The sequence below is a fragment of the Durio zibethinus genome, chromosome 25 (assembly GCF_047325235.1).
Source record: "Durio zibethinus cultivar Kanyao isolate XHJ-2024 chromosome 25, ASM4732523v1, whole genome shotgun sequence".
Taxonomy (NCBI): domain Eukaryota; kingdom Viridiplantae; phylum Streptophyta; class Magnoliopsida; order Malvales; family Malvaceae; genus Durio; species Durio zibethinus.
In genome coordinates, this window is record NC_143186.1 from 11,671,618 (window position 1) to 11,743,706 (window position 72,089).

Genomic DNA, 72,089 nt, shown 5'->3' on the forward strand with positions numbered 1-72,089 from the left:
GGAGTTTTGAGAGTTAAGCTAAAATTTTTAATTATGCGCTATTAAGAATTGTTGGATTTAATCGGTTTTATTTGGCATTTAATTTAATCCCCTTTTTGAAAAAATATATTTACATGTTAATCGATAAGATAAGTTGTATGTTAGTTGTTATTTTATTTTTTTATTTTGCGTTTATGATATTTTGATTAATATGTTACTTTACGTATTTTAGCATATGCATTTACATGCATGAGCTCTAGACCCGAGCTCTATTCCTTTTAAGAGGAAGTGAAGTCGCTACGTTCTCGTGAGGTGATAACTTTCACATTTGCTAGCGAAACACCTCCACTCAGATTGAACCCTTTCCGTTAGTAACCTATAATGGGTGAGGATCGAGAAACCTTACTAGTTTATAATAGGCAATAATGTGAGTAAATAGTCTGGGAATCTTTATATGTATATATCCTAACCCAGCATATAGGGAGTCATAGCAAGCATGCTTAAGATAGAGCCCTACTGACCTTGTTATAGAAATAACCGAAAAATGTATTAAAATTTGAAAAATGAATAATAAAAGAAAAGCATTTTCTTTAAAAAAAAATAAATTTTCTCTTAACATGTAGTTCATTCATTTGGTAATTGTCCAAATTTTACGTTTTCATAAAATATTTTAGAATAAAATTATTTTTTTAGCATTATCCAAAAACAAAAAAATAAAAAAAAAAGTTTCCAGAAAAAATTAAAGATTTTTCTTAAATTCTTTGTTTATTGGCTAAATAAATTCAAGTCTTATTTACTTTGTTTTTCCTTCTTAAAACAAAAATTTTGTATTTTATTTCATTTTTCGCATTTCATACATTGTAATAAATAATACATGTATCTCATCCCATGCGCATCATAATAGGATAATATGTGCATTCCATCCCATCCATATCAATAGGTAGCACATGCATTTTACTTCATGCACATGCATCCCACGCACTTTTTGATAAGTATTGCTTGTTACATATTTTAAGGCAGTGTTTACCTTATTAAGCCAGCACAACACAAGCATTGCATTCCATGTAAAAATATAACATGTACTTGATAGGTTCATGCATTCTATACAAGTATGCTACATTAGCCATAGGAATACATCTCATCATTCATGTAAATATGTCATTGCATTTCATGCATATAGATTCATGAATAATAAGGTCGTATGGAACATACGTTGCATTTAATATCCCACCATCCCTGCAACACAACATTACATTCCTTACATATACATTCATGGTTGGCAAATTTTCATTTGGGTCTTTGTATATATAAAAATCCATTGTCATAGGCATATATGCATTTCATGACATTCTTTAACCATCGTATTCATGTATTCATAAACATACTTCGTGTGTCATTGTTTTTGTGACATCCATTCAATAAGGGTAATACTCTAGAATTTTTGGTCTAAGTCTTGAAATAAAATATTTGTCTTGGTGAAAACTAGAATGATGGAGATGGAAGATCAATTGGAAGCAAGAATTAGTTCTTTAGAGTCAAATCAAGAGAAATTATGGCTTGAACTTTAAGAGATGAAATGACATATAGCTCAATTGATAGAAATGGTTAAAGATAGTGGTGGAGTTGAGTTTGTTCCTCCTTAAGGATTGTTGTCATTTTTGATTCCATCAAATCAAGATCAACTAGCTCCTATTAGTTTCAGTACATTTCTCGAGCATACTAAGGCATTGGGTGATTCAAACAGTGACCAAGGTTTGGGCGAACTCAAGAGAGGAATGGGTGAACTAGCCAAGTAGATAACTGAGCTCAAAAGTTTGATTTCTAAACCAGAATCATCTGGCTTCAAACAATCATCACCAACTATCCCGAGTCTAAATCGCACCCAAATATTTCTTATGACTACTTCCAACTTCCTTTTCAAGCACCTAGGATTAGGCCCCCAAATGTCATGCAACCTTTAAAAATTCCACATCTGAATCCACGTCCCTTACCTCACATTTTACAATCACTTGTTCAGCATGCTATCCAATCACCACTTTATCAGCCCAATCTTTAACCCAGAGTTTCTCAATTCACCTCAAGACCAACTATACCATCATCTTTTCAACAAAGCATACGAACTATAAAACAGAAAAACTCTAGTAACACCAAAGAAAAAGCCCCTATTGATCCAATACCCATGTCCTGCATAGAGTTATAACTGCTGCTCCTAAAAAACTATCCCATTGCCTTTATCCCTACTGAACCTCACAAACCACATTTCTTCAAATGGTATAACCCTAATGCCTGATGTGAATATCATTTTGGTGTCATCAACCATTCTCTGAAAGACTACACAGCTTTGAAACATAGGGTGCAAGGACTGATGAAAGTCAGATATCTGAGTTTCGACATCAAAACAAAGCCAGTTATTCACGAGAACCCTTCTTTGATTCATGCCAAGATAGCAGGCAGTGTCGCAGGCAACAGTAAGATTGGTTGGGATGATGAATAAGAAGTAAAAGCTTTTAAAGCAAAAAGGTTATCCTCTTCAGCAATCATAGTCAACTGTTTTTGAATTTTTTGAGTGAGATAATAGGGAGTGAAGTGGGTCTAGCATTAGCCCTAGCCCTAGAATGGCTCATATTGTGTAAACTTGATACTTTTGAGAATGAATGGAAACTTCTTTTGACTTAAATTTTTTATGAATTGATACCTCTGTTTATTTTTTTGATGTGCTTAAAAGAGTGCGAAAAGAATGACGGTTGTGAATATACTTTCATCAAACTTTTGAGGAGAAAAGAATATCTTTAGATAACCCAGCCAGAATGTAGGATGAAACTCAAATTTTTTCTTCTTAATAATAATAAAATTTGGCTTGCACATCATGCATCATCTATTTGAATTCATTGTTTTTCATGCTAGTTAAGGATAAAAAATGATGATTGTGAATATGCTTTTGTTAAACCTTTAAAGCCAAAAGATTTTTTATAATAAAACACATGTCATACATTTTTTACTTCTGATAATTAATAAAAAGTTCAAGGATAACTATCTTAGGAAACGATATCAGTTAAGTCTACACACTTATGGCATTCGAGTCAGTACCAGAATTATAGAAAATGAAGATGCAAGTCAGATGGACAGAATAGAAAAGGCTCAGGGAGAGATCAGCAAAACAGTTACGGGAATGCAACAGAACGTGAACAAACAACTAGCAGAATTAAAATAGATGATAGTAAAATTGACGAAAGGAGAAAGAATTGTTGAAACGCATAGGATAAAGGAGGAAACAGCTATTGAGACACCATTGTATCCACCTGGGTTCACATATGTTCAAGATCCCAATGTGTCATAAGTACCTCTAACAACTCATCAACTTTATATTGGCCCTTCTACCAAATTACCATCAGTTCAGATAAATGTCAATCTTAGACATACTCCTCACGACTTTATGATTGTACCTAATATGGATGATCATAAAGAATTAAAGAAATTGAAAATGGTGCCAGATCTATCGGAAGATATAGTGATGAAAAATAAGTATGATATGTTGAAAGAGAGATTGAAAGCAATTAAAAGCCATGATGTATACGAGAATGTTGGCACCAATGAACTTAGTCTAATGCCTGATCTTGTTATTCCATCAAAATTCAAAGCCTTAGATTTTAAGAAGTACGATGGAACGAAATACCCTTTAACACATATCACCATATATTGTCGAAAGATGACAGGTCACACTTATAATGATAAATTATTGATCCATTTCTTTCAAAATAATCTCACCAAGTCTGCAGCAAGATGGTATGCTCAATTAGACCGAAATAAAAATTGCTCTTGGAATGACTTGGTTAAGGCCTTCCTAACACAATATAAGCATATTGAAAATATAATGCCAGATAGGTTGTCTTTGTAGAATATGAAGCAAAAATCAATTAAAACTTTCAAAAAATATGCACATAGATGGAAAGACATAGCAGCCCAAGTACAACCTCCCTTGTTTGAGAAAGAAATTACTATTTTATTTTTCAATTCCTTGAACACTCCCTATTATGAAAAAATGATTGGGAATGTCTCCAAAAACTTTTCGGACATGGTGATTTCTGGTGAAATTATAAAAAATGTAATCAAGAGTGGTAAGATTAAGTTAATATATGTGAGAGATGTTGAAGAGAAAAGTACATCATAAAAGAATAAAAAAGAGATGCAAGCAGTCACAATGGAAGGGCATCTACCTAATAGTTTTATCCCGTACAATCCTTATCCTGTTTATCAACCTCATCACCCTGCCATAGGCCATGTTTCTTAAAACTCATATCTTTGCCAACCAAGCCAGCATTTGGGCTTTCCAACAAATCTCCACCCTCAAATGGTCACTCATGATCTTGTTCCTACATTTAAACCCATTACCTAACCAATAAAAAATCGAAAGAGATAAAAGAATGATCAAGAGAAATTACCTATCCTCATTTTTCACCTTTTGCCTTTGCTAATAGAAGGTCATTATCTCACTCTTGTGCCTCTAAAAGTAACACCAATCATCAACAAGAAGTTATAATCCCAATAACAAGTGTGATTACTATATGAGGGTAATTGGTCACTCAACTAAAAAATACAGACAATTAAAAAAAATGTTGAAGATCTTTTCAAGAATGGTATTCTGACTTTGGAGGTAATAGAATAATGAAAGTTGTTGACTCCATCCATTGTCAAATGTAAGGAGTTGAGATGAAGAGAAAAGTTTTGAGTTTTAAAAATCAGGATAAGATAATTTTTTTTTGAATCTTTTTACTATGTATGTATGACATGTGCATTGTGTCTCTAGGAGTTATCTAACTTATTTTGAAATAATTGAATGTTTTGGATCTTTTTTTATGAAATTTCTCTTTATGCATTTGTTTGAATAAAAAGTCTCAAATAAGTAACTTTCAAGATTTAAAAAAAAGTCAAAAAAAAAAGAGAAAAAGAAGTTTTCTTCTACAATAAAGATGAAGGATTCTTAAGGGAAATGGTGATTACTATTAGAAAAAAAACTTATCAAATACTGCCACACCTTTTCAAATACTTCCATGCCCCTAATCACTCAAATGAGTGGACTCATCAACCATAACCTTTCAGAGAATGTGACTTTGAGTTCATACCTTAAAGGGGCTGATAATCTTTTCTTGGGTAAAGAACAAAAGAAATTAATTTTGAAAGTTCATTTTGAATTTCAAAAATTAGATACTCTTTCAAATTTTCAATTGGTAATTCAATATGTGTCAAAATTTTGCTATGACCATAAACATAAAAATGCTTTAGCCTTTTTCTTAAATAACCTTTGTTCCATGTCTTAAGGCACATTGAGAAAAAGAAAAAAAAAATCCCTTTATGCCTAAGACAATTTATTTCATACCTTTATACCTTTTCTCTTCCTTTCACTAAAAAATGCCAAAACAATTTTGGAGCCCAAAAAGCCTTCGTAAACTATGCAATCAATCCTATACGACTTGATCGTTATTAGAACCTTGAGTAAAAAAAAATGAGGCATAAAAAAATAAAAATAAAAAAGAGTAAAAAAAAAGAAAAAAAAATAAAAAGGGACATCTTCAATGATTTGCTCTTCTAGCTAAGTGACCATGTTTGAAATGATGAATGACCATCTTTCTCTATCCTTCTCATACATAAAAATTATCCATTTGCTACCTATTTGAGCCTATTATTTTTTTTTGTTCCAAAATAAACTCTAGCCAAGGATCATTTTTTACATTGGAGGTAAATTTAGAATATATTCAAGATCAACTTTAAGAAAAGTATCCGATATTAAAAGCGTCTAACATGCCCCTCGGAGGTGAAAGTCTGAGGTAAAGCGTCTAACATGCATCACAAGAAAGGCATTCACATTTGCATTATTTGTATTTGCACTTGTATAAGACATTTGCATTCACACTATAAGAAGAATTTATATTTGCATCATGGCATCTGCATCCTAAGAAAAGGTATTCGTAGGGGCATCAACATGAAAAGAACATTATCATTTTGCATTATGAAAAAGTCAAATGTATTTGCATCAAGCATTCGTATTCTTACGTTGGCATTGACATTTGCATCAACATTTTCATCAGCATCATTTGATGAGAATAGACATTTGTATAATGATTGCATTTATCAACTTTGTAAGTATTAAAGACAAAAAAAAAGCATGTTTTTAAAATTTCAAAGCCTCTGTTTAATAGGAACCAATTTCAATCAAGATTTCAAAGCCTCTGGTTAGAAAGAACCTTCTTCAGATAAGACCTTTAGAGTCTCAAAAATCTTTGATCAGGCGAAAGCCATGTTTAAAAAGATTTTCAAATTTTTAAAGTTTTATTACCTCTAATTAGGAGGAGCATTCAAAGATTTTGAGATTTGTAAGACTTTTGGATAAAAGATTTTCAATTTTTCAAAGCTTCGTTACCTCTTATTAAAGGAGTATTTAAAAATTTTGATATTTGTAAGATCTTTGGGCATAATCTCTAAGATCTTTAGGCATAACTTCCAAGACCTTCGGGCAAAAGATTTTCAAATTTTCAAAGTTTCATTGCCTCTGATTAGAGGAGCATTTAAAGATTTTGATATTTGTAAGACCTTTGGGCATAATTTCTAAGATTTTCGAGCACAACTTCCAAGACCTTCAAGCAAAAGATTTTTAAATTTTTAAAGTTTAATTACCTCTAATTAGGAAGAGCATTCAAAGATTTTGAGATTTGTAAAACCTCCGGACATAATCTCTAAGACCTCCGAGTAAAAGATTTTAAAATTTTTAAAGTTTCATTACCTCTGATTAAAAGAGCATTTAAAGATTTTGAGATTTGTAAGACCTTTGGACATAATCTCTAAGACCTCCAAGCATAACTTTTAAAACCTTTGGGCAAAAGATTTTCAAATTTTTAAAGTTTTATTACCTCTTATTAGAGGCGTATTCAAAGATTTTGATATTTGTAAGACCTCCGAGCACAACTTCCAAGACTTCCTAGCAAAAGATTTTCAAATTTTTAAAGTTTCATTGCCTTTGATTATGAGGAGCATTCAAAGATTTTGATATTTATACGAACTCCAAGCATACCTCCGAGCACAACTTCTAAGACCTCTGAGCAAAATATTTTTAAATTTTTAAAGTTTATTGCCTCTGATTATGAGAAGCATTCAAAGATTTTGAGATTTGTAAGATCTCCAGGTTTAACTTCCAAGACCTCTGGGCAAAAGATTTTTAAATTTTTAAAATTTCATTGCCTTTGATTATGAGAAGCATTAAAAGATTTTGAGATTTCTAATATCTTTAGGCATGATTTTATAAGACTTTCGGGCATAATTTTGATTCACGATATTATCTTGATCGATTTCTTATTTTTTGACTTGTGGTGTTATCCTAATCGATTCTGTAAGATCTCCGAACATGATTCTATAAGACCTTTAAGCATGATTACTAAGACCTCCAGGCACAACTTTCAAGACCTTCAGACAAAAGATTTTTTAAAATTTTAAAGTTTCATTGCTTCTGATTAAAAAGAGCATTCAAAGATTTTAAATTTTGTAAGACCTCCGGACATAATCTCTAAGACCTTCGGGCAAAAGATTTTTAAATTTTCAAAGTTTCATTACCTCTTATTAGAGTAGCATTCAAAGATTTTGTGATTTTTAAAACCTTCGGGCATAATTTTGATTTACAGTGTTATCCCGATTGATTTTTTATTTTTTGACCTGCAGTGTTGTCTCGATCGATTTTGTAAGACCTTCAAGCATAATTTTGATTCGTCGGGTTATCCCGATCGATTCCTTATTTTTTTACCTGAGGTGTTGTCCCAGTCGATTTTTTAAGACCTCCGAGCATGATTTTTAAGACCTCTAGACATGATTCTGTAAGACCTTCAGGCATGATTTTTAAGACCCCTGGGCATAATTTCGATTCGCGGTGTTATCTGAATCAATTTCTTATTCTTTAACTTACGATGTTATCCTAGTCGATTCTGTAAGACCTTCGGGCATGATTCTATAAGACTTCTAGGCATAATTTTTAAGACCTCCGAACATGATTTTGTAAGACCTCTGGGCATGATTTCTAAGACCTCCAAGCATAATTTTGATTTACGATGTTATCTCGATTGATTTCTTATTTTTTGACTTACGGTGTTATCCCAGTCGATTCTATAAGACCTCCGAGTATTATTCTGTAAGACCTCCTGACATTATTTTTAAAACCTTCGAGCATAATTTTGAAGACCTTCGGGCATAATTTTGATTCATGGTGTCGTCCCGATCAATTTTTTATTTTTTGATTGCAGTGTTATCCCAATCGATTTTGTAAGACCTCCGAGCATGATTTTTAAGACCTCTGGACATGAGATTTGTAAGACCTCCAAGCATAATCTCTAAGACCTCCGGACATGATTTTGTAAGACCTTCAGGCATGATTTTTAAGACCGCTGGGCATAATTTTGATTTACGGTGTTATCTCGATTGATTTCTTATTTTGCAACTTGCAGTGTTATCCAGTCGATTCTATAAAACCTCCAGGCATGATTTTTAAGACCTCTGAATATAATTTCTATTCGCGGTGTTATCCCGATTGATTTTTTTTACTTTTCAACTCGCGATATCATCCCAGTCATTTTCTTTATAACTTAACTATGGTTAAAAGAAAAGAGAAAAGAAAAAAATTGAAAAAATCCTTGAATTGCTTCTTGACAAAATCGACATCTTTATCTTTGCTATATTCCTAATTCCCAGTAATGGACAAAAAAGGGCAATGTAGACACCGAATTTTATCCGAATCTTTTATATTAAAATTAATAATAATAATAAATATATTTTTAAAAAATTTAATTAGAGAAAAAAGGAAAAAAAAAATAAAAAGTAGGGTGGCTGGGGTACGACGCCGCTGCCGCCCCCGACCAGCCACCCTCTACAACCTACCTCAACCCACTTACAGCGTACCCCTATAGCCATCCTATAGCCACCACCTATTCCCCTTTTGAAGCTCTTTAAAAACCCGCCAGCTTCTTCCCTTTTAAACCTCTCTCCTTTAGCCACAGATACAAACATTCACACATGCTAACCCCAGCTTGACCTTACCCCGATTTCCAACCTCCACACACACACCCAAAACCAAAAGCCAGCCTTCTTAGAGCCTGAGCCTTTCACCCTCACCTAGCTCTTAGAGGGCTAGAACACATACACACACACTCCAAACATCCTGCTAAATCCCTACCCATCAGAAAGCACAAAAAAGTGAAAAAAAAACCCACAAAAATAGTCCCCCCGCATGGAGGAACCTAGCGCCAAAAAGGTACCTGCAAAAGAAAAAACAACATCAGTTTTGGCTTTATAAAAAAAATGAAGAGAAAAAAAAAGACAAAAACTTTAAGCCGCGATCTATGTTGATCGGGCATGTTTCAAGTAAAGAGAATGTCAGATTTAAGAAAAGAGCATTGAAAGGAGTTTCTAGAATTTTTTGTGATTTTCGACCACCGGTGATGACCGTCAATTGTAACTCAGGCGGCGGTCAGGACAGCGGTCCGATGTTGGACGCTGGCAAAGCCCTGGGAGCTTTCCCAGGAGCTCTGAAATTTTTTTTGGGTTGAAGGGTGAGAATGAGGTAAAAAAAAATTTTGCTTTTATATAGAAGAGCAAAACCCAAAACGACTTCATTTTGGACTAAGAGGATCTGCTCGTCAACCCAGATCCGACTTGAGATCTGTGCAACCCAACCCATGACCCGCTTCAACCAGCCTTGAACCAGTCCAAACGAATCGCTAGTAAACCGGTCAAACCGATCTGAACCTTTAGATCGCACTGCTAATTGAACTGTCAAACCGATCCAGACCAGCATTGATCGGTCCGTTTCAGGTAAAAAAAATTATTTTTTTGAAATGTTGAATTTTTTTATATATTATTATTTTTGTTATTTTGAGTTTTTTTTATATATTCATGCATTATAATTTTTTTAAATTTGTTAGAATAAATATTTGATTATTTTTAATAATAATAAAATGAAAATAAAATAGGATAATAATTTAAAAAATTAAAAATGCTAAAACAATAATAATAATTTTTTAAAATTTTATAATAAGAATAAGATAATATTTTTTTATTTTCCCTGCCTAGATGTTGGAGGGAATAAAAACATACTCTAAAATATAATTTCGCCTAGATATTGAGGAATTATATAAAAAAAATTTAATAATAATAATAATAATAGTAAATTGATTTTTATTAATAATAAATTTTCATAAAAAAGGAATTTTTTAATTTAATTTTCAAAAAGTCATAAAAATTGAACTTGCTTCAAAAGTTCGCCTAGATGTTGAAAATTTTTAAAGATGTTCATGTTTTTTAAATTATTAAAAAAAATTTAAAAACCTAAATCTTAAAATTAAACCCTAAACCTCCAAATTCTAAAAACGCAACCCTAAACACTTTAAACCCCAAATTAAACTCTAAACCCTTTCAACCCTAAAAACGAAACCCTAAACCCTCTGAACCTTAAAAATAAAATCTTAAACCCTCCAAACCCTAAAATCAAATCCCTAAAACATCTAAATCCTAAAACTAAAGCCCCAAACCTAAAAATCCAAGTTTATCAAAAATCCTAAAATCCAAAATCTCAAACTCCAAAATCCAAAACCTAAAAATCTAAAAGTAAAATCCCAAATTTGATACACATTTTCAAATCTTTAAAATCTTAAAACCCTAACTTTTAAAACCTTTACCCAAGCCCTTATTCAAAACCATTCTAAAATCCTAAGGACATGTGTGAAAATCTCACTTGAAGTAATTTGTTCCCAAATGTCGCCTAGATAATGGGATATTTAAGAAACTTTATTTCATTAAGTTTTTCATACCTATCCTTAATATATCTTAACAATGAAATTAAAATAAATAAAAAGAAATATTAATAAAATGAGATCTTAAATATAAATAGTCGCACCTAAGCTCTGCCTAGATGCTAAAGAGTCAATGTGGTCTCATTATATTTAAGAATCCAATTTCAAATTTGCATTTCGTCATTATACATAATACCTATTAGCTTAAATAGGTTTATCTGTTATTATTTGCACTCATTTTGCATATTTGCTTGCTACTTGATAGTATCATCATTTACTTTTTTACAAAATATTTTTTACTTACTTTTAAAATTTTGATATTATAAAATAAAACAAAAATAGCATTCCAAACGAAATAATTCTCGGTACTCTGCCTAAATGTTAGAGAGTCACCATTAATTATTTTTCACTAAGAATGTTATTTTCGTTTTAAGGAATATTGTGTTAAATCTTAAGTGAAAAGAGTTATTTTAAGTTCTACCTAGATGTTGGAGAATTTTAAAATGATTCTTTAAATTAAAGATTTCCTAAATGTTTCTAAATAAAGAATTTAAACAAAATATTTAAAAAAAATAAAGGGAACTAATGTTAAATTTCAAAACAAAATCATTTCATCCAACACTGAAAATAATGCATAATTAAATGGTACCAATTTATGAGCGTTGTGGGGGTGCTAATCCTTTCCCACACGTAACCGACTCTCGAGCTTGGCCTGGTTTTTTGTGGACTAAAATTTATCTTTTTGATAAACTTTAAACCTACTTTTATGGTTTTATTAAAAAGATAATCTTTTGGGCGACCAATCACACCCTAATAAAGATTGGTGGCGACTATTCTTTTATTTTTTCCAATTTTAAAATAGTTTACATTTGGCAATCTCAAAATCGTTACGATAATTATTTAGTAGATTCTTGAGCACACTAGTGACCAAGGTGGAAAACATCCTTCATCGAATGATAGTATTCCAAATCAATACAGTCGTCAATTTTATACATTTTAAATTTTTTGGTTAATGTACTAAAATAATTTGAATGTTATTGCATGTATTATTAAACTTTATGTTACATGCATATTTGAACTAATTATGTATTTATAATATTCAGTTTAGGAATCTAAGTTCGTTTTTATTTCTTTTAATATTTTTATTTAATCATAATAATAAATATAAAAATAAATTTATTAATTTCACAACGTTTATGTTAAAAAATGTCATTAAATTCAAAATTTAGTGATATTTGTAGCATAAAATGCCACTAAATTTAGTGGCATTTTTCTATACAAATACTGTTAAATTAGCAATGATTTTTTGATACAAACATCGCTAAATTAACAGAGTTTTTCTGATACAAAAGTCGCTAATTTAACAGCGATTGTCCTTACAAACACCACAAAATAAAGTGATGTTTTTCTTATATAAATGCTACTAAATTAGCAGCGAGATAGTTTCGTATTGAGAAAAGAGTTGCAAACTATGCAACAATATTTCTAGCAAATGGAAGTAGAAAGAAAACATGAGCATGCTAAAATTGAAGAAAAACGTGCTAGAATGGATCAAAAGTGTGCAAAATTTCAACAGTTGTATGATCAATTCGATACTCTTATGAATTTTGTGTAACAACAATTTTTAAAAACTAATCTAGGTGATCCACCAACTCAGATATTACATTTAGTAACTATTTATATTTTTTAATATAAAAAACAACTTATTATTAAGTATTAAAACTTGTATGGTATTATTTAGTAGTTTTTTAGCACCCTAGTAACCAAGGTGAAAAAAATCCTTCATCAAATGGTAGTACTCCAAATTTATGTAGTCATCAATTTCATATATTTTAAATTTTTTAGTTAATGTACTAAATTCATTTGAATGTTATTACATGTATTATTAAACTTTGTATTACATGCATCTTTGAACTAATTATGTATTTATAATATTCAATTAATGAATTTAAGTTCGTTTTTATTTTTTTTAACATTTTTATTTAATGATAATAAATATAAAATGAAATTTTTAAAAAAAAGTAAATTTTTTAATTTCGCGGTATTTGTGTCCAAAAACGCCGCTAAATTTAAATTTTAGTGGTGTTTGTATCATAAAATACCACTAAATTTAACAACATTTTTCTATACAAATGCCATTAATTTAACAGTGATTATCCTTACAGAGGCCGCTAAATAGAGTGATATTTTTTTGATACAAACGTCATTAAATTAATAATATTTTTATGATATAAATGCTATTAAATTAGCAGTGATTGTGCTTACAAATACTACTAAATTAGTAGCATTTCTTATAAAATATCACTATTTTTTCTGACGCGGGTATAGTATACACTCTTAATAGCATTTTTTACAAATGGTGCAAATATTTTAGTGGCGTGTATCAACGCCACTAAACCTTAAAAATAAGACCACTAAAGACTTAAACCCCCGTAGTGTCACCACTTCCATAAATTGACCTCTGTCAAATGTAGGACTATACTCACTTACCTTAATGCATTGATATATCTACATAAAGCCTTCATAGTTTCCTTGTCGACCAGTGTCTCCTTTCTACATTCCACACAGTTTTTCCTTTTCCAAAAGCTTTTGTTGAATCACTCTTCAGAAGGAAATGGCAGCCACAACACCAGTTGCTGCAATTCAGGCAGAGGAATCCAAATCCAACTATGACTGGAAAAGCGAAGTGAAGGCTTTCGACGAGTCAAAAGCTGGCGTAAAAGGACTTGTAGACGCTGGAGTGTCAGAGATCCCTCCAATGTTCAAGCACAAGCAAAATAAGCTCCAGGATTTCCCAGTTTCCACCAACTCTAACATCGAAATACCGGTTATTGATTTCGATGGCATCGATAAAGATGCAAGTTTACGTAGTAACATAATTGATGAAGTTAAAAATGCTTGTAAAAAATGGGGTTTCTGTCAGCTAATCAATCATGGAATCGAAGCCAGTACTCTAGACGAAATGATCGATGGGATTCGTAGATTTCATGAACAAGACTTGGAGGTAAAGAAAGGGTATTATAGCCGCGATTATAACACAAAAAATCTGTTATACAATTCCAATTTTAACTTGCACGAGGCACCAGCAGCTTGTTGGAGGGATACTTTGACTTTCATTACAGGGATCCATCGTCCTCCCAAACATGAAGAATTGCCAGCAACATGCAGGTATGTGCACATCAAGTAAGCATATATTTGAACAAGTCATAATATAGTTTGCTTAAACTATAATTTTAAGGTGATTTCCTTAGGATATGATTTAATGTTCTATCTTCTTGCAACAGAACTATACTTCCGTGTTTTGATCTTGCTAGCTGTATTTTCTTTTGATTATTAATAAATTTATTTTGGCTGACAAAAAAATAATTTTCTTAAACTATTTTAAAAATTGTAAAATAAAAATTATTATGATAAGTATATAATTATTTACTACATTTCATTCTTCAAAATCTTTAAAAAATAAAACATCCACAATCACCACGATAACCCACGTTGTTTCATCTATTATACCCGTAATCACCAAAAATGCAATGTCAAACAAAAATCCACTGTAAAGGCAATTGAAAATCCTGCCATACAATTATTCAATAGAAAAACCTTTTTTCTTAAGTTTTTTCTTTTGTAATTTTGTGTAATTTCATAGGGACATAATGATCAAATACACCGATGAAATAATGAAGCTGGGGAAAACAATATATGAATTGCTCTCGGAAGCTCTAGGGCTAGATTCCAATCATCTGAACGACATAGGTTGTGCCGATGGCATCTTTGCTCCATGCCATTACTACCCCGCCTGTCCACAACCGCAGCTGACTTTGGGCGCAACAGCACATGCTGATACTAGCTTCATTACAATTCTTCTACAAGACCAAATTGGTGGCCTCCAAGTTCTCCATGAAAACCAATGGATTGATGTTAAGCCTGTGCCTGGAGCTCTAGTAGTGAACATAGGTGACCTACTACAGGTAAGTTCTCCTTCAAAAACATTAAACTTAATATAACTATTCTAAAACCTCCACCTTCTTCAATTTTAACTCCTCTTTTCCTTTTGAATCATTCAAGTCTTTGAATCATCCAAAGTGGAAAACTTGAACTAATTTTACTATCTTTTCTGTAAAAACAAAATTGGTGTAGCTCAAAAACAGTCTAGCACTTTAGATTGAGAAAAAAACAAATTAAGGTACAATGCAATAATTGTATAAAAAAACATTAAAACTTATTTTTGGGGTAAATTATTGGAAACCGAATAGCTAGGCGCCTGGGTTACGTAAGTAGCATCTATCACTCAATTTCAAATTGAGCCATTTTAATAAGCTTTCCAATTGCACCTGCAGGTGGACTTTGCTTTTTTGCTTTGAAAAGGTAATTTTTGTTGGAAAGTCTTTAAAATAACACTTATATGCCTAAAAAATTAACTAATTAAAATCATACGTGTCAATTTGCTTTTACATGAAATATAATTTTTTATTAAAAAAATATAATCTGAATAGAAAAAATTATAAATGCTAAGATTTAAAATTTAAATTTTTTAAATGATACTTCTTAAGAATGTTACATAATCAATTAAATTAAACGGTTGGTTCAAATTTAAAAATAATAATAATTAATAATATATTTTATTAAGAAATTTGTCAACTTTTAAATTTTATTGATGAAATATAAAAATTTCATTACGAACTAAGAGATAGTTTTTCTTAACTTTAGAGTTTAGATAGTAGGCCAATATTTGAGTATTGATACGATTTAAGATTAATTCATTCTTTTTTTTTCATGTTTTCTTTGGCAGCTAATTTCCAACGACAAGTTCATAAGCGCATATCACAGAGTAGTGGCGAAAAAAGAAGGGGCAAGAATTTCAGTGGCATGCATATTTAGAACTCATCACCATCCAGAGAATAGCTCCAGACTATACGGACCAATAAAGGAATTGGCTTCCGAAGAAAACCCACCAATCTACCGTGAAATCACTGTCAAAGAAATTATAATGCATAAACACTCCCAAAGGACTGAGGGGACCTCACAACAAAGCCGAAACGTGCCTCTATCTGCGATACATCAATTTAAGCTCTGACCTTTGCCAATATGCAGAATATTGTTAAATAAATTTCTGCTAAGTTTGCTAGGTTTGTCTGTCATCTCAAAGAATTCAGGTCTGTTTTGTAAAATGAAGGGTCCATTTGATACAATAATAAATGTAAATTGATCAGTTTAAATGGCAATAAATTTGAACTTGTGACTTGATCTTTCAAAGAATGATTTCAATTTCTAAATCAATATCTTTATAATTTTTAATTTACTCTTTAATATATTTCGTAAGTTTAACAATTTTTTTATAAATATGATTCGTACACGAAGATGACATATTACTATCCGAGATAAAGATACTGAAACTGATCTCAATCCAAGTCAGAAGCATCCGACTGTCTTTTAGAAAAGACGACAAGTGAGGGAGGGCACTTCTCTCCCGGTCCGAGTGGGAGGCAAATCATTTCTCTTCTCACAAAATTATAAAAAAAATTTCATAATTATTTTTAAATTTATTAATTTACTGGATTCCTATATATAATGCTGAATCTAAAATCCATCTTCCTATATTCTTTTAAATGCACATGTATATTAGATTTTAATTAATTTGTATATAAAAATTTATTTTTATTTAAAATTATTAAAATTTGATTAAAATAAAAAATTTTAATATTTTTCATCATCTCACATGATTATCAACTAAAGAATATATTTTATTTTTTTAATTTATATAACAAATCAAATTTAATTCCTTTTTTTACAGTCAAATTCATAATTTTGATAATCCTCTCCGTTATTTGATGGTTGAGTGGTCAAATCTGAGCTCAATCAGAAGCTCTATCATCGAAGGGAATCTTTTACAAGAAAGACAACTGGACTATGAGTTGTCAAGTCACAGATAAAATTTGATGTTTTTGAATCTTTATAATAATTGTACTATTTTACATTTTTTTTCACGTGTCAAACGCATGTCTGAAATTTTGAGTGGTAAACTGTTGTCAGACTTAAAAAGGCATTTCGTGATTAGATGGACAGTTCTGCCCTCCTCTAAATTTTTAAACACATGTTATATCATTTTCAAAACTTTATTTTTGAAAATATGACATAATTTTAAAATTATATTGTGTTTTCGAAAATAAATTTTAAAAAGCACATCGTAAACTTTGAAAATAAATTTTTAAAAATTAATTATATTTTTGAAAATAAAATTTTAAAAACATAAAAAAATAGACCGATCGAGAAAGAAAAAAAATGTATGAGACGAATGAGAGTTTGAAGATATTTTTATAATTTATTAAAAGATAAAACTGATATTTATTATTTAAATATTTATAAAAAAAATTTTATGAGGTGTAAAAAGAGAAAATTATGATGTATTTACAATTAAAAGAAAAAATAAAAAGACCGCGGCAGGTTTTAAATTACGAAAATAGATTGATTTAGCTTCATAAAATTTTGAGTATTATTGGCCGATTGTTTGTGCGAGTGTCCCTATCATTCTTCTAAATTGTATCAATAATTCAATCAAATTTTAAACATATGACATCATTTGTAATTTTGAATCTCTACAATAATTGTACTATTTTACTTTTTGCTGTACACACGTGAAACACATATGAATGGATGGACAGTTGCTCAGCAGTACTCCGAATTTTAAACACATGTTTTGTCGTTTTCAAAATTTTATTTTTGAGAATATATCATAATTTTAAAATTATATTATATTTTGAAGAATAAATTTTGAAAAAAAAATTTTGAAAATATAAAATAACTTTCAAATTTTTATTTTTAAAAATTATTTTTTATTTTTAAAAATAAAATTTTAAAAACATAAAAAAAGACTCAACTGAGAAACAAAAAAAGATGTATGAGATGTATGAGAATTTGAAGATATTTTTATAATTTAATAAAAGATAAAATTGATATTTACTATATAAATATTTATAAAGAAAATATGAGGTGTAAAAAAAGAAAATTATGATGTATTTACAATTAAAAAAAAAAAGATTGCTGCAGGTTTTAAATTACGAAAATGAATTGACGTAACTTCATAAAATTTGGAGTATTATTGGCCGAGTGTCCCACGCATTCTTCTAAATTGTATCAATAATTCAATCAAATTCTAAACATATGACATCATTTGTAATTACAAGAAAAATCAATTATCACAAAAATAAATACAAAATAAAGTGGGAAGAAAAATCCATTTCAAAGTTGGATCATTTTTTCTTTTTGTGTGTAATATTGAGATTTTTTAATGCTTTTTAAATATTGGCTTGGTTTCTTGACTCATTTACATATTAGCTTCTTGACTCTCAACTTTTTTTTTTTTAATTTCTAATATTACTATTTTTGGGTTACTTTCAGTTAAAATTTTATCTTGTTTAATAAATAAATAAATAAAATTTTACTGACAATGTGAAATTTTCAAGTTTAATGAATAAAGCGAGAAGAACGATTGATCCTTGCATTTGGTAGCTTTCATTCTTTATCTAAAATTTCTTAGTCTGCTTTGACGTATGTGAAACTAAGAGCACTTTATTGATCCTTGCGTTTAGAACGATCGTTAGCTTTCTTGACTTAAAATTTCTTAGTTTGCTTGGATGTTTGTGGAAAGCAAGATGACTTAAATTGATCCAAAGCCTAGCACGTAGAACACGGTAGTTAGCTTTTTTTACTAGATTCCTTATCTGCTTTTATGTTAACTACTTTGATGAATTAAAAAGTTTCATCGTTATGCTCGTTTCGACCCGCTAGATGTTTTGTTAAAGTAAACACTTTAATGTAATTTTATGACACACGATCAATTTAATTTAAGAATCAATTTTAGATTAATTACATAAAATATTAATATTTTAATTAAAACAAAAAATTAGATTAAAACTTGAACAAAAAACTCTTAACATCGATATCTCTTTCTATACAAAGAATTAGTTAATATTTTTTATATGATTTTAATCCTCTTTTAGAATGAAACAAAAGTCCTAAATTAATTTTGAAAAATAAAGGCTGAAAATTAAGATTATGACAATAAATTAAATTTCACCCCAAACAAGCAATTCATATAAAAATCAAATATGAAACATGATTTTAGAGTCCTAATTCCACACAATGATGACTTTGATATCACATGTAATTATTAACTTAAGATCATTATATGATAATCAGACACCATAAATAAATAAAAAGATTTAACATACTTATTTGGATGACCATGACCAAAACATGAAAGCAAAATAATCCATTGAATGGCTAGATCTTCCTTTCGTTCTTCTCTTACTAGTGACACTCAATGGCTAGTAACCATAACTTATAAAAGCGAAGAGGGAAGCTTAGTTTATTCTATTAAAAACCTTAAAAGGCCTCTATATTAAAAGCTTACTAAGTTAAAAATCCACATAATCACCAAATCGCACTAATTTAGTAAGATGTATAAAACTCACGCTTAAGTAATTAAGTTAAATTATTTGAGCTCAGATACTTATCTCATATTAAGACTAAACTTATCAATCGATTTTATTAAATTATTAAAATCATCAATTAATAGTAGCTCACTTATAGAAAATTTTAACACCAAATGCAAAAAATATTCTCCCATCTTTCTTGTGTTACTACAATAAAGATAACTGAATTGAGTAAGATGTTTAATTGAACTCTTGACCTTTTTTACTATTAAGTCTCCAACTTCTTTTTTGTTCTAAAGATACAAACGTTGTTCCCGTATAAAACTTTTCTATGTATTATTGTCTCTAATAGTCCATTTTTCTTGGTTCTTTCTTAAGTAGAATCCCATGTTATTTAAAAGTTGGCATAGACAATCAAAATCCTTAGCCTTAACAAAGTGTAAAACAATGGTGATTACTGTTCGAGCAACAATCATCTAAACTCATGATGTTATATTTAGGACATATCTTCATTTCATTTGTTCTATTATGAGATCTCTTTCATGTTTATTGTTATAGCAATTTAATATGTTTTCCCCTGTAATATTACCTAAAACTTAAGTTGAATGTATAAATTGTAGAGGAAAGCTAATGGTAGCTAACTTATTAATCGTGCTCTAACATTCAAAATTTTACAAAACCACATCAGTTAACTTTTGTAACTTAGGATTGGATACCCAACATTACAGGTTACCAATTAAGACTTGCAAATGCTAGATTTACTCCACACCATACTTTAACAGAAAAAAAAAAAAAAAAAAAAACAATTGATAGGAAAACTACAAATTATGGTAACATAGTAAAAATATTTACAATCAAATAGAATGAAAAAATAATAATAAACATTAAGAGAAGGAAATATTAACTTTTATAATTGTGAATTAAAACTGAAATTAAAATTGAAATTATTTATTTATCCTTCCTCTCCCTTTCATCATTTTTAACACTAAATCAAAGACATTGGTGTAGCAAAATCTAATCTAATAAGACACTTCAACCTTAATAAAATGAATTTAGAAGCATTAAGTAGAGATCAATCATCCTCAATCTGATCAAGTTTATTGATAACAATCTCACCCCTAACCTTTTTTATTCTTTTTTGTTTTAATCTTCATTTTTCAAACGTAAATGTAAGAAAGTAAGTTTAGATTTTTTATTAGTAATTTATATGTTGATATTTTCATTTTAAAAAATACTTATTTTCATGACAATCAATGCTAATTATTTTTTGTTCTATTAATCTTATTTGAAATTTCAAAATTTGAGGAGAAACCAGCATTTGCTAGTGTAAGGATGTGTATATTGACTCTTATATTTGCACCAACTTAAAATTGTTTTACCTTAAAATAAAATGTAATTATAATTTAAGAGAAAAAGCTAATAAGACATAATTTTGTTGGAAATTTTTTAAAATCATGTACGTTTATTTATATCCCTTAACATAAAATTAATTAAAAAACAAAAGGTTTTTTAACAATATAAAATTTTAGAGTAAAATGATGTTTTATTTTTTATTTATGTATCATAGAAATGCCTCAATATATAAAAAAGTTAGGACTTTAGTTGATTTTACTCAATTTTCATTTTTAATTGATAAAAATAAAAATTGTATTAAATATATTTTGTTAATTGTTTTTAACTTAATAAAATATATTGAAAATATGGATTGAACAAAAAAGTTCAACCATATGAGAAAAAAGTTTGAGTGAAAAATATAGCAATATATTTAATTTCTATGTAATAAAGATTTATATACTATTTGAGATAAATTTGAATATCAAGAAATTAAACTAAAGTCATTACTAGAAAAAAAAAATTAAGGTGGATTGATGGTTTATTATTCGAAGATCAATATGCAAAAAGGCTATTTTAATCTTTATGCAAAGATTTGATATAAGCACAAAAATAAAATATTGAATATTAAAAAAAAGAGAGGGAGTTTTAAATACACTTTAGCCCTCGACTTCTTATTTTCCCTTCTTACCTTTTCACTTCTTCATTGTTTCTTCACTTTCAATCCAAAATAACCTTAAATTCATTAAATTAACCCAAAGATTATATTTTTTAAAAATTTTTTTATTGATTAAAAGTAAAATTTTTAATTTTTTTATTGATTTGATTTAAATTCAGTTAAAATATATGTAAATATAGGTTAAAGTTTGCGGTAAAATTTTGTTGAATTCAAGCTTTTTGAAAATAAATTTTTAATAACTTTAAAAAGCTTTTTGGACTTAAAAATACATTTTCAAAAGTTTTAAAGATTTCTTAAAAATTTTTTTTGAGAAATTCAAATTCAACTTTTTGTTTTTTGTATAAGGAAGAGGATTGATTTTATTCAAACTCAGAGATTAAATGTTTTTAATAAGAAAAAAATTAGACTTTTTGTCTTATATTATTTTTTATTTTTTATTAAAAAAATTTGGTAAATATATTTCGTAAGTTTATAATTTTTTTTTATAAAAAAGACTCGTACACGATGACGAGGTATTCTTATTCGAGATAGAGGTATTAAAATTGATCTCAATCCAAATCAGAGGCGTCCGATTATCTTTTAGAAAAAAACAAGTGAAGGAGGGCACTTCTCTCCCGGTCCGAGTCGGAGGCAAAGCATTTCTCTTCTCACTAAATTATTAAAAAAAACTTTCATAATTATCTTTAAATTTATTAATTTATTGGATTCCTATATAATGGTGAATCTAAAATCCATCTTCCTATATTTTCTTAAATGCACATGTATATTAGATTTTAATTAATTTGTATATAAAATTTTTTATTTAAAATTATTAAAATTTGATTATAAAAAATTTTAATATTTTCCATCATCTTATATGACTATCAACTAAAAAATGTATTTTATTTTTTTAATTTATATAACAAATCAAATTTAATTCTATTTTTTACATTCAAATATGGGGGATTCGTAATTTTGATAATCATGTCCATTATTTTACCGTTGAGTGGTCAAATTTGGGCTCATTCATAAGCTCCAGCATCGAAGGGAATCTTTTGCAAGAAGACAACTGGATTTACGAGTTGTCAAGTCAAGACGCAAAACTCGATGCTCTTGAATCTCTACAATAATTGTACTATTTTACTGTTTGCTTTCCACACGTAAAACACATGTCTGAAACTGTCACGTGGTAAGCTTTTCTTAGACTAAAAAAAGCGTTTGACGGAGTAGTTGGAAGTTGCTCAGCAGCCGCCGAATTTAACACATATTTTGTCGTTTTCAAAATTTTATTTTTGAAAATATAACATAATTTTAAAATTATATTATATTTTGGAGAATAAATTTTTAAAAGTACATAATAAGTTTTGAAAATAATTTTTAAAAAATATTAAATAACTTTTAAAATTTTAAAAACATAATAAAAAAGACTCAACTGAGAAACAAAAAGATGTATTGGATGTACGAGAGTTTGGAGATATTTTTATAATTTAATAAAAAATAAAAATGATATTTATTGTATATATATTTATAAAAAAACTATGATGTATTTACAATTAAAAAAAAAGATTGCTTCAGGTTTTAAATTACGAAAATGAATTGACGTAACTTCATAAAATTTGGAGCATTATTGGCCGAGTGTCCCCAGCATTCTTCTAAATTGTATCAATAATTCAATCAAATTGTAAACATATCACATCATTTGTAATTACAGAAAAAATCAATTATCACAAAAATAAATACAAAATAAAGAGGGAAGAAAAATCCATTTCAAAGTTGGATCATTTTTTCGTTTTGTGTGTAATATTGAGATTTTTTAATGCTTTTTAAATATTGGCTTGGTTTCTTGACTCATTTACATATTAGCTTCTTGACTCTCAACTTTTTTTTTTAATTTCTAATATTACTATATTTTGAGTTACTTTCATTTAAAATTTTTTTATTATATTAAGAGTTAAAACTTTAATACAATATTATAATTTATTTTTTAATATTTAAAAAAATTGAACTTGCCCAACGAGTCAAATCATCCCAAACCTTGGACAAAAATTTAATTATAAAGGTTTTTTTTTTATATTAGAAGAATAAAATTTTAATACAAGTAAAAGAAAAGAGAAAATTTGATTCAAGATTAAATTTTTAATTTTTTAAAATATTTTTAATCATTAAATTAAAAGTTTGAGATAAATTTTTATTTTTTTATTAAATAAATAAATAAAATTTTATTGACAACGTGAAATTTTTAACTTTAATGAATAAAATTTAATTTTTGATAATTTTATATAAAAAATAAATAAAATTTACGTCTGCGCATATATATTATATATATGTTAACGATGTTGACGAATTATCGACGAAGACGAACTTATGTACATTGATTGTTATTATTATTTTTCGTAATATTATTTGATCGGAATTTTTCATGAATTTTAAATGATAGTGACCGAAGTAACTTAATTAATGCATATAATACATATTTTTCGCCAAGTTGTACATTTTATATTATTTTTGACAAAATAATTATTATTTTACCGCCCACGCATTTAGCTTGACAGAGTTATAGCACCGATTAAACTTTCATGATAAGTCTAAAAAATTCAAGGGCCATTTGGATATGGTTACATCTTTATTGGGGTGCGGTTGCAATTTTTAACCGCATTAAAATTATGTTTGGCACAACAATACAGTGCAATGAAGTGGTTTTCAATGGCACTGGAACTTTGTGTTCCTAGTACCCCTACCGTTTCGACTGAATATTTTTGCCCACTGCAGTGCTCCTTTCCAATATTTTCTCAAATTTTTTTTTATTTTTTTATCCTTAAAATTATAATAATAGATAAATATATCTTTACACATATATTTTTACATAACATAATATATTATTATTAATTTTTAACAAATTTATGATTTGATAAAAAATAATTTTATTAATTATTAATTATTTATTAAATTTATAAATATTAAATATATTATAAAATTTATTAATACAATTTTAGTTTAATATTTTTAATAATAATTTTTATTTGTTTTAAATACATATTTTATCATTCATTTTAATTTTATTTTTATAATAATCAATTTCGTTACTGTAATAATTAATTTTATTTTTAATATTGTTTTTAACCTTATCAAATTCCATCTCATAGTAGCTTGTAACGAATCTTTAGACTTGACTTAAACACCTAATTTCATAGACCTTTAGAGTTGACTTGACTTAAACACCTTGTCTGAAAGCAGCTGTCTAATTTTTTTTTTTAAATTTTAAAGTCATATTTTAATAACAAGTTGAAAGTATGACATGACCTTTTTTTTTCCCTCAATTATCAAAAACAACTACTGTATTTTTTCTCTCCTCAAGGACCTCTTGCCTTTTGGGTACTTACAATTCAAACTTCATCGGTTCTTCTTTCCATGAGGGAAGAAAGAGATTTGTTACTGGGCATCTTAGTCTTCTTCCTTTTTCTACTCTAATCAAGTGTTTCGATTCCACTTTGTTGTTTCTTTCATTCATTTTCCTTTCTTGGTTGCATATTTCTCATCTTTAAGGCGACAATTCTGAATTTATATATAGAAAATCAGAAGGCAGTCAGGAAGGTACATCTTCTTTTTCTTCTTCTGAGTCCAATTTTTTACTAGTTTTTTTCTCAGATCCAATAGCTTTTGTATATTTAGTGGATTTTGTGGTCTCTCTGATTAATTGTGTCTGTTTACTTATGGAAATGCAGAACAAAATTGGATAATCAATCTCTTGGAACTTTCTCTTTTGTCCTTTTTTATATCTAATAATATCTCAGGTAAGCTTTTCTGATCATACACTGTTAGTTAGACGTAATTGATTACTTAAAGCTTGGTTTAGGTTCTTTAAAAGAATTTATAATTTATGAAACCATATAAGATTCGTAAGTAGAATTTTGCGCAATGAAGTTTATAGCATTTTAATTACGCACGTTCAAAAGATTATACTTGATTTCATGTTTATCTAAACCTTGAAAAAATTTTATTCAATAATTAATTATTAAAATTTATTTTGAAATTATTTTAATATATTAATAATAATTTAAAAATACTTTTTCATTTTATGAGAATTTAAATAAAATATATATCAATTCTATCTTTAAATTCATTAATATTAAAAAAAAAAAGTCATATAAAATCAAATTTTATGGAAATCTTTGATATTAAATTTTTTAAAAATTTTTTAATATGTTAATTTAGAAAGAATTTCTTATCAATAAATTTACATTGTTATTTACAAAACTTTAGTAATTTTATAATTGGGATATCCAAAACTAAATTTTATGATATGAAAACATGATGTTGTAACGAACAAGTTTAAAACTTGATCATTAGACACTGTACACGAAATTTGTCATTAATTATTTTTTATTTAAATACGATTGATTATGTATTATATCTATCTTTCTTAAAGAGGCGTGCACCTTAACTCAGATTCATGAATTTAATTTTTAAACAAATAAATAAAAAAAAAACCAAAATATAAAAAAAAAAAAAACCAAAAACCGTCTCGGCTCCCCTAATGTAATTGCTCGACGGCTCGCAAAATGGCTCCCTCAATAGGCTCAGCTGAAGAAGGAACCCCGGGTTTTCAAGTCTTCTACACGGGTTCCTGGTTGGGGTAACAAAAAAAGGTGCGGATCTTGGGTTATTCAAAACACCACGTTTCAGCTTTATATAAAACTTCAAAAAAATTTATTTGCATTCTCACTTTTCCCTTCACCATTCTATCTGACCGGATTTTCTCTCACCCTTTCTCTAACCAAGATGAATCCCGGCCCGGATTGTCAAGCTTTCCCAGATTCCGGGACCGCTCTTCTTTGGCAGCCGTCGTCAATCGCCGATCACCGCCGGCCACCAGTGCTAAACTTGTACCAAAATTCACCAAAATTCTCATCGCGATCCCCTCTTTCCAATTTCCTGGCTAGATTTCCCTGAAAACACCTAAAACACTTTGTACCCTTCCTCATGGTGGACTCCGATCTCCAAAACTCTATCAACCGACGTCTGCTACCGCTATAATCGCCATTGGTGGTGACTCAATAGCCTTCGAAAATCCTTAAACCCACCACCTAAACTATTTCTCTTTCCCTCCCTACCTAAAAACAAGAGTCTCGAAATCAGCCCACTCAACCCCAAAATACCTCATTCCCAAAAGGCTTTGGATTGTGATTTATGTTTGTGTTGCTTTGTGTTATTGTTGTTGATTTTTTATGGTTCTCTTTGAAAAAGAATATAGTTTGGGTCTTTGATTTTGGATTTTTTCTATTGTTTTCATTGAATTTTCTGGAAGTGTTCCTTTTTGATGGTTGCTGTTTGTTTATAATCCCTTAGTCCAATCCTTCACAGAAATCTTAAATCAACATACTCATAAGGATTTCGGTTTGAATAAATTCAATCCCCAAAACAATTTTATCTCCAATCATCATCCATTTCAGCTTTATTTTTTTTAATTTTTGGTTCTTTTTTTATTTTTCAAAAATAAATTATAAACTAAATAAATTAATTAATTAAAAATCAAATATTTGATAGAGACTTAAGACCCAAACTAGTCCCAAACCAAATCAAAGCCTAAATTGCAAATTCAAATTTAAATAAACTAATCTAAAACTCATATACCGTAAGATTTTTTATGCAAAAATATCTTTTAATAATTTTATTTTGAAAACATTATTTTTAAATTTATCAAAACTTTACTATATGGATTTATTTTTATTTCTCAAAAATTATTAAAATCACAAAATTTTCCATTATATTAATAATGTTTTATAGTTTATTTTTTAAAAATTATTAAACGTTTTAATGTGTTGATAAGATTTTATTTTAATATTTTAAAAATTAACTCTCCAATATTTTAATGAAGTTTTTAACAATTTTTATTTAAAAATTTTAAAACAATAAATATATAAGATGTATAAAAATACAAAAAATAAAAAGAATCTTACCAGTTCGGCTTAGTAAGTGGTGTGGCTCGGTGGCTCAAGACTGATTCGGCTGATGGCTAAGCCCAGCTCGAACTGCTGGATGCTGAAGCGAGTCGCGAGTTGCAAGCGCTCTAGTCGGATTGGGCTAACGGAAGCACATGGATTCTCTTTTAATAAAAGAGTGCGTTTTGGCTTCTATAAAAGCCAAAATTTTTTCCTTACAATTTATTTCTCCCTTCTCTCTCTAAGCTAATTTTTCTCTAACCTCAATCTTCTCAAACCCAGAAACGATGAACTCTGGCACTAGATTTTGAAAAATCTCATCGAAAACTTTAAAATGTCGTTGAAATTTCGACGAAAGTACCAAAGACTTACTGAAAAACTCAATGGAATTTGGAGAATTTCTAGATATTTTAAAAAAAATTTCAGCAAATCCTCCCTTCGACAGATTTGATCTCACAAACATTATTATCTACAACTTTTCCTCAAAATCACACTTAAAAACCCGGAAAAAGCAAACTAAACCCTCTTCTGGCCAAACTCTCACCTATCTTTTTTTTCTATTTTCACTCTCTTTTTTGTGTGAATTCTCTCTGTGCAATTGCTTTCCCCCTTAATTGTTGCAACAATTTAGGTATTTATAGTAGTTGAATCCCGACTTAGATAGATATCCAAAACAAAAAGGAGATTGAGCTTCTCAAAATTCATCTATCTTAATCTCTAAATTTTATCTGAAAAAAATTATCATCAAAATGTCTATCTATTTTTGGATTTTACCTAAAGAATTGCACATATCCAACATAATCAAAAACCCTAATTCCCTGTTGCACCATCTTTATCATTTTGAGATTTTTTTAGAAATAGCAAAAGATAAATACAAAAGTAAAATATCCGAAAGATAAAATAATAATAAAACAAAACGATAAATAAAAAAATAAAAGAAACTAAAATAAAAATTAAATTCGTTAAAGGAAATAAAATAAAATAAAATAAGAATAAGAATAAGAATAAAAATAAAAATTGGCCTAATTTAGACAAGACTCAATAAGTTCAGACCTAAACCGATTATGGCCCAACGTCAAATGGGCCCTCTTCAAAACCCAATTGCTAGTCAAATGGGCCCTATTGAGAAACCAATTTCAAGCCCACTGAATTAAAATGATGGGCTGTTTACATTAATTTCAGACTTAGATAGAGAGAACATATATATGTTCAGGCCCAAAGCATTTGTGGCCTAATGCCAAATGCAACCTGGCAACTCAAATTAAATGGTCCCTCTTCAACCCAATTGCAAATCAAATGGGCCTTTTTTAAAACCCAATTACAAGTCCATTGAATTAAAATGAATTATAAAACCCAATTGCAAACCGAATTTGAAACTATAAAAAATTTCGAATAAATGAGGAATGAGGTGTTTACAGTAATTTCAAACTCAGAAAGAGAGAACATATGTATGAAAAAGTAGCCGGCAGCTTGGGCTTCGTTGTTGTAATTCAATAACTTTTTAAGGTCAAAAGTTAAATTATAAATAAGATTTGGAAATTAGTAATGAATAACAATTGTTGTTGTATCAAAAATTGGTTAAGAAATTTGTTAATTTAAGCATTAACTTCTAAGATATAGAGTAGTGCTATTTGACCCTACAAGTTTCTCTCTTACTTGTCCCTCGTGATATGGTAAAATTTATTTAATGATGAGATCGACCAATTTATGGTAGGTAAAATTATTCATAAATACGCTGTTTAAATTTAAACCAATGAAAATTTGTTACATCAAGAGAGATAAATAGTAGGGGCAGTAAGTTCAAGAAACATTTTCCGTATATATAATCATACACTAATAATGGATCCAATATAAAAAGAATAAATGTGACTAATGCTTGTAGTTAATGCCATTATATTGCAGGAGATTTGCTCAATTATGGAGCTTGTAGGGCCAATTATTGATGTGCTGAAGTGCTTAGGAGATCCAACGTGCAGATACATAGACCATCATAGAAAACTTGAAAAAAGGATGAAAGAACTTGGAGAAAGAGAAGACGATCTAAATACTTTGAGGAGAGATATAGAATTGAAAATCAAAGCAGAGCTTCGATGGGGAAAAATTTTAAGTGGAGAAGTGGAGAAGTGGCTTCTGGAAGTGCAAGAGGTCAATAAGAAAATACAGGCCATGTATCAAAGAGCGCAAAATGTGTCTTGTTTTTCACGTGCATGTCTAGGAAAACGTGTTGCTGAAATAATTGAACTAGTGCAGAAAACTATTGAACGAGGTAAATTCACTGGAGCTCTAGTAATTGATAATCCATCCACTGCTGGAGTGGCTTTTCAATTGGAACATTTAGAAGGCGAGAACAGTGTGAAGGAACAAATTTGGAACTACTTGATGGGTGATGAAATTGGAATGATTGCAGTTTGCGGGATGGGTGGAATCGGGAAAACTACTGTCATGAAGCACATATACAATCAGCTTTTGAAGAAAAATAAAGATCGGTTTCCCAATGTGATTTGGGTCACTGTTTCGAAGGAACTCGACACCACCAAAGTGCAGCAGGTCATTGCAAATGCTCTGAATATTGCATCTCTTCCGGAACCTGAACAAGAACGAGAACGTGCAGCAGTATTAATGGAAGAATTGGGAAAAGGAGGATATGTATTGATTTTAGATGATGTTTGGAAAAAGTTCTCTCTCTTGGAGTTAGGGATCCCTCAACCAACTTCGACAAATGGGAGTAAATTGGTATTAACTAGTAGATCTATTGATGTTTGTACGTCTATGGGCTATAAGATAGTTAAAGTACAACCACTTTCAAATGAGGAGTCCATGAATTTATTCTTAGAGCATGTTGGACGTGGGGTTTTAGAAGTTCCATCTTTAAAAGAAATTTTGGGCCATATTGTTCAGGAGTGTGATGGGTTACCCCTTGCCATTGTTGTCCTAGCTGGGAGTATGAAGGGAATAGATGATGACCGTGAATGGAGGCATGCATTAACAGAGTTACGTCAACATAAAAGAACTGTGAAGGGCACAGAAGAGGAAATATACAAGCGATTAAAATTCAGTTATGATCGTTTGGGAAATTCACAAATCCAAAACTGTTTTCTGTATTGCTCATTATATCCAGAAGACTTTGTAATTTCAAGGGCGGAATTAATAGAATACTGGATAGATGACGGATTTCTTGGAATTGGGAGTCGACAAGACCTCTATGATGGGGGTCATGTTATATTAAATATGCTGGAAAACAAATGTTTGTTGGAAAAGGTTGATGATGGAAATGTGAAGATGCACGATGTATTGAGAGATATGGCATTGTATATCAAAGATCGTAGTCGTTTTATGGTAAAAGCTGGCCTGGGATTGAGAGAATTACCAAGCAAGCAAGAATGGGCAGCAGATCTTGAAAAAGTTTCATTGATGAGGAATGACATATCGGAATTTCCTCCGGACTTGTCACCCAATTGTAAGATTCTTTCAACCTTATTGTTGCGAGAAAATAAGAACTTACAGCGGATTCCAGAAGTGTTCTTTCAGCATATGCATGGACTCTGCATTCTCGATCTTTCTTATACCAATATTGAGCAACTGCCCGATTCTGTGTCGAACTTGGAAAAGCTCAATGCATTGGTGCTTTTTGGATGTTACAAGTTGAGATATGTGCCTTCATTAGAAAAGCTTAAGGCTCTGAGAAAGTTGGACCTCTGTTATACAGCTATTGAAAAGGTGCCTGATGGTTTGGAAATGTTAGTAAATCTAACATATCTTAATTTATATGCAGAATGCTTAAAGGAACTTCCAATTGCAATTCTACCTAAGCTTTCTTGTCTGCAGTATTTGGTATTGTACGTTGAATCAAGTACTTTAAAAATTAATGGATCGGAAGCTGCCAGATTAACAAAGCTGGAGATGTTTGAAGGGAGATTTAATGAGTTGATGGACTTTAATAGGTACAGCAAGTCTATACAAGGTCAAAGGCGTACTTCTTACTTGCTTGTTATGGCACCATTCAAAGCCAAGTTTGATGCCACGACACTTGAAGTGGAACGCTCATCTCTTACTTATGTTTTCAGACTCGTTTTCAGTCACGTATGCCGCGTCTGCCGCTCAAAAGCACTAAAAATCGTGGCGACAATAAGAGGTACTGATCAAATAAAATCTTTAAAATTTTACTAGATTAATTCCCTAATTATAATTAAGTGTCCATATCCACATTCCTTTTCATTATGGAATTTTGTGTTGAATAATTTTATAACGAGTAAATTACACATATGATATTAGAACTATACCAAAATGATAATTTGGTACTCAACTATAAAATTTTGCAATTAGCCGCTTGAACTTTCAAAATATACATCAATTTAGTGAATCCAACCTCATGTTACATCAAAATTGGTTTTCAACATTTCATAATCGCTTTTTAAAGACAATTAAAACGTGAAGAAAGCTTATAGAATTTAAAATCAGTTTTAGTATATAAACGAATCCCAACTATTAGTTTAATTCGTTTCCTAATATTTCCAATAAAACTCAATTGCAGCCAAATACACCCGCATAGTTGCCAACAATTAACCTACTTGCATTCTCATTAAAATTAGTTTAATTTTTTGTTTTGATTTTATTTCTTTTTCATCTTGGGTTTTCTTGTGATTATATGTTTGATAAAAGACTCAAAAAAGACTGTATTTGATGATATTTCATGCCTTAAGTTTGATGGTAGTAAAAAGAATAGAAATATAATAATATTTAAAAATAATAATAATACTAGATTAATTTTTTTGATACATTAACTAAGATTAAAATGCTTTTCATGAGGATTGATTCGATGTTGATGAGTACATAATATTTATCACCTGCTTTTAAAAAATTATGATGTGATATTAATTTAAAGAGTGCCTAAAAGCGCACTTTAAGATAATTTTAATATACTTTAAACTCGAGATAAAAATAAATAGATAAGATATAAAAAGATATATAGAGGGAGAGAGACACAATAAAAATTAAGGATAAAATTGTTAAATTTAAAATTTAATTATTTACAATTTTGTTGTACTTTTTTATATATGAAAGTGATACACTACTGACAGTGATGATTAGTTATGTCTTGTACTTGTACGCTAGAATAATTGTCATATCAGAAATTGAGTTTGAATATTTGAGCATAAATTTAACTTAATGTTATTTTTTATTGGTGAAGGTACGGAATCTGTGGCCTTAGAAGGGGCTGATAAAGAACTGATCAGAGTCGTTGGAGTGCTGGATCCTATTGAAATTGTAAAGAAATTGGCAAAGATAGGTGTCAAGGCTGTCCATCTGCAGCTTCCATATCATCAGAAAGATGTGATTTTAAGTGGGTGCCCGATAGGAAGAGAAGATTCTGTAGTACTCCCAAGTGACCTTAGGTGTCTAAGAATTTTTGAGTGCCACAATGTGAGAAGCTTAAGCGACATTTCCTTCTTCCAACAAACAAATGAGTTGAGGTTCTGTTCAATTCATGATTGTAGACGGATAGAGTCTGTGCTTGACTTATCATCATCGCCCTCACCATGCACCCCATTTCAGAACCTTGAGCTCTTGTGGCTTGAAAATTTGGATAACCTGCATATGCTTGTTAAAGTAGGAGAAGCATGTGTTGTTCCTATATCGAGTTCTCTGCCTCGGCCAGGCATCTTTTCCCATCTTAAATCATTTCAGATTGAAGGATGCTCAAACATGAAGCAGCTCTTTCCGTTTGAGTTAGTACATGATCTCCAAAACATGGAGAAGCTGGTAATTGGTAATTGTCGACAAATGGAGGAAATAATAGCATCAGAAGAAGAGGAAGAAAATCACAAGGGAAAAGGAACGTATTCCGCCACAACGTTCACTTTTCCCAAATTAAGAAAGTTCAAATTGAAGAAATTACCCAAGCTAAAGAGCATCTGTAGTTCAAATAGGAAAATGACATGCGACTCTCTTCAGGTTATTAAAGTATGGAAATGTCCGAATCTAAAAAAGATGCCTCTATATCTTCCTCTTTTCCAAGACACTGACCAACAATCTTCTCATCCTTTCAAGAGAATTCGCATATATCCAAAGGAATGGTGGAAATCAGTAGAATGGGACTATCCGAGTGCCAAAAATGTTCTGCAACCTTGGTTGGTACTGGGATGAAGCAAGGAGCTGCTGGAAGCCATTCAAATCAAATTCCTCAAGCTAAAACAGTGAGTTTTCATTTGTTTCTGTTCTGGAAAATTTTGAAGATTTTTTATTAACCAAAAAGGCTAATAAGATAGGAAGAATAGAAACTAAAGCAGTCGGCAAATAAAGTTTACCAATGTTAAAAATAAATGTAGATCAATTTGCTAGAACCTTCAAATCAAGAGTCAAGACCCTAACTTTACTAGAAATAGAGTTTTTCTTGTTTATTTGCAAAGTTTAAGAGGGCATCCTAGACATGCTCTGTTGTCATCTGTAGGCTATTCGGTTGAGGATAGTTCATTGGTTTCAATTCCCAAAACATGTCATTTTGTTTCAATATTGTTTTATCCCAATGTTAGGATTGCCCCACTACCCTTAAATTCTTATTACTCTGATAAGCTTAGTGATTAGAATGAATGGAAGCAAGCTGTTTAATTTGATGCTAAGCCCCTTCTTCTTCTTTGAAACTGCAAGCTTTACATATTTTCTCCAATCCTTTTTACAGTCTTACAATTCTTTTATTAGTTTGTTCTGTTAATGTTATTCTTGTTTGCTTAGATCATTATTGAATTTTCCTTTTGTGTGTTCTTATATATAGGTGTGTTGACATTCTGAAGCTAGCAAAGCAGCTGACAATTTAATCTCGGAGAAACTCATCAATGAGGGTTCATTAATTCTTCTGTTGTGCCTCTATCTGTGATGTGGTATTTCATCGGATGGATCGTTCTTTTGTTGGTTTTATTTGTGATAAAGTTCAATTTGGTTTTAATTTGGTTGGACCGTTGATGTTGTGATTTTTTTTTTTTATTTAGTGGTTAGGGGTTTTTGGGTTTTTTGACGTTATGATTTAACTTTGTACGTAAGTATCTTAATTTTAGTTGGGTGATTTGGCTAGTTGGTTGCATTTCAGGATCTTATAAATTAAAGTTATTCTAAGTAGATGATTTGTAGTTTGATCGTGGGAGTTTTGTAGTTGATTTGTAGTTTGATAATGGGAGTTTTGTAGTGGGAGTTTGTTGACATATAGGATTGATTCTACTGAATTTATTTGGCACATGCTTTTTTTGATCGTCATTTCTTCGACAGTCAATGTGTAGCTAGTTCATGCAAACCTTGTTTCAGGGAACTGTGCCACTGGTTTGAAGTCATGTCAAATTAAAGCTTGGAGTTGCAATTACAAATAGATTCGCATAACGTGCTTGTTTTCTACAAGGGAGCAGCTCAAGCTCTTCCTGGCAGCACATTTTTCAAAAGATAATCATATTTATTAGATTAAAGTATTAAATATAATATAAAATAAAATAATAAAATATAAATGTATATCCAATTTGATTCGATTTAAGAAAAAAATTACATGTATTAAATTTAAATAAATTAAAATTCATAGAATATGAGTGTATTATAATGTCACTTACATTGATATTTTTCTTCAATATTGATTTGAGAAATGTTTCTAATTTTCTAATTAAAAAAATTAAAAACGAAAAAAGTTAAAGGCAAAAAAAAGTTAGAAGTCACGTATAGACATTCATTATTTTTTTTATAAAAAAAAATTAATTTAAAAAGAAAAAAAGAAGAAAAACCTTTTAAAAAAAGATGAAAATATATAAAAAAAAAAAAAGGAAGAAACTTGAATTTGCATGCAACGTCAACAAATGTCGAGGTTTTATCAAAAATTTTATATTATAAATTAAAAAAAAAAATTAAAAGAAAGGATTAAAAAAATTAAAAGATAAAGTTCAAATGCAATACCAACACATTCATTAATATAAAATTTTAAAACTATCAAATTAAAAAAATAAAAAAGATAAAACATATATTTTAAAAATAATATCAAATGACCCATAATAAAAGTTAAAATATAAAAAATATTTGTTAAATATTAAAAAAAGTTAACAAAAAAATGAAAAAAAATAAAGAAAATCAAATAGCTTAACATGTTGTATATTATTGATATAAAACGGATCTTACAAAAGAATTTAAATCTAAAAATGATTTATCAATTATGTAAAATAAGAAAAGAAAAACCTAAAAGAAAAAAAAAAAAGAAACATATGGTGTACCTTGATTAGCAAGTGAATTTTAAAATAAAATTAAAACGAAAACATTTTAAAATTTTTTTGAAAGAAATTATAAAAAAAAAGAAGTACAAAAAGTCGTAAAAAGAAAAGAAAAGAAAAATTGATATAAATGACTCCCATACAAAAAACCTTTATAAAACATATTTTTTATTTTTTAAATATATTATTATATTATAACATACATAGACACTTGATAAACTTTATCACATGAATATCTATATGAATAATTTTTTTTGAATAACCCATAGGATTTTTTTAAAATAGAATAATTTATTTTAGTTACAAATTAGATAATTTTAAATTTATTCAAATATCAAAATTATTCAAATTACAATTGAAAATTTAATCAATCTAGATTTTTTTTTAAATTAAAAATCTAAACTATGAATTTTATCTTCATAATAAATAATTTTAGTTATTTATCAAACAACCTTATTTAATAAATTATTTAATTATCAAAATCTTTGAACATGTTTAAAAATTATAAAAAATTAAGTTTCTCCAAATCTTTTAATAACTTTTTTTATTTTGTTTTAAATCAATAAAAAATTATCCTTTTAAAAATTTACATAAAGTATTGAAAATTCAAACAATTTTTCATGTTAAATCTTTAAATAATAAGACCATAAAAAGGATTATATCCATCTCAACTCTAATTATCAAATTTATATTTCATATAAATATAAAAAATTTGATTTTATCTTTATCACTTATCATATCCCTTTTAAATTTTAAAAAATTAATTTGAAAATCATCTATTCAATCATAATTATTGCTCAAAAATTCTTTTACAAATTTAAAATTATAAATGTAATGTATTATATACGTTTGCAACTTTTATTACTATTATAATTTTTTTTTTGTTTACAACATTTTTCTAAGACATATTTTATTACTATTACAATTTCCTTCTTATGAAAAATAATATTTTTTAATTTATTTTTTCTTTTTTCACATGTCTCCTAATATTTTTCATAATTTGTATAATAGTTTGATCAAGATTACAAAAATAAAAATATATTAATACTTCTTTTATTATTTAATTCATCATTCAATAATATAAACGTTTTTGTTTTTTAAGAAAAACATAACTTATTTTTATTTGATATAATCTTATAAGTATATAAATATTAGATAAAAATAATTTAAAGGGAATACATAGAATTTTTTAAAAAAATTTATTTTTTATGACAAGTCAATATATATGAATTTTATATAGATTATAAATTTTAAAAAATTAATATATATGTATACATCCATATTAAATAAAAAACACTATTTCATGTATCACATGAGTGGCAATCTAATTATTTAATATAATAAAAAAAAAACACCGAAAAAGGATAAAATAAAATCAATGCATGAGTATGACACCTAAAAAATTAACCCAAAAAGGAATACGGGTCTTACAAAATAAAAATAAATAAATAAATTAATCTTACATAAAAAAAATTTAATAAAAAAATGTGGGCTTCACAATTTAAAAAATTGTTAAACTTCAACCTTGAAGTTTAACATTGTCTTCAAATGGAGGAGATAATAGCAAAGGATTTGGAAGAAGTTGTTGGTCAAAGCAATAACCATCTAATCAATATTTGATTTCTTGTAGAAACCAAGAAATCAATAGATTCTGTTTTTAAATCAGTTTTGATTAAACTGTTTTTTGATGTTATACTTTTGGCTGAATTTCATTCACAATCGTACATTACAAATTACTAAAATTTTGTAAGGAGCAGGCTTGGTGGATGGTGGCTGCTGCTTGCTAATTGCTATAATGGAGAGAGAGAGAGAGAGAGAGAGAGAACGATCCGGATTTTAGAATAAGAAAAAAAAAAAAGAAAAAAGGAAAAAAAAAGTCTAGATTTTGAAATAAGGAAAATAAAAAAAAAATGATGTGGCCTTTTTATTTCATTTGGACATATTAATAATTTTGGAGGAAGCCAAAGCGAATGAATCATTTGTGAAACCAAATCCTACAAGGATGGGCTTGGAATTTGATTTTGAGAGCAGAAGAGAAAACTAATAGAAACAAGACAAAAATGGTGGAGTAAATCTATTGAAATCAGTCATCAGTGTTTCAGTAAGAAGTGACACTCTCTCAAGTCTGGAGAGTCAGGGTGGAAGGGTTTAAGAACCCCTTTCTTGCTTCCTTTATTGTCTTTCAAGAACAGAAAGAGGGCAAAATGGCAACGAGAGAAGAAGTGACTAGGGAGAAAGAGGATAAGGGAGTTGCAGCGAACGAGGAAGAAGACGATGAGCATGACTCAAAGGAAAGGGTTCTACAAAGATACTTTCTCCAAGAGTGGAAACTGGTGAAATCTCTCCTCGATGACATTGTTTCCAATGGCCGTGTCTCAGATCCCACCTCCGTTCACAAGATCCGTTCCATTGTACTCTCTCTCCCTTTTTTTTTTTTTCTTTTATACCTAATTTTTTACCTTTTAACTCCTTTTTTTTTTCTTTCTTTTTCAGATGGATAAGTATCAAGAACAAGGCCAATTGCTAGAACCCTACTTGGAAAGCATGGTTTCGCCTTTAATGTTCATCATCCGATCTAAAACAGTCGAACTAGGCATCAATTCCGATGAGATTCTCCAAATAATCAAGCCTATATCCATCATTATTTATTCTCTTGTAACCGTTTCCGGTTACAAATCCGTTATCAAGTTCTTTCCACATCAAGTTTCCGATCTAGAAATCGCTGTTTCTCTCCTGGAAAAATGCCACAACACATCATCCGTCACGTCATTGCGGCAAGAAAGTACGGGAGAAATGGAGGCGAAATGCGTGATGCTTTTGTGGCTTTCAATTCTTGTTTTGGTTCCATTTGATATATCCTCTGTTGATACTAGCATTGCGAATAGCATTGGTAGCACTGGTGAGGATGAGTTGGCTCCTTTGGTGTTGAGAATAATAGGGTTTTCTAAAGATTACCTTTCCAATGCCGGCCCGATGCGTACTATGGCAGGATTAGTCTTCTCAAAGCTCCTAACACGGCCGGATATGCCTAAGGCTTTGGCCAGGTCTTTTATCGTCGCATGCATTAGACTTTTTTCTTTGGTTATTATGCTTAAATTTACCTTAATTGAGTTCCTCTGTGTTAGCTAACCAAGTGCTTCTTGTTACTTTGTTTTTCAGCTTTATTGAATGGACTCATGAAGTTTTATCTTCGTCAGTGGATGATGTTGTAAGTCATTTTCAGTCGATAGGTGCTGTAGAGGCCCTTGCTGCCATTTTTAAGGTTTGCTTTGGATACTTTTGTGTTTATAGTCTATACTGACTTAAAGCTATAAAATAAATATAAGGCAATATAATATAAAAATTCCTTATTGCTAATCAAGTGGCTACTCTAGTGGTATCATTTTATATCTGTAATGGTAGAGAACTTTCATGCACTTGAAAGTATTCTGTAGATCGTTCATTTATGCTAAGAAAACTAATATCTTTCATATTAATCATATTACGTCTATTTTGTATTGTGTTCTTTATCTTGATTTATCAATCTTATTTGTACTATTTACTGTGGTCAGGCTGGCAGCAGGAAAGTGTTGGTGGATGTTGTTCCTACCATTTGGAATGATGTCTCCCTTTTGATCAAGTCAGGTACTGCTGCTAGGAGTCCTTTGCTTCGCAAGCATTTGGTAAAGTTAACTCAAAGAATTGGACTTACTTGCCTCCCTCATCGTTCACCAACCTGGCGTTATGTGGTTAGTATTGCTGAATGCTTTGCTTTCTGATTGTAAACTACGTATACTCAGGACTGCTTCACACACACGAAAACTATTACATTTGTCTAAAGAGCAAAGTTATTGAAAAGTTAAGTATATGTTGGTCAAAGATCCTATAGAACATGCCAAGTTTCCATCCTTGAAGGATTTACTTGAGTATTATGTACTTTGTGTATGCTTTTGCGTTGTTACTGGTGCTAATTAGCTTGTACTTATTTAATTTATCGTCTTTAGCAAAGTGATTTTTGTGAAGTTCTTATTTTATCACTGATATTGTGTTAACCAGATATAGTTCCACTTTGATGGTGCTCTCTCACCTTTCTGTTTGCCTTTTATGTAGGGAAGAACCAGCTCACTTGGAGAGAATATTTCTTTGAATGCATCCAACAAGAATGATCAATTAAACCATGGTGTAGTTCTAGAGAACTCCAAATCAGATGAAAATTCCAACTGTCCTCAAGATGAAGATCTGGATGTTCCAGAGATTCTGGAAGAGATAATTGAGGTGTTGCTTTCTGGATTGAGAGACACGGTATGTTTTAAGAATAAGATTCTATTATGTGAACTTATTGCTGTCTTATGTAAACTAGCTTCTATGAAAGCTCTGAATGATGTTGTTGTCATCTCTGAACTTCTATTTACCTTGTTGACTTCATCTTTCATCAAAATATCATATTTGGGCAGCCTTGGTCTTTCCATAATGTGAAGTAGTCCTTGGTGGTACCCGCAATCTTCAACTTCAATATGACTGTAAATGGAATTCCAATCATTCCTTTTGAAGAGTTTACAGTGAAATAGAAGATGTAGACTCACTTGAAATGTTGTAAATATGAAATTTTCATGTCTATTGCATGTTCTCAAAATAGTTCCCTCATGACTGTAATTGAAAGTGGTCCCGTTGTTGAAGCATTATTATACCATTGTAGAGCAAGCATATAACCAAGCAACAGAGAGAAGTTTGACATGAACTTATGGATTCTTTTAGATGAGCAACGCATTCACTTTTTTGCTCTTTTAGACTGCTGATTTGATTATCAGAGATTTGGTATGTAGGACACTGTTGTACGTTGGTCTGCTGCGAAAGGTATAGGCCGTGTAACTTCACGTTTAACGTCTGCGCTCTCAGAAGAGGTCTTGTCATCTGTGTTGGAGCTGTTTACACCTGGTGAGGTATGCTGATGCTGTTTCTTTCTTTTATATCCTTGTTCTTCCCTAATGAGATGGATAATTGGATCTCTTATGCATACCTAGCAATACCATATTTCACTTCAATTCCTTATAAAATTATTCTTGAACCATTTTTAGCTTGTAGATAGACTATAGGAGTCGTGCTGATATGTATTGATTTTTCAGGGAGATGGTTCATGGCATGGAGGTTGCTTAGCATTGGCTGAACTGGCAAGGAGAGGGTTGCTCTTACCTACCAGTCTCTCCAAAGTCGTACCTGTTGTTGTAAAGGTTGTGTGGTTTTTAACCTTCTCAAAGTAATTGAATTACCATGAACCCTAGATGAAGTTCCTCCTTGAATCCATAAAAGTTGATATGGATGCCTGAGCCTGGTTACTTACATTTTAAGTAGAAATTATTTGCTTCAAATGCCTTTTGGATCAAGAGTCAAATTTATTTGCTGATTTTGAGCAGTGTTCTTGATAGGCATTACATTATGATGTTCGAAGAGGTCCACATAGTGTTGGATCTCATGTACGAGATGCTGCTGCCTATGTTTGTTGGGCATTTGGTCGTGCATATTATCATACAGATATGAGAAATGTATTGGATCAGCTTGCTCCCCACCTATTAAGTGTGGCCTGCTATGATCGTGAGGTGCTTACCTCTGTGTATTTCTCTTGTTTTGTGGTATAAATTCTGCTCGTGCCTAATATTTTATGTTCTATTTTGCCATGCTAAAGATTTTGATATATTCATTAGGTTAACTGTAGAAGAGCTGCTGCAGCTGCTTTTCAGGAGAATGTTGGAAGACAAGGAAATTACCCACATGGCATTGATATAGTGAATACTGCTGATTACTTTTCACTTTCGTCACGAGTGAACTCTTACATTCATGTTGCTGTCTGTATTGCTCAATATGAAGGGTATCTTCATCCATTTGTGGATGAGCTTCTGCATAACAAGATCTGTCACTGGGTATGGTCTGATGTTTAAGTTAAAGCTTGTGTTCATTAGACGAATTTCTAACTTTTCTGGATGTTGTCCTGTTAGATGGAGCATATCCTGCCATCTCTTTTTATATCTTGAAGGACTTTATTTGGGTTAAATAAGCAAAGATTTATAAGAGTGTTGCCATTCTTGTGTTGAGTTATGATGTAACTTGTGCTTTTTCTTCCACATTTTAGATATTTCACCAGGCACCGAACTTTTGAGAAAACTATGCCTTCAAAGAGCGACCTGTTGAAGTGATGTTACTACTTGGTTGTTAGCTTGGTAAAGTTGGTTCAGAGTCATTCAACAAGTTAGATAATAGAATAGCCATGCTGATGGATCTTTTTTGCATGGAAAGGCATTAACCAACTTGCAGATTGCAGGGCAGGGGGAATTAACTAGGGTTTGAGAAGATAGCAAAACTTATAATTTTATATAGGTTAGGGCTTCATTAATTGACCTAGGGACTTCTTATAAGTCTTTGTTTATTTTATACCTCAGATAATTCACAGGATTCATGTACTTCTAACAGGAACCAAAGCTTTAAAGCTTTTTTCTGTTTTATATAATTGGAATTTTCATTAAAATTATCATTATTTTTTCCTCATGGTTGTTATTGCTAATTCTTTTACTCCTTTATGTTTTCAAATGAAAATTCTAGTTTTATATATTTGAGTGGAGCATGTGGCATGCACTAGGATGTTGTGTTTGGTTATTTTTTACCTGAATTATTGTAGTAGTCAATGATCATCACCATTTTTTCTTTTGGTTATTGTGACTTTTGATGTGCACCAGTTTTTGGAACAGATGACTTATTCATGAATTATAATTGATTTCTTCAGGATAAGGGCTTGAGAGAGCTTGCTGCAGAGGCACTTGCTGCTCTTGTCAGTTATGATGCTGCATACTTTGCAGACTCTGTTCTGGAAAAGTTAATTCCTTTTACTCTGTCATCTGATTTATGCACACGCCATGGTGCAACCTTGGCTGCTGGAGAACTTGTTTTGGCACTACATCAATGTGGTTATGATCTTCCCAGTGGTAGGCCACATTTCTGACTCTATAAGTATATAGTTAGTTAATGGAAAATTCAACTAAATTCATCGTAAGTTTGACCAAAGAATTGTTAAAGGTTTGATTAGATTTCTATTCGGGGATGCTTCCATCTCAGGTTATTCTTATCCATTCCTGCTTTTAAATTCTAATGCACCTTTAGAATGGAACAATGTCCGAAATTGAGAATTCGCTGACTGCATCTTGATGTTTGCTTGAATAATGCAATGTTTCAGAAATATTTTGGAAACAAAATAGAATTTGTCAAAATGCTTAGTTTGAAATGTTTATAAACATAAAAGCAAGATTTAGATTAGAAAATGCTAGGTTAGTAAGTATCACTGGCAGTTGCTGCTCTAGTGTAGGCTTTGGTGGGTTTAGTTGAGTGTTTAGTATCCTATAGGTGTTTGGTAGGAGGGGGGAGATATAAAGGCAGATGCCATGAGTCAAAGCCTACTTATACTCCTTGATGAAATCACAACTCTATCAAAGATTGAGAAAATCAATTTACTTCTCTGCTGCTTTTGTTTGTCTTATTAAATGTCATATTTTTTCTTTGTTTCTGATTCAATCAAGTAGTTGCTATTTGTTCAAGCTTTTAATCCATATATTAATCCTCAGTTTCCCTACTTTTGTGTTTATGTATACAGATAAAAAGAAAGAAGTTTCTGGTATCGTTCCTGCTATTGAGAAAGCACGCCTTTATCGGGGGAAGGGTGGAGAAATAATGCGGGCAGCTGTTTCCCGGTTTATTGAATGCATCTCATTCTCTCAACTACCTTTGCCAGAGAAAGTAAAACGAAGTTTGATTGATACCCTTAACGAGAATTTGAGACACCCTAACTCTCAGATACAGGTGCTTCTTTTCTGATATAAGATGTGTTTCTTTTTTTTTTTGTTTCCTTAAAAATAGATTTTTTCCCCTTAATTGATTTGATATCATGAATTGAAAATCAAAATTATCATCTGATATACAGACTGCAGCTGTGAAAGCCCTAAAACACTTTGTACAAGCATACCTTGTTGCTACAGATAATAAAGGTGCCATTGATATAACATTGAAGTACCTGCAACTCCTGGATGATTCAAATGTGGCTGCAAGAAGAGGATCTGCAATGGCATTGGGTGTTTTATCCTACAAATTGTTGGTTAATCATTGGAGGGATGTGATTTTGAAGCTTTGCAGCTCTTGTGCAATTGAGGTACAAGTTCTCACTGTGAATAAGTTTCTCTGTTAAAGAACTGTGGATGTTTGACTAATATAAGTGTATTTTCTATGTGCAGGATAACCCTGAGGATAGAGATGCTGAGGCACGGGTTAATGCTGTCAAAGGACTTATATCTGTTTGTGAGACATTAACTCAGGCGAGAGAAAATTCTGATATCCATTCTGGAGAGGATGACATGTCTCTCTTTCATCTCATCAAGAATGATGTGATGGTTAGTTTGTTTAAAGCTCTTGATGACTATTCTGTAGATAACAGAGGTGATGTGGGTTCTTGGGTTCGTGAGGCCGCTATGGAAGGCCTTGAAAAATGCACATATATCCTTTGTAAGAGAGGTTCCACAAACTATACCAGGAAACCAGACATGCTTGAATCTGTGTCAAAGCTGCCTAATAGCAATGTTGATGAAGAGAATCAAATGTGCCCATTTTTTGACATAAATATTGCTACCAATTTGGTGGGGGGGATCGCAAAGCAAGCTGTAGAAAAGATGGATAAACTAAGAGAAGTGGCTGCTAAGGTTCTCCAAAGGATTCTGTACCACAAGGAAATTTTCATTCCTTTTATACCTTACAGAGAAAAGATAGAAGAAATTGTTCCCAATGAAATAGATTTAAAGTGGGGAGTAAGTAGTTATGTGTCACTTGTTGTCCAGTTTGCTTCACGAGTACTTTTGGATCTGATATTAAAATGACATTATGTGCTTGCTTGTAGGTACCTGCCTTTTCATATCCACGTTTTGTGCAATTACTTCAGTTCGGTTGTTATAGCAGACCAGTAATGTCTGGTTTAGTTATTTCAATTGGTGGGTTGCAAGATTCTTTAAGGAAGGCATCACTCTCTGCATTTTTGGAGTATCTTCAAGTTGATGAAGACATTAATAAGGAATCCAAGGTGTGTAAGTTATCCACTGACATCCTTTGGATTCTCCAAGAGTATAAGAGGCTCGACAGGATCATTATACCGACTTTGAAGGTAACTGAAAATCTTGATACCATTCTCAAAAAAGAAAAAAAAGAACCGTTGATACCATGTATCTGAAATCAAGCACTGTTTGTTTTGTATGTATTTGTTACAAAATTGGCTGCTAACCAAAGATATAACAGAGGCATTCCAATGTATGTGGAAACCTCTAATTTGTCTTGCTGAGTTAATTATGGAATATTAGTTTATCTTATTTTTCTTACATGTGTATGTTGTTGCTGATGCGTATATTGCAGACAATTGAGATTCTTTTCAGCAAAAAAATATTCTTGGATATGGAGGTTAGTTTCTGTATCTCCCTCTTGCTCCCTGGCTTATACAGTTTAGTCTCTCATCATTCCATCCAACAATGTTTTACTGCTCTTTTATTAAAACATGTAAATTATTTTCCATGCTTTATATATTTATCAAATTAGTATACCTCATGTCCTCTAGTCGCAAATGAGCATCAGATGGTTATTTTGTAGGCATTGGATCATAAATTGGCTGACCTCTCTTTCATAGAAAGGGAATCATTTAAATTTTGATGTCATTTCGATTATCATAGAAAGGGAATGCATTCTAAATTGTATGACTGAATTTTAATTGACAGGCTCATACTTCAATTTTCTGTGCTGGTGTTTTGGATTCTCTGGGGGTTGAATTGAAAGGGTCCAGGGACTTCTCCAAGTTATATGCAGGCATTGCAATACTTGGCTATATTGCTTCAATTTCAGATCCTATCAACTCCCGGGCCTTTTCTCATCTGCTCACGTTCCTCAGCCATCGGTACCCTAAGGTCTGTTCTGGTGATTGCATTTGTTGAATTGCAGAAACTCTTTTTGCTTATGGTATTTTCTTTTGTTTCTTAACACGTATTTCATCTACCAGATTCGCAAAGCTGCTTCCGAACAAGTTTATCTGGTCTTGCTGCAAAACGGAAGTCTAGTGTCTGAGGAAAAAACAGAAAAGGCACTTGAAATTATTTCTGAAACTTGCTGGGATGGTGACGTGGAAACAGCAAAGCTTATGAAGCTGGAATTGCTTGAAATTGCTGGTCTGGATGTTGGACAGCTAAAAACCACTGAAAAAGTACGAAAAAAGGATGATAAGAAATCTGCAGCTCCAGATGAAAATGAATCCTACTCTTCATTGGTTGAGTCAACTGGTTTTTGATTGCTTAAAAGAAAAAACAGCCAGCCTCCTGTTGTACTTTTTTATCTTTTTACTTGTTTCATTTCATTAATGAGCTTCTCAAGGTGATGATAGGCCTTTTTTCACGGGAGGGTTTAATTAAAAATATATGCATACTAGATGAATATCCTCGTGTTGATGCGGAATGAATTTTGTAATTAAAATTAGTAATTTTGTATTTTAAAAATATTGATCCTTTTATATTTTTTAGCTATGTTCTTTTTGACTCTTTATTTTTTCCACAAATATTCAAAAATAAAACCATTACCCGGTTTATTGTATTTAGTTTTAAAGCAAACGCAATTAGATTTAGCTAAATATTATTGAGAAATAAAATTAATACTAATGACATAATAGTGTGTTATTAATATCTAGGTTTTTAATATTTAACATTATTAAAAATAATAATAGTAATTAAATTGAATAAATTGTTAAAACTAAAACGTAAGAGTAACGTCTTTTAAAAAAATGTAAAACTAATCAGGGACTGTACAAGGGTCGGGTGGCGAGACTCGGTCGAGCTTGGATAAAAAATTTTATTCTCGGGATCGGGAATACTAAAATATTAATAAGACTTTTTATGTAATTTTTTATTTTAAAATATTAAAATATTGCTAATTTATTTTTAATATTTAAAAAAAAAAAAAAAAACTAAAGCTTTAAAGCCCAATGAACCAGGTCATGGGAAACCTTAGATAAAAATTTTAAAAGGCTAATCGGATTGATCCGATCCTACCAAATCTACCATCAAGAAACCCGAAACCAAAATAGTCACAAATCTATTGATAATATATTTTCTTGATATCCCCTTCGAATTTATGTTGATCATATCCCCTTCGGACGTAATACTACTTCTTTTACTTTTTCAAAAAAAAAAAAAAAATATATATATATAGTACTTCTTTTAATGCAATAGATTGGTTAATACTAAAGTGTTGGTCATACATGTAATGCTAATAAAATAATTGAAAATTTTTAAAATCGATCGTTCCTTTAAAATTTATTACTAATAATTTATGTTTCTGTTTCCATCATAAATTTCCCATAAATAAAGTTGCTTTAAATAGATGTGGATCGGCGAGATATGAGTTGCATATATAGACTGGTAGTTGTGGTTGTCAACTTGTTATTTTTGTTCAAAGAAACTGAGAAGACGAAATTGATTACCCCTAAACAAGGGCACAAATATTGGCTTTTAAGAGGTTAGAGATTGAAATGAAGACACAGACATTTTTATCCAACTTTTTTCGACCCATACAAAAAGATTATATTTGTCTTAAGTGGCGGTTTGGTTGGCCGAGCTTACAAAAAGAGTTTACTTACTTCAAAATTATAATAAAATTTAAACATTTTTAGTGGAAATTATAAAATAATGTTTTTAAAGAAATGTTAACTTTAATAATTATTATTTAATAAAAATTTTTTACGTTCTCACTTTACTCTTAAATAATTCAAAAAAATTATAAGAAATATTATATTATTTTGTCCAATTTTTCTATTGATTTTATTTTTTTATTTCAATTAATAAAAATATTTCTTTATATTATTTATTTTTTCACTTAAAACTTGTGATTTAATTTAATAAAAATTACTATTTTATTTTTTAATTATTTGAATATAAATTTTTTTATTTTTAATTTATAATTAAAAAAAAAATCAGCCCAGCTCTACCGTCCATTCTATTTTCACCGCCCAACAAAATAAAGAATATGCTGTCATTCTCAAAGCCATATAAACGAGAGTGTTTTGAATATTCTCTAACTAGTTGAAATGCGTTTTGGCCAAATTAAAAAAATAATAATAAAAAACAAAATTAGCCGGAAAGTGAGAAAGAAAATATCTAGGTAAAGAAGATTTAAGATTCCCCTCCCATCAGGCAAATTTCTATGTGGTCCATTATCCATAAAATTTTCTACAAATCAATAATGTACATATTGATTGTACAAGGACAATGGGACACCCCATTGACATGTCTAAAACCATGCAAAGGACAATGGCCTACCGGACGCACCCAAATCAATATAATTTGATAAAAGGAGATGAATTCTTTTGTTTTTCCAATCACATTTTGATTTTAAAAAAATGATACTTGAATTATTGTAAAATGTTTAACATAATATTTAAATTTAAAAATTTTTAATTAATATCTAAATTATAAATCTATTAATAAATTTAATATTCAAAGATTCTTTTTTCATCACATAATGTCATTTAGAACTAACATGTCAATATAAATGCTATAATATATTAATTAACACATTTATAATTTAAATATTATATTAAATTTTTTTATAATTTAAAGATTATTTGTAACGGTAATTTTTTTAAAAATAAAATTTTAAATATGTCATGCTTAATTATAAATATCTCATTCTTTATTTCCTCTTGATGTTCTAGAAAAATTACCATTAATCTTGTTTTTGTTGTTGTTAAGTATACCTACTCTATACTTGAATTTGTATATTTTGCCATGTGCAGAATTTGTGCCGAAAATAGGTTGGAGGGAGACAAGGTGCTTTCTCCTGCCTTTCCTGTCTGCCAGGCCTATGATGGAAAGGCCATGCTTGCCTTAAAGATGTTCAATGACTAAGACAGCTGAACCCATTCTAATGCTTTATTTAGCTTTTATTTTCCCTTACCTCGAAAGAAAGTTACTAAATTTATCAAAGAAAAAAAAAAATCACATAAAATTTTATTTATTTATTTGTTTATTTGTTTATACCGTGCATCAAATCTTTCAACATATGGGTATAATTAGAGGACATGAGACATGGCTTAGGACCCGCTACCCTATATTTGTTAATAAATTATTATTGCACAAATGTATTTCTTCTCCAAATTTAGTTTTTTCATGTTAGATGTATTTATACGATAAATACTTTTAAAATTTTGCTTAATGTTCGATTTAGTTTAAATCGATCATTTAAATTTACTTTAAATTGTAATTAATATATTAAAATATTTTAATTAATATTTTAATTTTTGATATACTTTAAAATTAAATAAAATAATAATTTAATACGTTAAAAGCAAGATTAGTGCTTTGTCAATCATTCGAATTGTGGAAATGTTTATTCTATAATAAAAATAATGAAAATAAATATATACATTTAAATAATGTATTGTTTTTTAAAATAAATATATACATTGCTTAATTTAAAATATAAATATATAAATATATATTTTATCGTTGAATCAAAGCACAAATAATATTCCTTTTATCGATCGTGCCATAAATGCACTTTATTAAGATGGCAGAGGACAACACAATTTGGTGGGGACAAAGACAAATTTTGTTCCTCAATTTTAAAATTTCCAAATGTAATGCAGTTTGATGCTTCAATAGTTTCTAGATGATGTGTGACCTTTTAACAACAAATTTATAATAATATTCATATATAAATAATGTAATTAGATTTAGTGAAATTCTCCACTATTACACATTATATATATATTTCTTTTAATTCCATTTGTAATTTATTATTTAAAATTTACATAATTAATGAAACTTAATTTTAAAAAATAATGGCAGTAGCTTTTTTTTTTAACTCTGTAAAAAATAATAACATCAAAATAATTTAAAATCGAGGAAGTAACATATTACCAATGAATCTGGGATTAACTTAAAAGATTTATCCATTTTTAAAGGAAATGATTTTTAATAAGGTTGGGGTTTCATTCAAGCATTTGCAAGTTCCCATTCCCATAAAAGTAGCATATATTACAAATGGCATTTGTAAAATCTATAACACCCCTAATTCTATTGATTAATAGTGAGGATACAATATAATATATAAAATAAAATTTAAATTCATATTTATGAATCTCTCAAATAAAATTTTAAATTCTTTTAATTAAAACGTATAATATTTTACAGATTATATATAAATTTTTATAAAATCAATTTGAAAATGTATAATATAATATTATAACTAATAATATAATACTCTATAATATCATTTTAAATGGATATCTTATAAAAAATTTATGGGATCATAAGTACAACAAAATAAAATATTTTATTTTTAATTTATATGTTATTGTTTTTTTGTTTGGTCCCTTAACCTGTCTCCACCATTGACTCCCAATCTTTATGCGTAGACAAATATGTTTTAACCACTTCATAATTCATATAGTTAGATTATATTGGATTATACACCAAATTTCCTTAAATATTTTTCTATCACTTTTTTTAAATTATAAATACAAAAGAACTTGTAATCATAATTAATTATTATATTCATATATAATATATCACTGAAAAATCAATCAATAAATTCGAAAAATTAAAACTAAAATATAATTAAATAATCAAACTTATATATAATGAGATTTAAATATAAAATCTTAAAATTTTAAAATTTTTTTCTCATCAAATTAAGATCTAATTGGCCACTAATTTTTTAATCTAAATTTATTGGATTGGCTTCTAATTAATTTGTTTATTTCTTCTAATTAATACCCACATAAGATATTGAATTGTATTTTATAATAGAGGATGTTCTTGAACCTCCACGCGGTTTCCTGATTAATGTTATTGTCAATTTACATGGAGTACTTAATTGGTAAAAGCTGCATGACCACAACGATAGATACATTCCTACCGTCGGCGATCATGACATCCCATCAATATTAATTATTCTTTAGGACCCCAAGCCTTGACTTTTATTTTTTTTTAACTTTAAATTTATCCACCATTTTATTTATAATGGTGGATAAATTTTTTATTATTTTTAATTAATTCAAATAATATTAAAGTTAATATTAAATAATACATGTTTATCAATTCAATATTATTGAAAATAATTTTAAAATTAAAAATTAAAAATTAATTCAAAAGATAGAAAATACTCGTCAAAGATAAGCAATAATTAAGTTTAATCAATCGCTTAAGTGGAATGATGATTTTGAACTTTGTTCTTTCCTTTTAGAATTATTCTTCTTAAGGAAACAAAATCTATCTTTGACAATTAATCAGTTGGGTTTTTCCAACTTTATTCAAATTCAAATTGAGTTGGTTAACTAAGCCCAACTCCCCTTTGTTATTCTTTGTACAATCATATGACAAAATTGAAATTTTTTTTTTTGTTATATACACATGATTTTGTATATATCATGGACGATGACTCCCTTGCATGTCATATATCCTATTTTTTTTTCTTTCTTAAATTTCTAATATGAAATTTATAAGTTAGAGTATCAGTTCTAATCGTCCACGTCCTTTTCTCAACATTTGACAAGAATTGAAGATAAAAATATTTGCAATATGCCAATTTCTTTTAAATTCAAATGTAAATAAAATATCAATAAATTATTAATTCAATGATACTAAAAATCGATTTAAGATTAAAAGTTTTAATAATAACTTAAAAAATATAAACAAAATAAAACATTATAAATAAATTACAATGAGTGGAGATTAAAGTTTGCTACACCTAACCAACTTTACACACTCCATTGTGCTTTGCATATTGCTTTTTAATTAAAAAGAAAAGCAGATACACACTAGATATTTATCTCTTATTCAAATATAAAAATTAATATTTATTGATCCGATTGATAAAAAAATTAATTTTTTAAAATAAAATTTTAATTTTGAGTAAAAAAATAAATTTAAAAAGAGTTTATTTTCTTTATAAAATTTAATTCGACTTAATTTTGAATTAATTAAAATCTAAAATGACTACTAAAAATTGAGAGATTTCAAATAAAAAAAATATAAAGACTAAAAATTAAATTAATATACAAACTTCCAAATCCAATTGGCAAAAAATTCAATTAGATTCATCAAAATTCAATTTTTATGAGAAGTAATTTAAAAAAAATTAAATTTAAGCAAAATTTGAAAATATTCATGATAACATTACAAAAAAAATATAAATTAATATGGGCAAGAATATTCCTCGGGGGGTTCGGGGAATTCTGACCCTCTCAAACCTTATTGTTGTAGCCAGTCGTAACTCTTTGACCTTTATTGCTGGTTTAATTTGTAATATTTGGCAGCCAACCGAGTAAAATAATAATCAAATGGTTAATCAGTAAACATGGGTGGGCTGTAAACGCGGCGGCTCTCTTCGTGGATATTGTCTCAAATTTGCAGCATGGAACTAAACCTCACCTACTTTTGTCCAATATAAAAACTTTTGAAATTAAAGGTGCTTTGTTAGTATAATTTATATTTATAAAATTTGAATCTATTAATCAAATTAATCAAACTAAGCAAAATTTTATTTTTATTTTTTACAAATGAAGACAAAATTTTTTTAATTTTTAAAAATTTTATCTCTTAAAAATAATTATATAAATTAATTAAATTAAATTTTGAGTTTAAATTTTTATCCAAAGTAACATAAATAAAAAAGTAAAACGAAATTTGAGTAAAAATATTAACTTCGAACCATAAAAAAATGTTAATAGTATTTTTTAACTTAATCTAAAGTTGCAAAGATTGGAGTCTTGATTTCTTCGAAATTTATCTTGAAGAATTTGATAAGTAAAACCAAATCTCAAAAAACAATTATCCAAATTTAATCCCTAAATAGCTCAAACAAACCTACTTTCTGATCCAGTTAAGGTTTGAATCAAGTTGTAATACTTGATTAGATTTTTGAATTACTTGAATTAAGTATTAAAATATTTAAATTTAATTAAAATTGTTAAATAAATTTAACTTTGATGGATAATAAATTGGATAATGAAATTTTTTTAAAATTAAGATAATGAATTAGTTAAATTTGACTATTTAATTTGCATTTTTATTTGTTATTAAATTTAATAATTTATGTATTTGTATAATATTTATTTGATGTCAAATATTTATAAAACATAAAATTTATTATATTATAATTCATATTATCAATTCAAATATAAAATATATTTTTTTATTAAATTTATATACGATTTTTGTTAAAATTTTAATTTTTTTTTCATGATTTTTTTGGTATTATTTTTATATCATGTTTAAAATTATTTGGTCTACTTTTTATATAAATATTATTTTTATTATAATTTTTAAATAATTAAATAAAAAAGAAAATTTAAACAACAATATATTAGTTTCGGAAAAAATAAAACAACTATATATTAGAAAGGGGCATAGAGTTAAACAAAACTACAATCTACTACCACTGCCGTATATATTTTGAAATACTACCGTATATATGTTGCAGAAAAGAAAACCTGTTATCATACGTAACAGAGTACCGACCAAAGAGGAGAAATGGTAGAACAAATTTTATATTGAATTCAGTGGATAATAATTTATTTTAATATAAAAATAAACTTCAAACTAAGAAAATTAAACTTTTATATTTCATTTACCACCGATCTTTTTTCTCTTCTTCCTCTCTGTTTCCTTGAGATCCAAAAGATACCCGTTTGAGTTCTCTTTTTACTTAATCTCCCAGATCTTACAGATTTTCAAAAGACCCAAATTCAGAAACTTCAAAAGCTTTGATTTGAAGAAGAAAAAAAAAAAACAAGAAAAAAAGAAGCTTTGCCTTGCGTGGTTGGTGATAACAAGTAGGTCTAGGTGGGGGCGAATGTGGCTGATTTTCTCTTTCTAGTCTGTTTGTGTTTGGCTACCAAGATAATTCTTTTCTTTTTGCTTCTGTTTCTGGGTCTTTCTGTTTAGTGAGTGAGAACTAGAAAAAGAAAGAAGAGATCTTTTTGGTGTTTTGTTGATTTGGAGTTGAAGAAAAGATGCAGCAAAATCACTTGAAGAAGGTTGGTTTTTTTTTTTTTTGGGTATAAAATTTGTTAGTATTTTCTTTTATTTTAAAGATTTAGAATTTTAGGAATTTTAAGATCTGGGTTTTGTGTATGAAAGTGGAAAAGATTTAAATTTTTTGATTGTCTTGAACATAGTTTCAACATAAATTTTTTAAGCTTGTTCTTTATTCATGATTTCTTGTTGGAAGAGATAGGATTGGACTTAGGTGCTATGGATTTTAACTTTAATAAACCTTTTTAGATTTTATTAAAGTTAAGTTAATTTAAGTTAATAAATTTTTATTAAATAGTTTGCAGAAGGTAGGATCTTGGTTAAGCTTTATTAGCTTCTTTTTTGGTGAGAAGGTGTTGTGAAAGGAGATAAATTGAGATTTTGTGATTTGGGTTTAGATCCTTTTTGTTTGTTTCTTTGTTCGTTTGTTAAGTTCTGGCTTTAATTGTTTACTGAGATTGAAGCGACCTAGTTTTGGAACTGAAGAGAGCTTAGAAAAGATCAGATTTAGTTAACACTTTTGCTGTAATGAAGAAACTAATAGGGAAAAAGAAATAAAAAGCACCTTGTCTTGTACTTCAATTTCAGGTTATTAAATCAACTTTAGTTTGAAAATTTGTTAAAACTTGTTTCAGGTTATTGTATGATCATGGTTATCAGATTGATGTGATTTCTTGTCTTAATCTTACCAGTTATGAGAGGAATTAACTTTAAAATAACTGGCGGCTTTGAATGTTGGAATTGGTTGCGTTTCTTGAGATTATTCTCTTTTCACTGTTTTGGCTTCCCGTAAATATGTTTTTACTTTTGTATAGCATGATAAAGATAGCTACTAGTATTATTGATTCCTTTCAATATGGCTTTCTTTACTAAAGGTGGTATTGATTTCCTTTCTAGTTATGCTGGACTGCAATTCCAAGAAATGAATCTATGTTAACAGATTCTATATTCTGTTTTTGACTAATAGAAATTGTCAAGCCAAGAGCAACATTTGGAACCTAATTCTGTTCCTCAAAGCAATAACTTTGGATATATATTTTGAAGTGTCTTAATTTTGCATCTTTGAAGGCTATTAAAGCTGTATGAAGACTCTTGGTTTTGGCTTCATTCAAGCAACTTCTAGGTTGAATAGTTATCTTATTCAGCTAGTTTAAACAAAGATTTGCATACATTTCTAACATCTTAAACATAATTCATTTGTGCAGTATTGAGTTCCGTATGATGTCACACTCTTGTTTGTAGGTCTTCCTTGATTTTTAACTTCAAGTCTACTTAGACCTATTGTTTTGAGTGGGAGCATATATGCTTGTTAGTTGTTATCCAATTATGTCATACTAGTAGCTTTGAACTAGTTTTTGTTTTACTGTTGCTCTCTTTTTGCTGCTGCTGCTATTTTTTCCTTTCTACAAATTCATAGATAATTTACTTATGGCACCCTCTATAGGATTCAACTATTCATGTTTCTGCTGCTGCTACTTTTTCTTTTCTTTAATGGCAAAAGGGTCAAAAAGGCCCTCAAACAAAAATTCAATAATCATTTAAGCTCTTGACGTTTCATTGTAATCAATCAAATCCTGAATCTTCTATTTTGAATCAGTTGAACCCATAAACATCTATTTTCATCCAATTCAACCCTTAAACATCTATTTTCACTAAATTAAGCCCTTGATTGGACAGAAGCAATTAAATATTTTTCCTCTAACAAGGGCTTAATTAGTGAAAATAGATGTTTGAGGGTTTAATTGATTGCAAAAAAAGATAGTGGCTAGGATGATTATTGAATTTTAGTTTAGGGGCTTTTTTGACCCTTTCACCTTCTTTAATCATATGTAATTTACTTATGGCCCAACCATGCATGATTCTGATTATTTTTCATTTTAATTCTTCAGGACTTAAAAGAGATGGACTTTTTCACTGAATATGGCGATGCAAATAGGTATAAAATTCTTGAAGTGATTGGGAAGGGAAGCTATGGAGTTGTTTGCGCAGCGCTTGACACACATACTGGGGAGAAAGTGGCGATAAAGAAAATACAAGATGTATTTGAGCACACATCGGATGCTATAAGGATTTTACGTGAAGTCAAGTTGCTCAGACTTCTTAGACATCCTGATATAGTTGAAATTAAGCGTCTAATGTTGCCACCATCGAAGAGGGAGTTCAAAGACATATTTGTTGTTTTTGAGCTCATGGAGTCTGATCTTCACCAAGTCATCAAAGCTAATGATGACTTGACGCGTGAACATCACCAGTTTTTCCTTTACCAAATGCTTCGTGCGATGAAATATATGCATACAGGTAAAATGTTGTATGTTTGCTTTCTTATGTGTTTATATTTTATAATGTCATACCTTTGTCAATGGCTTTTTCCTTGTGAGCCCCGTATTGTCAACATTTTTACTGTTCTTAATGAAAGTTGGAAGTTCCTCATTCTTGCAATAGAAGTAAATTCCATTTGCCTTAGTTTTTGTTACCTAGCCTCGACATCTTGACATGCTTTAATTGATAGGAAATTGGTTTGGATGGGGTGCTTTAAGTAATTACAAATTTATACTGATTGCTAAGTTCGTGGTTGCAGCTAATGTTTACCATCGTGACCTTAAACCAAAGAATATACTGGCAAATGCAAATTGCAAACTTAAAGTTTGTGACTTTGGGCTTGCAAGAGTTGCATTCAGTGACACCCCAACCACAGTCTTTTGGACGGTATGTAGCTTTTTTTAGCACGCCTTTATTTTTCCTCAAAGTATGCATGTTTATATGTTATTTTCTGATGTTCCTTGCAGGACTATGTTGCTACACGATGGTACAGGGCTCCAGAGCTGTGCGGATCTTTCTTTTCTAAGGTATGGTTGTCATGTATGGCCTTTAGTTCCTTTCTTCCAAAGTAATTGGCAAGATGATTGAGCATGATATAGGGTATCATGGACCAAATGGTTGGCGTAGATTTGTTGTTTGGCTAAATGCTACTCGCAGTCAAGGTCAAACCTTGTATCATCTTCTGGTTCACTTATGAGTTAAATATGTCAGATATTTGTGGTTAATTTTTATAGACCTCTTATTTTCGTTTTATCATTTGGTTCTAATGTTTTATTAAATTCAATTTTGGATATATTGCCGAATATTGGAGTACGCTGATTGAGTTACCATGTATCGTTTAAGCTATGTCATACTCAGCAAATCAAAACATTTTTTGTTATATAAAGAATACTTGGGTGCTTTTTAATAAGCAGTAATGCCTAGATTAAAATAATTGTTGTTCAGGGAGGACTTTGAACTCTCCTGGAAGTTGAAATATCTGTCATTCAGGTAATTGTGTCAGGCTATGTCTGTTTCTCTGGAGTGCTTTACTTGTGGTGTGACTGTTAAATTTTACTTATCAAGTCTAATTTCTGTTGTCTACTGTCTGCAGTATACACCAGCTATTGATATTTGGAGCATCGGCTGCATCTTTGCGGAGGTATTGACAGGGAAGCCCCTATTTCCTGGAAAAAGTGTTGTTCATCAATTAGAATTGATCACTGATCTTCTGGGAACACCTTCACCAGAAACCATTTCTGGAGTATGGCATCTTGCTCTCTCTCCTTTTTTCTTTCTTGTGTGTTTTGTTTCCATGGGGTCTTCTTTAATTTTCTTTTCTAGAGTGCGAATTGGTGATATTTGTTTCACACAATTGCAGGTCCGAAATGATAAAGCAAGAAAATACTTGACAGAAATGAGGAGAAAACACCCTGTGCCATTTTCACAGAAATTTCCAAATGCAGACCCTTTAGCAGTGCGGCTATTGCAGAGATTGTTAGCATTCGATCCTAAGGACCGGCCAACTGCTGAGGAGGTGTGTTGTCTTATTTCTTGTGCTGTAAATATGGTATCCTTTAGATGCAATCCAGTCAATAATGAATAGAACTTTCTTGTTTATGTCTATATTGTTTCTAAAAATTTCTATACTCATTTTGCTTCATCACACTGAAACTTTTCTGTATTAATGTAATAGGCATTAGCTGATCCTTACTTCAAAGGCTTGGCTAAAATTGAGAGGGAACCTTCTTGTCAGCCAATCTCAAAATTAGAGTTTGAGTTTGAGAGGCGAAGGGTGACAAAGGAGGACATTAAGGAATTAATTTACAGGGAGATACTAGAATATCATCCTCAGCTGCTCAAAGACTATATAAATGGAAACGAAGGAACCAATTTTCTCTATCCAAGGTTTGAATACTTTCTAATTACCTAATGTATTTGTCATTAATTTTAATGCTTCTTGTCTTGTATTTTTTTCTCTCTTAATTCAGTTGATTATATTGTGGGGTTTTTTTTTTTTTAATTGCAGTGCCATTGGTCAATTCAGAAAGCAGTTTGCATATCTGGAAGAAAACGGCGGTAGAAGTGCACCGGTTTTCCCTCTGGAGAGGAAGCATGTATCCCTCCCAAGGTATGACGTGTTTCAGACAATTCAGTTTTTAATGTATTAACATTTTGCTTTTAATTAGAAATGTTAATTATGCTATTGCTCTCAGCTGACTTGAGATGGGGCAAGGAAAAATGCAGACTCAGTATTATAGATCCATAGTTACATAACATAAACAAAAATAAATATATTCCTTCATTTTGAATGAATGTTCTCCCAGTTGAATGACATATGTACTCAAAGAAATTAGCACCTTTTCTACCCCTCTGGAGATGCAACTTTCCAGCTTGTATTCTGTTTGATTGCAGGTCTACAGTTCATTCTACTACTATCCCTCCAAATACGCAGTCAACTTTGGTTTCATCTGAGAATCGACAAGTTAAAGAGGAGGCTTCCAAAAAAGTAACAGATGCGATTTCTGGTAATCCAAAGATAGCACGGCCTCCACCTAGGGTGCCATCTGGTATGAATGATTTCTGTTCTGCTTTTATCTAAGCTTTCTTTTGGTCAAGCAGCATTTGTCATACAAAAAACTATTTTCCATGTTTCTCTGGTCCCCTGCTGTTTATGTCCGCATCATATGTGGGTTTGTTCATTGAAAATTGGGATTGCATCTCTTTAAAATAGTTTCACAATGTTGAAGACTCTGACATCCCTTAGGCGTTCTTTGCTGTCTAGCATGAATTGTGAATACTTTTACTCAATGATAGTAGTTCAGTGCTTAGTAGACTTGTTATGGCGTATTGCCATGTATGCCTTTGTTGCACCAATTAGCTGATTCAGAATTTTTGTTCTCCTTTTGCTTTGTACAGCAAAACCAGGGAGAGTCGTTGGATCTGTCATACCATATGAGAATGGGAAAAATGTTAAAGATGGTTTCGATGCTAAGAGCCTTTACAGAAATGCGGTCCTTCCTCCACAGGATGTCTCCGCCCATTGTTTCCTTAGAACTAGCACCACAAATCAAGAGAAATCTGGAACACAGGCTGACAGGAATCCACAAACCAAGCTGCAACCTCAGTTTAGCATGGTGGCAAAATCAGCCCCTGGAATGGTTGTTGACCTTAACAGCAACCCCTATTACCGACCGCGAACCAAGGCTGATAAATTACATGATAGATTACCCATTGATGCAAAAATACTGCAGGCGCAATCCCAGTTCGGTGCAGTTGGTGCTGCTGCTGTAGCTGTAGCTGCCCACAGGAATGTGGGTACAGTTCAGTATGGATTTTCTTAACTGGGATTTGCATCAGGGTGTGTTGATAATGGCGACAACGGTCTATTGAAGTGAGGTGAGGGTAGTGGGGGGGTAGTTCTCTGGTGCTGCTCTTTTCAAGTTTCTAATTTATGATGCTCTTCTGTAATTATATGTTGTATTATTGAATTTCATAAGTGAAATAAATTGCTGCTAATTCTTAGAAGACTCGGCCCAATGGAAATTCAACTAGATTGACACCAACATTTTGATGGGTATATTGAAGGGTAAATTCATTTACAAGATTAAGGGAAAACACTTATGGAAGAAGCATTTCTCTTTAGGTGGAATGAAAGCAGTTGAAAATGTGATGAATTTCAATAACGTAACATTTCTAACCACAACCTGCTTCTTCAAAATTATGTGTATATGGTAATTTGTGTATTTATGTTATATTTTATGTAAAAATTGCATGTTGTGTTAAAATCTTCAACCTTTTTCCCATTCTAAGTTGCCATCTCATTTGTTAAAAAAAATAAAAAATAAAAAAATTCTGAAAGCTAACAGATTAATATTAATGGTCAAAAGTTGAAGTTTTCAAGCAACAATCTCAGGCATTAAAATTTGAAATTTTATGACTGGTAGATCGATACAAACATGAGGAATGGTTGTCAGCTGTTAACAGCTCCAGCTCGAGCAACTATCACATACGAGAGGTTTATACGGTCAAATTCTTAAATTTTTTTCCAAAAAATATTTATAATTATAATTCCTTAAATTATTGTTTCCTTTTGCATTATCTTATATATATATATATATATATATATATGTATACATGAAGGAGAAAAAAACAAAACTTAATTCATGTTATACCAATCAGTAATATGCCCGGACCTTGCATATCCAAAATTTTTATTTATATCTAATAATGTTTATGATAAACTAAATAAATTAGTAAGTATAATTTTGTTTATAATTTTTTAATAAAAACAATAATCAATGAAAATTTATCAATTAATTTATAGATAATTATGCATTTTATTCTTATAACTCATATAACAAATCAAATTTATATCCACCCTTTCAAATTTATCTTTACAAATATAGTTAAAAATATTAATATAAACAATTAAAAAACAAAAACAATAAAAAATAAAAAAAAGATACACCTATAAAAAAAAAAAAAGACTCGAATAGGAGTGTCATGTGGACACCTCCACTAAGAAATAACAATAGATCAAGTAAGGACGGGTTTACGTTCATCCCGATTCTAACCCAGTATCAAGTTTTTTTTATACACTTGATCTCGACCCAACATATATATATATATGTATGTACATATAACTTGTATTTCACTCAATTTAGACAAAAAATTTAATAGTATAACATTCATGAAAATATTATTTTTTTATATAAATTGCATTTTAATTTATATAAATATAGTATTTTATTAAATTAATATATTAAATAGTAACTTCATTAATATAAAATTATATATAAATATAAAATTAAATAAATAATAAAATATATTCTTATATATGCCTAGGGATGGAGCATCCTAAATTTGTTTCTAATCCGACGTTGATTTTCAAAAAGGAAAAATCACCTCACATTGACCCGATTTCGATTTTTAAAAAATCATCTTTGTTGGATCTAGAGTTGATACTTGTTACATATAGATTATTTTATCATTATAACCTTTATTGATCTCACTTTTACAAAATTTATCTCATTAGAAAAAAGGCAAAAGAAAAGGGGAAAGGGATAAAAAAGAGAAACAAAAGAGAAAAAAAAAGTGTCAAATGAAGGTGTCATATTTACACTTCAATTTGCTCATTAATCTTTCCAAACATAGATAAGAAATATTAAAATAAATAATTAAAAAAAGCCAAAACAAAAAAAAAAAAGAAAAGAAATGACTTAAGTAAAAACAAAAAAACCAAACAGAAGTGCCACATGAATATTTTTATTTAAAGATGGCAAGGGGTCGATTTTGCATAGATTTATACTTAGCTTGACTTTAATCTATTTTTTAATAATTTGACTTAACTCAAATTATGACCCGACATCGTGTTATTATTTTTTTATAGTTAATCTTAACTCGATACATAAATTTATAATCCACATTAATCCAAAATTAATTAAATTATTTAAATTTACTATAATGTTTATAAAAAAATTAATATAAATTATGAATAAATAAAATATTTTTATTAAATTAACGTATTTATATATATGAATATATCAAATGTATAAATATAGTATATATATAAATATAAAATTAAAATAAATAATAAAAAATATTTTTATATATACCTGAGGTGAGGTGGGGTGGAACAACCTAAACACACCTCTGACCTGACTTCTATTTTTGAAAAGAAAAATCTTGAATTAGACAAAGGCACTTATTAGAATGGGAAGAATTGAAACACATCATATATAAATTGTTTGTCATCCCTACCTTTATTAACTTATTTCTTACAAAATTTATTTAATTAAATTAAAAAAAAAAGAAATATCAAAAGATAAAAAAGAAAACTAACTAGGGTTGGCACAGACATTTTTATTGGCCTATTTTCATATAACATTTAATTATAGATTAAAAAATACAAATTGAAAACACAAAGGGTTGACAAAAATTCGGATGTCATGTTAATACCTTTATTGGTATTTTTTAAAAAATTATTTAATTAAAAAATAAAAATATCAATTGGATCGAAAAAATATTTAAAACATAAAAAAATTATTAAATAAGGAAAAACCAAAAAATAAAAACAAAATATAAGATAAAAGGTAATGAATTTGTTAGCCTTGAATTGATTAAAAGTTTTAAATCGACAAAACAAAAATTTGCCTAACTTGAATCAAACTCTCATAATCTTAAATTTAACATTTTTCCAGCCTTCTATCTTGCCAAAATTTATATAAGAGCCAAAACAAAACAAATTCTCGAAACTAAATGGATTAAGGCATGTTTTGGATAAAAATGATCGATCCCCTAAAAGAAGGGATCGATCCCCTAAAAGAAGGGATCGATCCCCTCCCTTACTTAATCGTTTCCTTGGCCAAAGGGATCGATCCATTTTTCTTTCAATAGCTAAAGTCATGGGAATTCATCAAGAACTAATCGATCTTCTCCCTGTAGAGATTAATTGGTTGGGGTTTGAGCTTACCTGATCGATCCCTACCTTAAAAGGATCAATCTATTTTTTAAATAGAAAGCAAAATGGGGTTGAAAATCCACAAAAGAAATTGATCCCCCCACATAGGGGATCAATCACGCAAGCATGGGATCGATCAGGTATGTTACCTGGTCGATTGGGTAAGCTTTTTAAGGCACAAAATTGGGCTTCCACATAATTGACCCAATCGATCCCATACATGAGGGGATCGATCCCCTGATGCCCATAAAGCCCCAATGGTTTTTTTTTTGTCTAATATTTTACAGATTTGAAGCATTAAATATAAGGCAATGACTATCAACTTCTTTCTATATATAAATGAAGGCTTCCACTGCAAATCAAGAGTATGAAAAGCTAAGAGAACTTATTGCCTTCACCAACCATTTTGTTCAAGTATTCAAACCAATTTAAAAGAGTGAAAAGTGCAGAAAATCCTTCTTGTATCGATTTTTCTCTAAATTCTCTTGTCAATATTGCTTTGTACTTTAATCTAGCAAACACCCAACCTTAAAGAGGTTCTTTAAGTTTGTAAAACACTTCAAAAATTTTGTATTGTGATATTGTGAGCTTAAGGGGGAGGATAACCCTTAAGAGTTTATGGTGTTGATTGTGTAAAACTTTGAGAAACTAGGTTGTAACTTTCAACACATAGTGGATTGAACTCCTTAACAAGTGAGATTAAGGAAGATGATGTAGGTGCCTAAAAAAAAGATCGAATCTCTATAAATTTTGGTGTCTAATTCTCTATCTCTATCTTTTATTTTTAAGATTGTTAGTTTACTTTCATTTATTGTGTTCATTAACTTAGATAAATTATTTTACAGAATTTGTGTTTATTAAGTATTGATATTTAAAAATTTTATTATCAATCAATTCACCCCTCTCTTGATTTATTTCAAGTTTTTGAGCTAATAGAATCATTAATAGATGATGGGTTGGTTTTTCTTAATTATTCAGTGATCCTTTCATGAGTGAATACATCAATCGTACCAACAATTAGCCTAAGAAATCAAGATGTAAATTGATTTTGTGTATTTGTACTTTTACTTTCTAACTAGTTTGTGGTCCATGCAATGCACATTATTTTTATACATATAATTATACATATAAATAATATGCTTAATAAAAAATACAAAATTTATATATACATACATTCAATTAATATTTAAGAACATAAAACTTTTAAAATATTCAATGAGTAACATTGTTAAAGAAAAAAAGTGAATGTGTCTTATAAAATAAATTTAGATTAACTCAAGATTGTTTTATTAATTTTCTATTACTTATATTTATTTCAATTTAATATAAGCTATTTATTTTTTCAAAAAAAATAAACTTATATGTTAGATTTATAATAATAATTTACTTTTACATAATTATTAACCAAAATTAATAGATAAATGAAAATTCAGTTACAAAATTTAAATGCATAAAAAATTTTATTTGAAAAACAATTTTCAAAAGATATAATATAATAATTTGAAAACTATATTATAAATATTAAAATTTTCATTGATTCTATTTTCATTGCTTTGCTTTCCTTTATTACGAGTTGACAAAATATAAAATGAGTAATTATTACTAATTTAAATATTTTTAGTATAATTAGTTTTAATTTCGTTAATAGTCAACCTTTATTTTTTTTAACTAATTTGAATAGAAAATTATTTTTATTATTTAATCTAAATTACTCTCAGTAAAAATTCATATAAAAAATAATAAAACTTTAATTGACATAGTTAATAGCAAATTCTTTTCTTTTTCATAATAGCAAATTCATTTGTTGTAAATGCATATTTGTATATTACGAAAATAATGTTAAAAATAATTTATATCATGAATAGTTGATTTGGCTTTTTAATACCTTTTTTTATTACAATTGAATTATATCAATTTAGATAATAAAAGATTTTATCACATAATATTTTTAAATATAGTAATAAATATAGTAATTAATAAAAAAGATAAATAAAAATCTTCCCTTTCTCTTTTTCTTTTTTATTGCACTAAAATAGATGGTACATTTTTTTTAGGTCATTCAAGGGGGTAGAGTTCTACATTAAGCCTTACATTAAGGGAGAGGAGGGAAGACTGGGGTTTGAACCCCAGCCATAATGTCTTCTTTAAGATTATCTTGATCACTAGTTCAATCAACTGAAAACGATGGTACATATTTATATATAAAAAATGCGTACTCAAAAAACAACAAATAAGAAGAAAACTATAAAAGATTAGACACATATTTGTATAAATATTTTAATAGAGAAATATATGAATTAAAACGTAGTCTTATTGAATTAAGGGACATTATACAAAAGTATTTTACATTGAAATAGTATTTCATCTATAATAATGCTTTTTGACTTAATTAAAAAAAAATTACAAAAAATAAAATATTAAATATGCATATGTATATGTATATAATTTAAATTTGAAAAAAAATACCCACTTTAAAAAAAATGCACACTTTTTTAAAGTATCATTCTTTTCTAAAATACAACTTTTCTTATATATGAAAAATAATAGATATTATTTATAAACATTTATTCATAAAAAATATTAAGAAAAGAAGAAAATAAAGTTTAAAAATAAAATCATTTTACAATACTCCTAATATAAAGATATTAATAGTAAAACAAACTTACTAAGTATTAAAATAAGTTAATGAAAATGTAAGATATGCCAATGGACTTGCAAAAAAATTGTATAATATCCAAAATAATATAAATAATCCAATAACTTGATAAACCAAATAATGTAAAAACTAATACTAAAAAGAATCAATAAAACATAAAATATATAAAACCAAGAGAGTATACTTTATAATATACTACAAACCAATAAATTAAGGTAGCACAAAGATTAAATTATGTTAAAAAAAGAGCATGAAAGAAAAATATTTTAACACCTATTGATTATTTCATAAAATAAATAAATAAAAGATTAGTTGGTAAAATTTAAAACTCATGTCTACATTCACTTTCATAGGGGAGTTTATGGGCAACATAAACTATTTATGGCAAAGGAAAATCCTTATGATTTTGGGTGAAAAATAAAAAATTTAAATTTTGATTAATTGAATTGTTCCCATAGCGAAAAAAACAAATAAATGCTAGCTTCACTATCAAATTTCTTTGAAAAAAAAATACATATTACCATATATATATATATATGGTGTATTTTAAATTGTCTTAATTTGTAACCAATTGAAAACTTATAATATAAAAGAAAAAAATTTCTTGTCTAATTAATTCAATTTACTTTGATTGATAGTGATTTAATGTATTCAACAGTAATTTATTAATTGAAAGCAAGAATATTTGTTATTTATAAGTGGATAATTGTAATTAATTTTTAAAAAAATTATTTGTTAAATTAAGAATGTATATTTATTAAATGCAAGACATGTGGGGATTGTCTAAGATTATTTACATGTTAAAAAAAATAAACATTCCACATTAGACTTTTTCTTTTTTTATCAAAGGTTTTGACTTTTATATGTTTATTAATTTGTGGCCCGTACAATACATGGGTTATTATTTATATATATATATATATAATTGTACATATAAATAATATGCTTAATAAAAAATACAAATTTTATATATACATATATCCAAGTGATATCTAAGAAAATAAAACTTCTAAAATATTCAATGAGCAATATTGTTAAAGAAAAGAAAGTGAATGTATCTTATAGAATAAATTTGGATTAACTCAAGATTGTTTTATTAATTTTGTATTATTTATATTTATTTCAATTTAAGATAAGTTATTTATTCTTTTTTTAAAAAACTTATATGTTAGATTTATAATAATAACTTACTTCCATATAATTATTAACCCCAATTAATATATAAATGAAAATTCAGTTATAAAATTCAAATACACAAAAAGATTTCATTTAAAAAAACAATTTTCAAAAGATATAGTATAATAATTTGAAAACTATATATATAAATATTAAAATTTTTATTGATTCTATTTCCATTGCTTGCCTTTATTATGGGAATGGTTTACAAAATATTAAATGTGTAATTACTACTAATTTAAATATTTTCGGTATAATTAGTTTTAATTTTGTTAATAGTCAACCTTTATTTTTATAACTAATTTGAATAAAAAATTATTTTTTATTATTTATCTTAAATTACTTTAAGTTAAAATTCATATAAAAGATAGTAAAACTTTAATTGACATCATTAATAGTAAATTCTTTTCTTTTTCATAATAGCAAATTCTTTTGTTGTAAACACATATTTATATATTATGAAAATAATGTTAAAATTAATTTATATCACGAATTCTTGATTTTAGTTTTTAATACCTTTTTCAATTGCTATTAAATAATGTCAATTTAGATAATAAAACACTTTATCACATAATTTTTTTAAATATAGTAATAAATACAATAACTAATAAAAAAGTTAAATATAAAATCTTTCCTTTCTTTTTTTCTTTATGATTGCACTAAAATAGGTAAAAGATATTTATATATAAACAATGCATATTGAGGAAACTACAAATAAGAAAAAAAAAATGAAAGATTGGACATAGATTTGTACAAATATTTTAATAGAGAAATGTATTTTACATTGAAATATTATTTCATTTATAATAATACACTTTGACTTAATTAAAAAGAATTAAAAAAATAAAATATTAAGTATACAATTACATATGCATATGTATATATTTTCAATTTGAAAAAAAAACTACCTACCTTAAAAAAATGAACACTTTTTAAAAGTATAATTCTCTGCCAAAATACAAATTTTCTTATTTATGAAAAATAAGAGATATTGTTTATAAACATTTATACATAAAAAAATTAAGAAAAGAAGATAACAAAGTTTAAAAATAAAATCATTTACAATACTACTAATATAAAGATATTAATAGTAAAACAAACTTACTAACACTAAAATAAGTTAATGAAAAAGTAAAATATGTCAATGGACCTGCAAAAAAATTGTATAGTATCCAGAATAATATAAATAATCTAATAACTTGATAAATCAAAATAATGTAAAAACTAATAATAAAAAGAATCAATAAAACATAAAATATATAAAACCAAGAAAGTATACTATATAATGGACTACAAACCGATAAATTAAGGCAGTACAACTATTAAATTATGTTAAAAAAAGAACATAAAAGAAAAATATTTAAACACCTATTGATTATTTTATAAAAAATAAAAAATGAAAGGTTAGTCGGTAAAGTTTAAAACCCATATCTACATTCACTTTCATGGGGATATTTATAGGCAACATAAATTATTTATGGTGAAGGAAAATTTCTATCATTTCAAAATTTTAAAATTTGATTAATTGAATTGTTTCCATAGAAAGAAAAGCAAATAAATGCTAGCTTCAATGTCGAATTTCTTTAAAAAAAATTACATATTACCATATATATATATTATGGTGTACTTTAAATTAGTACTTTAAATTATCTTAATTTGTAATCAATTGAAAACTTATAATATAAAAGAAAATTTTTTCTTATCTAATTAATTTAATTTAATTTAATTTGATTGATAGTGATTTAATGTATTTAATAATCATTTATTAAATGAAAGCTAGAATATTGGTTATTTATAAGTGAATAATTGTAATTAATTTTTTCAAAATATTATTTATTAAATTAAGAATGTATATTTATTAAATTAAAGACATGTAGAGATTGTTTAAGATTATCTACATGTCAAAAAAATAGACATTTCATATTAGACTTTTTCCTCTTTTATCAAAGGCTTTGGTTTTTATATATTTACTAGTTTGTAGCCTGTGTAATGCATGAGTTATTATTTACATATATAATTATATGTATAAATTATATGCTTAATAAAAACTACAAATTTTATATATACATATATCCAAGTGATATTTAAGAAAATAAAACTTTTAAAATATTTAATGTGCAATATTATTAAAGAAAAGAAAGTTAATGTATCTTATAGAATAAATTTGAATTAACTCAAGATTGTTTTATTAATTTGCATTATTTATATTAATTTCAATTTAAAATAAGTTATTTATTCTTTTTTTAAAAAATAAACTTATATGTTAGATTTATAATATTAACTTACCTCCATATAATTATTAGCCCAAATTAATATATAAATAAAAATTCAATTATAAAATTCAAATACACAAAAAGATTTTATTTGAAAAATAATTTTCAAAAGATATAATATAATAATTTGAAAACTATATACATAAATATTAAAATTTTCATTGATTCTATTTCCATTGTTTGCCTTTGAGTGGTTGACAAAATATTAAATGAGTAATTATTACTAATTTAAATATTTTTGGTATAATTAGTTTTAATTTTGTTAATAGTCAACCTTTATTTTTTTAACTAATTTGAATAAAAAAATATTTTTTATTATTTATCTTAAATTACTCTCAGTTAAAATTCATATAAAAGATAATAAAATTTTAATTGACATTATTAATAGTAAATTCTTTTCTTTTTTATAATAGCAAATTCTTTAGTTGTAGATGCATATTTATATATTACCAAAATAGTGTTAAAAATAATTTATATCAATAGTTGATTTTGATTTTTAATATGTTTTTCCATTACTATTGAATAATGTCAATTTAGATAATAAAAGACTTTTATCACATAATGTTTTTAAATATAGCAATAAATACAATAATTAATAACAAAGATGAATATAAAATCTTTCCTTTCTTTTTTTTATTTTTGATTGCACTAAAATAGGTGAAAGATATTTATATATAAACAATGCATATTTAAAAAAAGATAAATAAGAAAAAAATAAATGAAAGATTAGACACAAATTTGTACAAATATTTTAATAGAGAAATTTATGAATTAAAATGTAGTCTTATTGAAATTAAGGGACATTATACAAAAGTATATTTCATTGAAATAGTATTTTATCTACAATAATGCTCTTTGACTTAATTGAAAATAATTACAGAAAATAAAATATTAAATATACAATTAATATGCATATGTATATATTTTCAATGGGAAAAAAAAAAAAAAACTACCCACTTTAAAAAAATATGCACCTTTTTAAAGTATCATTCTCGTCCAAAATACAACTTTTCTTATATACGAAAAATAATAGATATTATTTATAAACATTTATTCATAAAAAATATTAAGAAAAGAAGATAATAAAGTTTGAAAATAAAATCATTTACAATACTACTAATATAAAGATATTAATAGTAAAATAAACTTGCTCAGTGCTAAAATAATTTAATGAAAATGTAAGATATGCCAATAGACCTGGAAAAAAAGTTGTATAGTATCCAAAATAATATAAATAATATAATAACTTGAAAAATCAAAGTAATATAAAAACTAATAATCAAAAGAATCAATAAAACATTATATATATAAAACCAAAAAGTATACTACGTAATATACTATAAACAGATAAATTAAAGTAGTATAAAGATTAAATTATAATAAAAAACAGGAACATGAAAAAAAAATATGTTTTTAACACCTATTAATTATTTCATAAAAAATAAAAAATGAAAGGTTAGTCTATAAAATTTAAAACCCATGTCTACATTCACTTTCATGGGGGTATTTATAGGTAACATAAATTATTTATGGCAAAGGAAAATCCCTATGATTTTGGGTGAAAAGTTAAAATTTTAAAATTTGATTAATTTAATTGTTTTCATAACGAGAAAAGCAAATAAATGCTAGCTTCATTATCGAATTTCTTTTAAAAAAATTACATATTACCTTATATATATGTACTTTAAATTGTTTTAATTTGTAACTAATTGAAAACTTATAATATAAAAGAAATATTTTTTTGTTTAATTAATTTAATTTAATTTGATTGATAGTGATTTAATGTATTTAATAGTAATTTATTAATTGAAAGTAAGAATATTTGTTATTTATAAGTGAATAATTGTAATTAATTTTTTCAAAAAATTATTTGTTAAATTAAAAATGTATATTTATTAAATGCAAGACACATGAGGATTGTCTAAGATTATCTACATGTCAAAAGAATAGACATTTCACATTAGATTTTTTTTTTCTTTTTTATCAAAGGCTTTGATTTTTATATACTTATTAAGATGTGGGATATTTTATTAGAAATAAGTGGTAAATCAATTGAAGATTTAAAAGAAAATAAATATAATTAATGCATTGAAATATTTTAAAATTTTTATAAAATTAAATCAATTCATATCAATTTGAAGAGAAATAAAGATTAATAAATATATTTAATACAATAAATGTGATGATTGATAAAGTCAGTTTACATGTCAATATTATAAGCCATCTATGTTGAACATTTTTTTTGTCAAAAATTTTAACTTTTATATATTTATATAAGATGTAAGATATATGATATTTTATTTGAAATAAAAAGTAAATCAATTGAAAATTTAAAAAAATATATAATCAATATAGTGAAATATTTTGAAATTTTTATAAAATCAAATCAATTTATATTAATTTGAAAAGATATAAATATGAATAAATATATTTAATATATGATACATGATAATTGATAAAGATTATTTACATATTAATATTACAAATTATTTATATTAAATATATTTTTTATTAAAAATTTTGATTTTTATATATTTATACAATACGTACGAATGAAAAATGGATGATTTTCTGAAACTAACCGGTTCAAACCACCAGAACCTACATTAATTTCAGACTTCTAAAATACACGTGTCCTTTCCTTGTCTTCAATTTTGTGCCTTTTGTCTTTCCATTATTGATTGAGTTGACGTATACGAAAACCAGAAGTCTTAAACTCTATCAAAAGAATTAAAAATTCAATATTTTATTATGCAATTGTTGCTATCTTCTATTTACTTTGAATACTTGCTTTGTTTCTCTTTTTTAATTTTTTTAAATATTAATTTCAAATAAGAGGAGGAGAGAACTCCAGTTCACCAAATTGTTGAGGAAATATTTCAACTCTATTTGTTTTCCAAAAAATAATTGAAAGAATTTAAATGTTTTTCAATTTTTATTTGATAAAAATTGATTGATTAATGGAAAATGACTTGTTAATGAAAAATAAAATTATTTTTCTAAAAATTATTTTACTCTTTTGAAAAAAAAATGTAATTTTTGAAAAAAAATGTAATTTTTGACAAAAAATTATTTATATATAGGATTAGTTATAAAGTTTATGAGCATAATTTTACTCAAATCGGATCATAAATATGATTTTTTTAAATTTAAGTTTAATTTAAAATAAAATTATTTTACTCTTTTAAAAAAAATGATAATTTTTGACAAAAAATTATTTATATATAGGATTAGTTATAAAGTTTATGAGCATAATTTTACTCAAATTGGATCATAAATATGATTTTTTTAATTTAAGTTTAATTTAATTGAAATATTATTATATTTAAAAATTTTGTATTAAATTTTACTTAATTTTTTTTTATATTTCAATTTTAAATATTTTATATTTCAACCCAGACTTTGCATATAAAATTTTAAGCTCAAGTTTTATTTGACTCAATAGGAAATATTATTATATTAATAAATAAATATTTATTTAATTTTAATTAAAAATTAAAAATATTTTGATATTTTAATTTTAAACATTTCAATTTTGTATATTATTAAACATAAATATATTTAATATTTCAATAATAAATATATTATATTATTTTAATAATATATATTAATATAGTAAGTAATATTTTTATTATTTTAATAATGCAAATATTTTTAATCATTTCTTAATAATTTTCAATTTAAAATATATTATGTTATATTTTATTGACTAATATATGTACATTACTCTTTTAATAATAAATATAAATAAATAATATTTTTGTTAT

The 72,089-nt window shown here is 28.2% G+C and overlaps 4 protein-coding genes and 1 long non-coding RNA gene across 7 annotated transcripts; 4 read left to right on the top strand and 1 right to left on the bottom strand.

The window, feature by feature from the left end:
• Window positions 1–13,358: 13,358 nt before the first annotated feature.
• On the top strand, window positions 13,359–16,028 carry LOC111295806 (1-aminocyclopropane-1-carboxylate oxidase homolog 1-like). Its single transcript, XM_022889540.2, has 3 exons — window positions 13,359–13,967; window positions 14,443–14,764; window positions 15,586–16,028. Exons 1-3 carry the CDS (start codon window positions 13,414–13,416, stop codon window positions 15,868–15,870), a joined length of 1,161 nt encoding a protein of 386 aa, XP_022745275.2. The 5' UTR covers window positions 13,359–13,413; the 3' UTR covers window positions 15,871–16,028.
• Window positions 16,029–24,515: 8,487 nt separating this feature from the next.
• LOC111275980 (putative disease resistance protein At4g10780) lies at window positions 24,516–34,619 on the top strand. 2 transcript variants are annotated; one of them, XM_089754077.1, is made up of 5 exons: window positions 24,516–24,809; window positions 24,941–25,009; window positions 29,060–31,289; window positions 32,346–33,351; window positions 34,451–34,619. In XM_089754077.1, exons 3-4 carry the CDS (start codon window positions 29,075–29,077, stop codon window positions 33,299–33,301), a joined length of 3,171 nt encoding a protein of 1,056 aa, XP_089610203.1. In that variant the 5' UTR covers window positions 24,516–24,809; window positions 24,941–25,009; window positions 29,060–29,074; the 3' UTR covers window positions 33,302–33,351; window positions 34,451–34,619. The 2 variants fall into 2 exon arrangements, with proteins under 2 accessions (XP_089610203.1, XP_089610202.1); XM_089754076.1 differs by having other exon boundaries at window positions 33,927–34,520.
• On the bottom strand, window positions 25,635–27,765 carry LOC111275983 (uncharacterized). Its single transcript, XR_002688440.2, has 2 exons — window positions 27,176–27,765; window positions 25,635–26,329 (listed from the first exon to the last, which is right to left on the bottom strand). It is a non-coding gene; the product is annotated as an uncharacterized LOC111275983 (long non-coding RNA).
• A 2,737-nt stretch (window positions 34,620–37,356) lies between the features above and the next one.
• Window positions 37,357–45,936, top strand: TTN1 (ARM repeat superfamily protein). The gene is made up of 17 exons (XM_022861657.2): window positions 37,357–37,799; window positions 37,882–38,432; window positions 38,548–38,650; window positions 38,940–39,116; window positions 39,478–39,669; window positions 40,191–40,307; window positions 40,491–40,595; window positions 40,791–40,961; window positions 41,067–41,282; window positions 42,140–42,338; window positions 43,001–43,206; window positions 43,328–43,552; window positions 43,635–44,201; window positions 44,291–44,551; window positions 44,797–44,841; window positions 45,153–45,338; window positions 45,431–45,936. The coding sequence occupies exons 1-17, from the start codon at window positions 37,593–37,595 to the stop codon at window positions 45,713–45,715; spliced, it is 3,813 nt and encodes a 1,270-aa protein (XP_022717392.2). The 5' UTR covers window positions 37,357–37,592; the 3' UTR covers window positions 45,716–45,936.
• Window positions 45,937–53,032: 7,096 nt separating this feature from the next.
• LOC111275978 (mitogen-activated protein kinase 19-like) lies at window positions 53,033–59,282 on the top strand. Of its 2 annotated transcripts, none has more exons than XM_022861653.2 (10): window positions 53,033–53,458; window positions 55,346–55,754; window positions 55,966–56,162; window positions 56,243–56,302; window positions 56,869–57,018; window positions 57,136–57,291; window positions 57,451–57,662; window positions 57,784–57,885; window positions 58,170–58,324; window positions 58,674–59,282. In XM_022861653.2, the coding sequence occupies exons 1-10, from the start codon at window positions 53,435–53,437 to the stop codon at window positions 59,096–59,098; spliced, it is 1,890 nt and encodes a 629-aa protein (XP_022717388.2). In that variant the 5' UTR covers window positions 53,033–53,434; the 3' UTR covers window positions 59,099–59,282. The 2 variants fall into 2 exon arrangements, with proteins under 2 accessions (XP_022717388.2, XP_022717389.2); XM_022861654.2 differs by having other exon boundaries at window positions 56,035–56,162.
• The last annotated feature ends 12,807 nt before the right edge of the window (window positions 59,283–72,089 follow it).

Coding starts and splice junctions, on each gene's coding strand:
- LOC111295806 (XM_022889540.2), top strand. CDS start 13,414: ATGGCAGCCACAACACCAGTTGCTGCAATTCAGGCAGAGGAATCCAAA. Junction 13,968..14,442: donor GAATTGCCAGCAACATGCAG/GTATGTGCACAT, acceptor GTAATTTCATAG/GGACATAATGATCAAATACA. Junction 14,765..15,585: donor ACATAGGTGACCTACTACAG/GTAAGTTCTCCT, acceptor TTTCTTTGGCAG/CTAATTTCCAACGACAAGTT.
- LOC111275980 (XM_089754077.1), top strand. CDS start 29,075: ATGGAGCTTGTAGGGCCAATTATTGATGTGCTGAAGTGCTTAGGAGAT. Junction 31,290..32,345: donor AATCGTGGCGACAATAAGAG/GTACTGATCAAA, acceptor TTATTGGTGAAG/GTACGGAATCTGTGGCCTTA.
- TTN1 (XM_022861657.2), top strand. CDS start 37,593: ATGGCAACGAGAGAAGAAGTGACTAGGGAGAAAGAGGATAAGGGAGTT. Junction 40,596..40,790: donor TCGTACCTGTTGTTGTAAAG/GTTGTGTGGTTT, acceptor TGTTCTTGATAG/GCATTACATTATGATGTTCG. Junction 40,962..41,066: donor TGGCCTGCTATGATCGTGAG/GTGCTTACCTCT, acceptor TATATTCATTAG/GTTAACTGTAGAAGAGCTGC.
- LOC111275978 (XM_022861653.2), top strand. CDS start 53,435: ATGCAGCAAAATCACTTGAAGAAG. Junction 53,459..55,345: donor AGCAAAATCACTTGAAGAAG/GTTGGTTTTTTT, acceptor TTAATTCTTCAG/GACTTAAAAGAGATGGACTT. Junction 57,886..58,169: donor AAGCATGTATCCCTCCCAAG/GTATGACGTGTT, acceptor GTTTGATTGCAG/GTCTACAGTTCATTCTACTA.